Source organism: Solanum stenotomum, chromosome 6 (assembly GCF_019186545.1).
Source record: "Solanum stenotomum isolate F172 chromosome 6, ASM1918654v1, whole genome shotgun sequence".
NCBI lineage: Eukaryota > Viridiplantae > Streptophyta > Magnoliopsida > Solanales > Solanaceae > Solanum > Solanum stenotomum.
The window spans coordinates 20,805,112-20,877,200 of NC_064287.1; the positions used below are offsets into that span (position 1 = coordinate 20,805,112).

Below are 72,089 nucleotides of genomic sequence, written 5' to 3' on the forward strand. Positions count from 1 at the left end.
TCCTCTTAGTTGTACCCATGCACCACGAGTCTTGACTTGTTTCTGGTGATGGTCCCATGCTCATCTAGTTTGTTTCTGAAGACCCATCTTATTCCAATAATGGTTCTTTTGAGAGTTCTGGGGACCAGATGCCAAACTTTGTTTCTCTCAAACTAATGAAGCTCTTCTTGCATTGAGCTTACCCAATATGCATCATGTAAAGCCTCTTTGATGTTCTTAGGCTTAATGGATGATATAAATGTTGAATACACAACTAGATTTCTTGTTCTGGATCTAGTTTGAATTCTGGAGTCAAGTGGAGAGATGAGATTGTCCAGTGCATGTGAGGATTGATGTTTCCATCCGGACTTTCTGGTAATTTCTTCTTCCACATCAGCATCATATTCACTTTCCTCATCTTCTTGATTTTGAGATAATTCCTTCTAGGCTAAACAAGAGGACCAGGTTCTCCTGTGTGTTCTACGCCATTTTGTTTTGCAACCTTTTTGTTTCTAGGATTTCAGATTGCCTCATCCTGTTTTCCCTTGATCAACTCCTCCAACTCATGGTCTTTCTTGTGCTCATCATTTTTCTCAGACTCATCAAATATCATATGCATGCTCTCTTCAACACATAGATTTGTTTTGTTAAAAACCCTTTAGGCCTTCCTAGTAGAAGAGTACCCGCCAAACACTCTTTCTTCACTTCTGGCATCAAACTTGCCAAGGTCATCCTTTTTGTTATTCAGTACAAAGCATTTGCACCCAAATGGCTTAAGATGAGCAATTAAGGGTTTTCTGTCATTTAGCAACTCGTAGGGTATTTTCTTGATCACAGACCTGATAAGGCACTTATTTGTAACATAGCATGCTGTGTTGACTGCTTTTGCCCAAAAGTTCATTGCAAGCCCTGAGTCAATTAGCATGGTTCTTGCAATATCTACCAGTGTTCTATTCTTTCTTTCAAGAGCTCTGTTTTGCTGAGGAGTTCTTGGCGCAGAGAAATTGTGATTGATTCCTCTTTCAGCACAAAAACCTTCAATTTGAGAGTTCTCAAACTATGTGCCATGGTTAGACCTGATACTAGCAATCTTGCAGTTGACTTTAAGTTGAATAGCTTTGGCAAACGTGATCAGAAGTCTAATAGTCTCATCCTTAGTCCGCAGAAACATGTTCCAGTGAACCTGGAAAAATCATCAACAACTATAAGAATATACTTCTTACCTCCTCTGCTTTGAATTTTGACTAGTCCACGCAGGTCCATGTGAAGAAGCTCCAAAGGTCTGGTTGTGCTCACGCCTTTCTTGGCTTTGAAGGATGATCTTGTTTGTTTCCCTTTTGCACAGGCGTCACAAACTTTATCATTTGAGAACTTCAACTTTGGCAGTCCACGGCCCAGGTCCCCTGCAACAAGCTTGTTTAACAAAAAAGTACTTACATGACCCAATTGCCGATGCCATAGATTTGCATCATTGATTTGAGCACTCAGGCATGAAAGACTGTCTCCTTCAATAGAGTTAAGATCCGCAACATACATATTTTTGACTCTTTTGGTAGACATAACAACCCTTTTAGTTGCACAATTTGTAACCATACACCTATCAGACATGAACTTGACTTCATTTCCCTTGTCGCACATTTGAGATACACTCAAGAGATTGTATTTAAAACCATCCACATAGTGTACATTGTCTATGGAGTGATCAGTTGTTCTTCCTATCTTGCCAATTCTAAAAATAAATCCCTTCTTTCCGCCACCAAATGACACACCACCACCTTGGTGTGCTTCCAGAGAGAGGAAGTTTAGAGTGTCTCCAGTCATATGCCTTGAGCATCCACTATCCATGTACCAGCACTGACTGTTTCCTTTCTTCTGCACAAGAATCACTTATTAGACTTAGGAACCTACTTCAAATGGAGTTCCCAAAAACTGTCAAAAGGCTTAATGAGAAAACTTCATGTCCATGGGGGTAAAGTGTTATTGCTAAAGTGGTACCCGGGACCAGGTACCTTTTTCTTTTTCTCAAAACACTTTCTTGATTTAAGAAACTTCTCATGCCTTTCTTTTACTCCCCTCAAAATCTCATATTTTTCTTTCTGATGACCATTTTTTCCACAGTGGGTACACAAAATGTTGTCAGAGACAGACACATATTTACTATGAGGATTGTAGGGAGGCTCTATTTGTCTACAACCTAATCCCTTTCTGTTGTTGAACTTCTGATTTGCTAAGTTAGAGAGTATCTTAGACGAGTTTGTCCATTTGAGGGAGTGGTTCAACTATTCTTTGGCCTTACAAAAATCCTTCACTAGTTGAGAGTTCCTTTCCAGGGAGGCAACTAACTTAGACTCAGAGGACTTAAGTTTCTCTTCTAGTTCAACCTCAAAGTTACTGAGTTTTTTGCTTCCTACCCTTAGAGGTACCAGGTTCCTCGTTGGGTTCCGAACTACCAGTCTCAAGAATACCTATCCTAACACTCATTTCAGATAATTTAGAGTTGAGGGCTGATTTTTCATCCTCGCACCAACTCAGCATTTCACTCATCGTTAATTTTTCAAAAGTTAGTTCATCAACTGAGTCAATTAATAGAGCACCAAGTTTTCTCAATCTATTAATGGGAAGAGTATCTAGATCATCCTTGAGATCAAAGAGGGTTACCTCATTCAAATCCTCTTCATCGTCAAATTTTTCCATTAGTGAGAAAATGGAATTGTAGACAGATTCATCATCTTCCACAGCCATCATCGAGACTTCTTCTGGACTGTCTGTCTCTTCCTCAGACTCGCTAGATGCATTTCCCCATACAGCCAAAGCCTTCTTCACTAGTTGATTAGCATGAGCTTTCCTCTTGGCATGGTCTAGGACCTGGTCCTTTCTGCGAGGTCTGAAGTCTTAAGGAAAAAAAACTTTTAACTTTACAACGGGATATTCTGCCAAAAGAATCACAAGGCTCCACTCATGTACATGTGCCATCAATAAATAATGAGATTCCACCACCAATCCAGGTTGCTACAGGATTGCAAAAGGCTTTGTCTGTGGATTCATCTTCAACTCCATCTCTTTAGGTAGTGACCGGCAAGCACAAATCCCACTCGCAACACCTCCTTTACCTGATGTAGATTCAATCCCAACTCAGGTTCAATACCCACCTTCTAACCCATCTTCCCGTATCAATCCATCATCCACCAAAAAAATATCATCTACCCAACCACCCACTGTTCATCTCCCTATCACTCGTTCTCAGAATAACCTCACTACCCCAAAAAAATGTTTGATTATCTTGCCATTACCTCTCCTGAATCACTTCCCACTACTTATAACCAAGCCCAAAAGAGTGCATATTGGAGATAAGCTATGAAACTTGAGTTTGATGAATTAATGACCAATGTAACCTAGGAGCTCGTACCATCGTCCACTTCACGCAATGTGGTTGACTGCAAATGGCTTTATCGTATCAAAACCAAACCAGATGGAAGTGTAGATAGATATAAAGCTCGGTTGGTTGCAAAAGTTTTTACTTAATGTTCAGGAGTAGATTATCACTCTACCTTCAGCCCAGTCATTAAACTTACTGTTAGATTGGTTTTATCACTTGCAGTTCAGTATAATTGGCCCTTGCACCAGTTGGATGTGAACAATGTATTTCTTCAATGTCAGTTTAATGAAGATGTCTATATGTGCCAACCTCCTAGTTATGTTCATCATGATTTTCCTCATTATGTGTGCAAACTAAAGAAAGCAATTCAGGCACTCTTCGCGCATGGTATTCTGAGTTATAGCAGTTCCTCATCCAAATGGGATTTCAAAAATCCAGTTCTGATTCCTCCCTTTTTATTCATCATCACAGTAGAACACTGGTTTACATTCTTGTATACGTTGATTACATTATTATTATTGGTTCCAATTCTTATGCTATAAAACAAGCTATTTGAGTTCTTTCGTCTGGATTCTCTCTCAAAGATCTGGGATAACTACACTACTTCTTAGGTGTTGAGGTCCTTTGAACCCAAGCTAGAATCATTCTTACACAACCCAAGTATGTTTGTGATCTTCTAGCTGGCCATAATATGTCTGAATGTAAACCTATTCACGTACTCATGAGTTCACCTACTTCTCTATCCATTAAGGATGGTACACCTTCTGTGGATGACACTTTGTATCATCAAGTTGTTGGTAAGTTTCAGTATTTGTCATTTATCGGACCAAACATAAGCTTTGTCATCAATAAGTAATGTCAATTTATGCATGCTCCTACATAAACACACTGGTCTTCTGTTAAACAACTTCTACGCTATCTCCAACATACCAAGAATTATAGTTTACAGAGAACGAGCAACACATCTCCTGGGTTGTTTATGTATTCATGCGGATTGGGCCAGCGACATTAATGATAAGACTTCTACTTTTTGATATATTCTTTATTTTTGTCAAAATCCCATTAGTTGGTCATCCAAGAAGCAGTGTATTGTAGCTCGGTCTTCTACTAAAGTAGAGTACCGGGACGTCGCGTCTGATCTTACTGAAGTCAATTGGGTTGAATAACTTCTTGCAGAACTACATGTACAGTTGTCTGAACAACCACTAATCTATTGTGATAATATTGGTGTCACTTATCTCTGTCAAAATCCTATCTTGCATAACAGGATGAAGCACATCGAAGTTTATTTTCACTTTGTTAGAGATCAAGTGCAGAGAAACTAGATGCGCGTTCAACATCTACATGCTACGGATCAATTTGTAGACACACTTACAAAGCCTTTGGCTCGTCTGCTCTTTCACAAACATCCACCCAAGTTTAAGGTTGTTGATTTCACCTTCAACTTGCAGGAGTGTATTGGCACATCGTCCCTATAATAAGGCATATTCAGTTGTAGTTGTTAGTTAGTTATTTCCTGCTTATAGGTTTAGTACTACACGTTCATTATTAAGAGTCCACTAGGAATACACCTCCTATAGTATAGGAGTTGTTGTTGGTCTTCACTTGTATTTAAATATTTTCTCTGCTCATTGTTAAAATAGTAAAAAAATTTCATTATTTTCAATCCTGAATCTTTATTATCCATCTACCAAATGAACCCTAAAGATGATGTCGATGGACTCGTGATGAAATTGTTGATTATTATGGTGTGCTACAATATATACTAGAACTTATGTATCTTGGATGGCTGAAAAAAAATAGTACTATTTCGATGCAAGTGGTTTGATCCATCACATAGAGGTACAAATGTGAATCAATAATATAAATTAATTGAAGTTTAGTACACATGATAATGTGATCACTAGCTAGGACCCTTTTACTATTGAACAAAATGTGAAGTAAGTGTATTGTGTTTCATATCCTTTGCATAGAGATATTGTCTCACGTGGGTAGTTATAATAGCAAGTCTATAGATAGATTTGAGGTTGATAATATGTTAGATGTGGCGTACCAAAATGATGTAGAAGTTGATCATCAAATAGTGAATATTGAGTTAGAAAATAGTCTAGAATATCATAAACACATATTAGATTAAGTTGATCATAATGATGAAGTAACTGTCATAGCAAATGTTAAGGTTGAATTGGCCGAAGAAAATTAAACAAGCAGAGATGAAGAATTAGTTGATGAATCATATTATACTAAAATGGAAAGAATTTTAGGCAAAAGTTAGATTACGGTTTTATCCCTACATTAAATTTAAATGTTATAAATTATTTAATAAATTAAATATAAAATTATAAATCATCATACTAGTACATGAATCAACCACCATAAAGTTTCTTGAATATGTATCCTTTGTATACTTTGTATTAATTTCATGTTGGAGTAAATTCATGAATTTTTTGTTTTGTTCATCTTCCAATTAAAAATATGAATGATTATGTTTGCCCTTCACAAAAAGAAAAAAATCATACAAACCAATATTATATATATATATATATATATATATATATATATATGTATACTAGTTTTTTGATACGTGCGTTGCACGTGATTATCAATTCCAAAAATATATGTTATAGTAAATAATATTGCTTATTTAAGCGAAGATTTGAATAATAAGCTTATCAAAAATATAATTGCAGATTCTTTTGTGAATGTTCAATGTGGATCGTCATATATATCTCTTATTCATGCAAACCTATGAAGATGGTTAATGAAAAATTTTATTAGTTAAATACAATAATGTATATATTTATTTCAATTTGATGAGGTTCAATCATGTAATTAGTCTTATCTCACTAATATTACCTTATAAACAATAGTTTCTTTGTATTTTTCTTGTCATCTAACCAGATTTGTTTTTCATGTGTATTCTACGTTAAAGTGTTTAGATGTCACATAAACATGTAAAGAGAACAACTACATTTTACATATTCACATATTTTCACATTTGCTGTGAGTGTTTTTTAAAATAAAATAAACTCGGAACATTATAAAATAATATATTTTGAAGTTAGAAGATCTTGTTAACTTGAGAATACATTTGTGACAAATATAATACTTTAATTTAAATACAAATACCTACTCAAATAGAAATATATATTTGCATTAATGAAAATATTTATCTCATAAAATGTATTATTAAATAAATAATAAAAATTAAACAAATACAAACTTCAACTGGCGCTATTACAAGTCATATGAATTTTTCTTCGTCTAAAATACTGAATTATTAAGAAATAGTAAATAAGTAAAACAAAAGGGCAATGTTTATATAGTAATAACTATTTTGAAGCAAACTTCATGAGAGTCCTAATCACATAAGTAACACTGATAAATAAAATCATTCTTTTGTCTTGAGCATCAAAAACAAATCGTGACAATTCTCTAAATTTTGGAAAAGATATTCAGAAGCATATATCTATATCATAGGAGAAATTGTTAACATAAACAAATGAATTTAGACTACATCATGTTAGCTTCATATATTGGAACATTACATACTAATGTATATATTAAGCAAAAAATTAATTATTATATCATCAAAATTATTTTTCTCAAATACTCGAGATTATGAAATATACCCTCTTAGAATAGAATGACTTACTTCATCATAATAGTGGTACCTCATATTTTGCTAAACTTCGAAGCGACTCAACAACAATAAATCACACAAAAAAAATTAAAATGCAAGAAGAAGAAGAGTAGAAGCTTAAAAACAAATTAGTTGAAAAATGAGAGGAAGCCCTTCTATTTATAGTTAACAAAGGGTAGTATGAACAAATTTTTGTGTCTTATCTGAAAAGTCATGACCTTTTCGAGAAGTCACAACCCTTAGAAAAAGTCGCAACTTATTGAAAAAGTCACGACTCTTTCGAAAAGTCACAACTTATTGAAAAAGTCCCAACTCTTTGGAAAAGTCACAAATCATTGAAAAATCACGACCCTTCAAAAAAAGTCACAACTTATCAAAAAAGTCACAACTCATAAAAAAAGTCACAAGTTAGGGATATTATAGTAATTTAACATTCAAGTTAGGAATTCATGCTTTTAAATATATATATATATATATATATATATATATTTGTGTGTGTGTGTATTAATGTGAAGTTTGTTACATAAATTTATTACCACCAACTCTCCATTATGTGAATATATGTAACTCCCACTAATTATGTTTATCATAATTTTTAATACACCTCTCATACTCATCCATGATCTAAAAGGGATTAATGCATATTCATGACAACTCTTTGTGTTCCTCAATTCTATCCTATAAATAGTGACATTTGACACAATATTATACACACTTAAAACGGTTGGAAAAAAAGAAGAGCCTATACCCTAGACGGGACTGCCACTCGAGAACCATTGATAGCCTCTAGTGAACCCTTGGCCTGGCTAGACTCTCAGCGGAAGACTTTACGCATTATTACAGAAATTAAATGCATTTTTAAAACAACTGTCTCAAATAAACTTAGAACGTTTAAGGATAAACGTTCAACTTAGCCAAAGTGGCAACTCAAGTCTTGTAACAAAACAACTGAAATGCAAGACTAAAGAACTAGTAACTAATTGTCTATGAAGCCTCTAAAACTATGAGGGATGTTGGGACAAGACTCCCGATCATCCTAACAAGTGAAAATACTGAAATAATGTAAAAAGGGAGATCCTCTGGAAAGAAAATTGGATCACCAACTGACTCTGAGTGCTCGACTGGATCTACGAGGCGCTGGATGCTGATCCTGGTTACCTGTATTTGCACCATAAAATGATGAAAAATGGCATCAGTACATTGAATGTATGAGCATGCGAGGGGAAAACTAAACATGACATAAGCTTGAACTGAATTCTGAAAGAAACACTTACCTCAGCTTTACTCAACTCATGGATACTCAACTTAATGCATAAATAAACATCAGTAAAGATGCAGTTTATATAAAGCATTTAAACAATAGGTAGCAACTCAATGTATTTAAAAAATACAATAACAACTCAAAGTGTGTGTGTGTATATATATATATATATATAATAAAGTAATATACTTTTGTGGGAGTTTCTCTAACTGACAACCATCACTATAAGCTAATGTGATGATATAGCGTCTCGCCCACACTGCCAGAACTGTCCTATAACTTGCCGGGATATAGAACGCATCAACTAAGTGGATCTACTAGTCTATGCTAAAAAGCACTAAGGAATTATCTAAAAAGTATGACCCTTTCTACCCATGTTGGCTACATGGTTTATGGAGACATTGAGTTGTTATGAACTCGTCCCAAAATCGGTGCTAAATACTACTCCAAAAATGCTCAGCTCATATGTTTAAAAACAAAAATTCTTTCTATGGTTTGATATAATTACTCAAGAACTAGCTCAAAGGCTCTCTTGGAAATTGGTGTTTCCTCTCTTGTTTAAATGTAAAAGCATTTACTCTTTGGGAATACTTAGTTCCCATATACTTTTTCTAAAGAAATGAACTTCATTTGTTACTCTTACTTAACTCAAAACTCAAGTCTTAAAACAAGTTTAAATCATTTGTAAAAGACTTTTTGAAATGACTCTAAGAGCTCTCTAAACTTGGTTCTTAACTTTCCTTGAATTTGAATTTATGGATTCAAGGATTGAGATTTGTGATAGGAAATATCTCGTGATGTTTAAGAGTATTTTTAGATAGTTAAACATGAGAAACGATCAAGAAATCATTATCTAGAAGCAAGTCCACCGCGCGGAGATGCATTTAAATATTTGGTCACGAAATAAATTTTGAGGCAAAAGGGTCTGTGACCGCTCCGCGATGCGGAGAAGAATTTCCCAATTCTGAGGAACAAGTCCGCGTCGCGGACCTGGTACCCAGATTCGTCCGAATTTTTCCTTTTTTGTTTTCCAACATCAATTCATCTAAACTCGATTCTTTTCTCAAATTCTCTTTAGATTTCAGATACCTAATATATGTACATAAGAATCTAACTCAACCAACTCAAGCAAATAACACTATAACCTCAATAAACTCCTCAATCTCAACCCAAATTCAAGAACGAAAGCAGTTCACGAAGACACATCAAGAACCTTCAAACTTCCAATATTTTTAGGACGACTTCATGCTGAAATAAACATGTTTGTCATGTAGGTGAACGAACCCAACGTTATGAAAGTCTCACATACCTCGTAGGATCAAATTCTTGACGAAATACGCAATCAATTCCTCATGAAGACGACGAATCTTGATTTTCCTCTTTTCTTCTCTCTTGAGTTCTTCTCTCTAAAACCCTAGAGTGAATTTCCAATTGTGCAAACTGAACCAATTCAGTTTTGACCCTAATTAATTCACTAAAAATGAATTAAATCAATTGGGTATGGAAAATACCATAATACCCTTCTAAAATCCAGTTTTGACTTTCCTTAGCTAGACAGTTTCCGGTTTTGACTTTCCCTATCTTTGGTATTGTAACACCCCAAAGTTTCTAAATTAAGACCCGAACCATTCTTCATTTGTGAATAAGATCATAATGGGTTATTCTTAAATTTCTCATATGTGTGAAGTTCAATTCTTTAGCATGGGGATGAATTTGGATATCAATTAAGGTCACCAAAACTCCTAGAACAAAGTTGAGTAAAAAGTTTCCTTACCGATTAAGTTTTGATATAAGATTCTACTTGGCTCAACTTCAAACGACCATATCTCTTAAAATATAAATTAAGGTCACTAGAACTCCTAGAACAAATTTGAGTTGAAAGTTTCCTTACCGATTAAGTTTTGATATAAGATTCTACTTGGGTCAACTTCAAATGACCATATCTCTTAGAATATAAAGAGTTACTTGGCCCATAACCTATCAAATTAAATGTATTTGAATCTTCTTCCAACACCACCAATTTCACAACAATCCAAGTTTCAAGTAAAAAGTTATGACCATTTTAGTAATCTGATACAATGTAGTGACGAATTAGCCGATGGGAAAACATTAAAAAGGGTCATTTTGTCCTTTTACCTCTAAGAAAACCCTAAACAAATTTCTTGACTAATTAAAGGCCCAAAACAATCAGATTTTTATCTCTTAATCCCTCATTCTCTTCTCTCTCATACCCTAAGGCAAAATCCTAAGGGAAAATCAAAGTAGAAGACTCCATTCAAGATTTTTTCAATTTTTTTCAAGATTCTTCTTCATGGTCAATCTTTCTCCAAGAATTCCATTCTTTCCAACTCAAATTCCTCCATAAAATTATGAATCACTAATGAAAATCATAATTCTTGGCCATAGCAATTTCAAGAAACTCATTCAAGAATCTCAAGAAAAGGCTTTCTTTATTGTTTACCTTCAAGCTAGGGTTTTAAGGCTTCTGATCAAGTTCTTATTCAAAATTCTTCAATAACATTGATCTTCCAGGTATGTAAGGCTATCATAGTGTTGGACTAGTTCGTCCTCACGCCCTACATCTACTTTCTAATTAATACAAGAGTAATCTAAGTTTCTATCCCTAGATTTGAGTATTCTTGAGATGAGTTGATTTTGAGTTCTTGAGTTCCTGATTCTTTTGAAATTCTATTCCTAATTAGTGAATTGCTATATGTTATGCATTATGATTCTTGAGTTGATTTTTTCATGTCTATATTACAAGATGAACCATATGAATTGAGTAATCTTGAGATGGGTAGTATCGTTGAGTTCTGAGTTTCGAGTGCTTGAGTCCTTAAGTTCTTGAGTTCTGAGTACTGAGTTTTCATATTTCTATTAATACCCTCGAGTTGATTCGTTCATGTTCATAATTCCGCAAGAACCCTATGAATTGAGTTATAAATTTTGGAAAAAAATTTAAAGCCAATATTTGAGTTTTAAACTGAGTTTTTGAGAAAGTAAAGATGAGTTTTGAAAAGAGTTTTTAAAATATGATTAGTATGGCAGTCAAGTATGTCATCAATGTTTAAGCAGTATGGTATCTAGATATACCATCAATGTTTATGCAGTATGACTTCCCGAGTCATCAATGATCATAACATAATATGATTTTGATATATGTTTTAGAAAGAGTTTTCAAGTATGAATTGAGTAAGAGTATAAAGGAACTAAGTATTCACAAAGGTATCAGTTTTACATTGATAAAAGAGAAACTTTGATTTCCAAATGAGTTATGAGTTCAAAGATATTTGAAGAGTAGTTACCTCATTTAAGAGAATAGTTTGAGAATTATCTCAAACATAAGGAAGAATATGTTTTTAAACATTGAGCATAAAGTTATATCACTTATTTTGGGAGTAGTATCGAGCACCAAATTGAGTTAGAGTCTTTTATGATTCGGAAGTCCCATAGTACTACATAGCCAGCATTGGAGAGGATAGCATTGACTCTTCATGAGACTCATCACTGCCTCTAAGAAGGCCAATTATATGGATGCATAGTCACGATATCATCCTATACCCCGAAAAAGTATAGGATGGACATGGCAACGTGAAGCGAAACATTGTATCACTGCTAGGCTCATGGTAATGGTTATCGATTAGAGAAACTCTCCACAAGTAAAGTATATTATTTTCATGTTACTTTCATTGCATATTTTATTGTAAAGCTTAAATGGTTTTCACTTCATGTTCATGTATTTATTCAGTTGAGTATATATCTATATCTATTGCAGTCCTTTCATTCAATTATTTGTTCTTCATCTATATTACATACTCGTACATTCAATGTAGTGATGTCATTCGACATGTATATTTTAATGATACATATACAGGTTTTTAGGATCCTCAACAAGACTCTGTTGAGATCACTTCATCTGCTCGTCAGCTTTCGAGTGAGGTCTCCTTGCTTTCGGAGGAATCCAGTTTTATGAGTTTTTAGTATTAGTAGCATTTTGAGTAGTCGTGGGTCTTGTCCCGACATTCGTCCACATATAGTAGAGGCTTTATAGATAGACAATTTTGGAGAGTCTTAGGATCCTCAACAAGACTCTGTTGAGATCACTTCATCCGCTTGTCAGCTTTCGAGTGAGGTCTCCTTGCTTCCGGAGGACTCCAGTTTTATGAGTTTTTAGTATTAGTAGCATTTTGAGTAGTCGTGGGTCTTGTCCTGACATTCGTCCACATATAGTAGAGGCTTCACAGATAGACAATTTTGGAGAGTCTTTCAGTTTTCAGATGTTTTATTTAAGCTTATTATTATTACTCAGTATATTCAACAAAGTTTTGAGATTTAGTAAGGTGTTTTAAACATTTCTTTCAATTTAATACTCATGTATGCTTGAGTTAGTCTTCCACTTGTAGTCAGCCAGGATAAGGGTTCGCTTGGGGACCAGTAATGGTTCTCTAGTGCCGGCTACGTCTAGGGTGTAGGCTCAGATCGTGATAGGTATCACCAACATCATTGGCAATCTTGGCACAATTTTTGTTGACACGGTAAGAATAAGTATGTAAAGATAAATCTTGACACAACTAGTAGAAATGCACTAATGCTTGCAGGAAACCTTGTTTCCATACTTACTAGTGGAACTATTCATGCTACTAGTAGCATCCTTAAGACCTAAAAACTATGATTGGGAAACTAAAAGTAGATCATTGTGGTTGAAAAGGGAAAGAGTGAGTAGCCACCATAAGAGTACAAAGAGGAAAAACTCAACAAAGTCAAGTGGGGAAACGGTTCCACATTTGTGATACAACTCATGTTGGTAAGTCTGAAAAATTCAATTTATCTGCAACTTCAGTGTGACAGTATATGTGCTCGATGATTAACTAAGTTGCAAACTTGATAATGCAGGGCAGTTTAGCAAGGAATACTTCACATTCTAAGTTGTAATAGTGAAAATAGTGGCACTTTTGTTTTCAATAGTACATTAATGAGTTGTTTGAATTTGTTTGGGATCGTCTGTGAAAACATTGGAAAGACTCTAAGAGTAAAGTCTTTAGTCTCTACTAAAATAAATTTAGACAATAGAAATTTTTAGCTACCTATAACAATTTTATACATGTCAAAACTCAAAAGTGAAAATAAGTTGTGAGAGTTGTCACCACACTTAAGAGTTCAAACATTTTAAAAGAATCATAAAACTTCCCAAAGGGTTTTTGTTAGGATCTTTAGGGAAGGATCGATTCACAAGGTGATATATAAATTTGGCTCATTAAAGGGAGGCTGAAACCTTAGAGTTCAATGGAAGAGAGAACTCCAATAGCTCTTTAAAGGGGGACTGAGGCTTCCAAGAATGCTCATTCAATCCCATATAACCAACAGTTGTCAAAACCTTTTACCCAAATAGCTCAAACCTTGCAGCCCGAAGTTGTTGTTGCTAGTGCAGCCCCTTAAGAAGTTGAGTCTAAAAGTTCACATGTTTGTCAAGCAAGTTCCACACCTCTTTCAGAAGTAGAGGCTAAATCAAAAGCAGCAGTTTTAGAATTGATGCAAGTTTAAAGAAAAAGAAATTGTTAGCTGAGGTGGAATCTGGATGTTGGTGTGTCAAGTTAGTTAGTTGCAACAATGCAAGTTCTGAAGTTTGTTAACCTAGAGTCTGTCAAAAGAGGTTACTGATAATTCCATTATATAGTCTAGTACATTCCTTCAAGTATATAAAGCTAAGATGTAGATTATATTGAACATTAATTCTGTTATGATAATAATATATTCTCACTCTTCTTCTACAATTCTACAACTCTATTCTCGCCAGCCATGGAGCCTTAGTCTAGCATAAATGCCCTTGACAACAAAACTATTTCTTTTGCGAAGCCAGATTATTATGATGAGCCTCTGGGGAAATATGTCCCTCAAAATAAGAGAGATGAAGCTACATTGTTGTTAATTTCCCATTTGAAGACACTATGGAATGAATTCCAAGGGTGTTCTGATTGGTCAAATGAGAAGGGAATGAAGGCTACTCAGAGGCTTGGCAAGGACAATGATGAGCTTAAAATGTTGAGGCAAGAAAGAGAAGATGATGAAAAAGTTCACCGGGAAATGCAAATGGCGGAGGAAAACGCCATAGAGAGGATTATGGAGATGGAGCAAGCATTCGTAAATACTAATTCCATGATTAAAACAACTAATTATGGTCTTAGCACTTTGGAAAGGTATAATGTTGGACCAAAGAAGGAGATGGAGGCCTTAATGCTCTGACTGGTGTGTATGCTATGAACATGAACAATGCTTTAACAAAGGTGCAGGAAGCAGTAAAGAAGTTTCAAGCAGCGAAGCGGAGAAATGCTCATTTGAGGAGGATTTGTCTGCTATCAAGCAGGAAAAAGTTGTTTTACTGCAGCAGCAAGAGAAAGCCAACAAGGTTGTGTACCAGCTTAAGGTATTTTTATTCTGTTAGTGAAACTTCATTGCCTAGTTGATCAAGGTAAATTGTTTTTTTACCAATATAGTTAGTGTTTTAGATTCTTCATCCCGTTAATGACTTGTTAATACAGTATCGATCATAATGTTAGTTCTTTTTTACTTATTACCTTCGGTAATAGTGGTTCAAGCATTCCTCCAATTATAAAAAATAAATTTGTTAATATTTATGAATTTCAAGTCCTATCGGATAATCAAAATAGGAGGAAAAGGAGAAACAGAGGTTTCTACAGCAAGCTAATTCCCTGAAAGCTGAAAGAGAGCAACTTCGTGTTAAGGGAAAAGTGGAGAAAGATAGTTTTATAGAATAGGTAGAGAGAAACAAGAAAAAAAATAAAGAAGATATCCTAAAGTGTGAGAGTGAAATCATATCATAACATACCAGGCAAGTCCTCCGGTTCCTATTTCTAAACATCAGTCTCAGCAATGGCATCAAGCAAAATCATCTTCCGGTAGATCTTCTTCTTCAAATAGTATAGAACAAGTTCCTCATCAGTCGGATGAAACCTAAAACCCGGTGGAAAAACATTCTTTGATGATGCAAAACCAGCAAATAAATTTGAATCAGATAACTCAAACATCTTCATCTATTCACTAATCAAAAAAATTCCTTGTCGCTACAAAGAAGAAAAATAGAGGCACTTAAACAAGGCATTTGTTGCGACCAAATCGCACATGCAAGTGCACGTGGTCGTTCAAGTATTAAAGGGGCTCTTATAAAGAGCTGGGTATCGTACCCACAGGGACTTACGCTTAGAATCACTCAATTTCTCAAACTTTCAGCTAAGCACAAGTGTATCAAAATTTCAAAAGTGATTTATTATCTAATTTTAAGATTGTAACAAAATATAAGAAACGCGATTCAATTTCAAGGGTTTAAAAACAGTGACTGGGTAAAGTCCAGGGTTGCAACTTTCATCAAGATTCATGCAATTACTATCATTTAAATGGTTTTACATCAACTATCGAATCAATGAATCACAAGGTTAAATGTATGATCATGGTCTCCCAACCTCTAATCGCCTACGATAAATAACACCCTAACTACATCTTTGAGCGGAGATAGGATGGATTAAGTATCGAGCATTACTATTTCTTCCTGTATAGAGACCCAAGCATGGTTTCTAGGTATATCCCTATCCTAGATACAAATTAACCCTACTTATTAAGAATTAATCATGCTCCTTATCTCCCAGTTCTATCCTCTTATTCCACTCCTGAGTTCAATTTGGACAATATATTTATTTCAATGGTGATCAGTCATGAAATATGGAAAGCAAGAACATAAGAAAGATTCATGTTATAATTGAAATTAACCCAATAAAAACTCAATAGATTACAATCATCCTGTAGCCACAGCCCTAGAACTAGGGTACTTAGCTACTCATAATCCAAGATACGATCAAGCAATGTTCAATAAACATAAAGAGATCGAAAGGAAAAGAGTTTAGGAAAGAACCCTAAAAATGGTGAAAACGTTTTCCCTAGTCGTCGTTCTTCTAAACCCAGAAAAAGAATAATTTAATAAAATAAACTAATGACCTATTTATACTAAAAGTCGAAACGGCCAAAAAATGGAGTCAAGGGTGCGACGCGGAGGCATTCCTGGATTTCGCTCTTATATCTTTTCTCTTCTCCGTGACGCGGCAGCTACACGGACCACTATGCCTCAATTTGACTCTCGCGAATCAATTCAGGACTCCCTCTCTGCGACGCAGAGGCATAACTAGGATTTGATTAGCGAGTAAACCCACTTCTCCGCGACGCAACTGCTACACAAAGGGTTTTGCCTCAAAAGTCATTTTACGACCCAAACTCAAAATTCCTCTCGGCGACGCGGAGAGGATATGGAGAGGACTTGATTTGCATTTCTTCAATCCTCTTCCTTTCAGCTCGGATCCTTTATGTTTCCCATTGTCCATTTTCGTGCTTGTTTCTCGAATTAAGCTCACCTACACAACCAATCATGTTGGTTAGCTCATAAACAACCAAAAGACTCGATAAGACTATAAACAAACACATATTGAATTCAAACTTGGCTTAAATATGGGCATTATTCGATTTCTAGGCATGTAAATATGCCTAAGATCACTACCCCACAATTAGATCTTTGTTCGTCCTCGAACAACTTACTAACTACTCCTAGACCTATACTCACTACTATGGTATTTGTGTATCCGCCACTTTCTTCCAAGGATCTGTAACCAATTAACACATGCATGATTTCATTCAAAGTATGCATGACTCGTGTAATTCACTTGACAACTTTTAGCAACCAACACATTCAACAACATGTGCACCATTACATATCACCTATCCTTCATACAACAAGTGCACCTCATTCCAAAGAATAGTCCACACACTCAACTCAGCAAATTGAATATACTTTAAGGACTATGCAAACAAGGTACACTCTCACTCAACAATAACATCAAACATGTATGCATTGATAACCATAGGCTTGCCCATTATGTACATCTCTACTAATAAAGTGTGCTATGCTAAAAATCAAACAGGACTTGTTCTGGTTGGAATGTATGCTTAAGGTAAGGGAGGATTCATTTAGATAAAATTAGTGACTTATCCTCCCTAATGCATCATATTCAACTTTCCTCTTACATTCACAACTTTTTCTTTTCGTCAGCCCCCTCCTTCTTCATAGGTTTCCACTAGTGTTACCAACCTTGCCTTTATTTGTTACTTGCCCCTTTATTTCTTTTTTATTTTTTTGACACTCAACAATAGCCACCCTTGACTTAGAGATTTTTCTCGAGTTAAGGTGCACAATGCCCTTGTTAGGGCCAGGTCCATCATTAAGGTATTCACTAAGTTTGCCACCTACAACTTAGGTTTCCCCTAGTCGAAGTGCACAATGTCTTAAGGACTAGGGCAAATCTCAGATTAAAACTCATGGGGTATCATCTTACCTCCGCTTTCATTCTTCCCCGTCAAACTACACATTTCCACCCTATTTACTCTTTCCGCTATTTTCACTTTTCCTCCTAACATCGTCCATTAGGGATTTGGGATCAAAGCTAACGGTATCAATAAAAGGGATTCGGCTTCATTATGTGGGTTAGAACAAAATCAAGGCTAAAAAGGCTCAATTTGGGCTATACTAGGGATATTATTTATGAATAGGCTAAAATTCCAGACAATTCAAAGAAAGTGTATTATCATCTTTTAAACACAGTGACACTTATATTTCGCTTCAATAACAAGCCGGGAAAGTTCTTAACTCAGATGCATTCATGGATATTACAACAACTCACCACTCATGGCACAAGTTATACTCAAGACTGGATCAATTACAGCAACACAATCAGATCATGCACTAGGTCCAAATAAAGCTTAAGTTGCATCATTCAAGTCATATACAAAAAAGTTCAGTTGCATTCACATATCAGTTTCAAGCATGCTTTTCATACATATTCCTTTCAGAATTTCAGCTTCAGCACAACCCATCCTAAGACTCAATGACGAAATTTCCCTTAAGACGGTCGTCATCTATCTATCATTGGGCAACGTGACTCAACTACAACTACTGATTCAATCCTACGAAGACAAAATCTTTTTATATTTTGTACGGTTCAAAGGCACTATCCTTGGCCAAAGAACTGAAAAGAACCTCCAAGGAACCTAAAATAAAACAAAGACAAAACAAAAGACTCTAACAATGTTTATCAATAAATATATATACAGACCAGATATGTTTTTCACCCCTCACCCCACATTTATACAATAACACTGTCCCCATTGCTTTACAAAAATTCAGAATAGTTCAAGAGGTAAGGTGAAAACACTCCCTGATCAGTCCTCTATCGCATTACCCCCAACAGCCTCACACTCGGCCTGATCTAGGTCTACCTCCTCATCCGAGTCGGACTCCACATCTGAGCTAGTGCACACATTCTCCTCATCGGTTGGTATATCATTATTGACCGCATCACGAAACTCACTTGATCTGAGCATGGCCATTCAGAGGGTAGCGCCTCTCGACCTCGCCTAAATGCATATTAGTAGAAGCCTGGCAGCCATTCTAATGGCACAACATCTCTAAGCCATACATACTAGCCATAATCAACTCATCCCTTCTATGGCACTCAGCAGTGGTGAGAGTTGGGCCAAACTTAGTGCCAGGCCCCGTAGTCCTAGTGATGTCCATCGATGCAGGATATAGAGGTGCCATATAGTCAAAACTTTCTTTAAGGACAACTACAGCACGACACATCTGTGTAATCAAACCACCAAAAGCATACATGTACCCTTTGTGAACCCGGCCTTATGCATAGCATATTTCACAATAGCTCCAATGCTCAACTCTATGCCGGTCAATAAGGCATAGACTAAGCACACCCTGTCACGAGTAATGTCGGTGTAGTAGAGCCCAGATATCATACAGTTCATTACAACTTTTAACCAAACGCTCGTCTCCTGAAGCATGTGAGCGTAGGGAAAAGATTGGTGATATATCTTCCCGCTGTGCTTAGTCCATTGTACCGTGGACTATGGACCGCATAGAGTGTGTCGGATGGCCTGGTAAGGAGGGTGTATGATCAACCCTGTTAGAACTAGTGGGTCTGTGTCCTGCGGTGTACCTAATATGTCATTTATACATGTGGGAATGATGGGTAAATTCCTTCTTCACACCGTCACATAATGGGATCGTACCTCAGGCCCCAGTTGGCATAAAACTCCTGGACCATGTGCAAGTTGCACTCTTCCGGTTCAGCGAGGATGAACTCCATCTCTAGCTCCCTAATCTGCCTCAGGATCTGTGGGAACTCACGTGCCAGACTGTCCCTGTCGATACACACATCGGAGAATTAAGAGGCCTCGGTGTGATTTTTGTACCAAGCCTTGCCTTCCTTGGTGACCGCTTTAACTCCAAACTGCCTAGTTTGTCCTTTAGGGACTGCAGGTGTGAGTGGGATATTCCCACTTCGAGCACATTTCTTATGGCTTGACGTGGCCACTTCTTTGCCGGGGCTTTGTGAACTTGACATGTTTACATGCAATCATAACAAAGTTCAGCCCAAATGACTACATAACAGTGGTAAAGATATGGGTGGTGTGCGCACACCACTCCACACTTAGTTCAATGCAGCCTCATATTTAGTACTCAGATTTCCCAAAAATGACCAACATACTGAAGTAATTATCACGTTCATAAAACTGGATAAGCATTACAATAGCAGTTACAACCACACAACACTTAAGTAGTGTTACTCAAGACTTCACACAACTAATATAGACCCATGAATACACATTATCACCCAGCCAACACCGTTAAGCAACACTTACCATTTACGCCGTCATCACCAAAATAATGTCTACTCAAGAATTCGATACTATAGACACCTCATTTGTAATGAGAACATAATTAACCACGTATTCGACCTCACTAATGTAAGCATTCAAACCCCCATAATTCCTCATAATCAACAGGTGCCTAGCAATCAAATAATTCTACTCAAGATTTCGAATTCACATATGTTTATACATTGCCTAATTCACTCCATACCTAATAAGTAATCAAATGGATCCTTCTACCCAGACTTCAAAAACCCAATTACTTGATAGTTTAGACAACCATTCCTCACTAGGCATCACCCAATCCTCTAAGTAGTTATAAACATGCAACCCCCAAAACACCCACAAGCAACAGTGCATGATATCTACTCAAGAATTCAAAATCACCCGAAAAACAATATTGATACAGCACGACAAATGAAACACGCAGTTCCAAACCCCACAATACGAGCAAACATTAACCCTTAGCAACAAATACTCAAACAAGCCCATTATCGCAAGAACAAGATGAAAATACATACCTGGCGATGTTAGATAAGCTCGAAATTGAGAGAGAGAAGATGAAAAGTTGCCTCCGCATTACGGATTGAAGCTAGAAAATCAAACTAAAGAGAGAATGGGGGGAGAAATCGCAGGTAAAAATGGGGGAATAATGGGGTTTTTTCAGGGAAATTTGGGTTAAAAGGGAAAATGGGTCGGGTTATTTCAATTTAAAATGGGTAAAACCTGTTTCATTTAATGGAAGTCAAAAAACCTTACTTGGGCGTGCGACGCAGAGCCTAGACGGAGTCGTCTGAAAATTTAAATCCACGCGAGGCAAATAGTTATACCTCGCTCCGTGACGTGGGAATGGCACGGAGTGGCCTTTTTCATGATGTAATCATAAAGTCCCATCAAAATCAAAATATCAGGCCCACTCGCGATGTGCCATCTACACGGAGTGTTCTGCCTCCAACTAGACCAAGCGAGACAATATTTTGTCCCACCTCCGCGACGCAGCTTCATCACGAAACTGTATTATTTTTGACGTAATTATAACTTACCGTCGAATCGAAAATTAGGGTTGCACTACTCTTCACGCCATGGGTTGGAAATCAGGATTCCTACACATTTTAAGCTCAAAACCCATTAGTACAAACACGATGGGTTGCCTCCCATCCAGCGCCTTAGTTTTGGTCATGGCATGACTCATATTTTTGTATTTTTCTGAGTATGTCATTTTCTTTTTTGCTAATTTCTAAGAACTAAAATAACAAAACAAAAGAAAATAAATCCTAACTATTACAAGGGTTCACGGGTTGCCTCCCATGTAGCGCCTGATTTAACGTCGCGGCACGACCTATCTCATGACACATTCGTCATTCAATGTGAGCGCTTTAAGATCAAGATCCACATCATTCCCAAAATAGTACTTGACCCTTTGACCATTCACAACTAAAGTGGAGCTTTTATCCTTGTTCCTTAGTTCCACAGCACCATGTTGAGTCATCCTCACAACTTCAAAAGGATCACTCCACTTAGATCGAAGCTTTCTACGGAATAACCTCAACCTTGAGTTAAACAACAACACTAATTGACCAGGCTCAAACGTGCGTGACACAATATTCTTGTCATGCCACCTCTTGGTCTTCTATTTGTACAGCTTAGCATTTTCATAGGCGTGAAGCCTGAACTCTTCTACCTCGTGCAGCTGTGTTATTCTCTTCCTACCGGCTAACTCAGCATCCATATTCAACTTTTTGATCGCCCAATATGCCTTATGCTCCAATTCAGCTGGTAAGTGACATGTTTTTCCAAACACCATTCGATAAGGAGAAGTCCTTATTGGTGTCTTATATGCAGTATGGTATGCCCACAATGCATCATCTAGCTTGTCAGCCCAATCTTTTCTTTGGGCATTCACCCTTTTCTGAAGAATCTACTTGACTTCTTTATTAGACATTTCCACCTGCCCACTAGTTTGGGGATGATATGTTGTAGCCACCTTGTGTCTCACCCCATATTTAGCAAACAAATTATGCACTGAATTGTTAATAAAGTGCGTACCTCCATCACTGATCATAGCCCTTGGAGTTCCGAACCTGGTGAAGATGTGTTTTCGGATGAAATTTATAACCACTTTTTCATCATTGGATGGTAATGCAATAGCCTCCACCCACTTTGACATGTAATCCACTGCGACTAAGATGTATTGATTACCCCGGGACGATGGGAATGGTCCCATGAAGTCTATTCCCCAGACATTGAAGATTTCCACCCCCAATATATTGCTCAAGGGCATCTCATACCTTCTCGAAATGGTCCCCATCCTCTGACACTGATCACAACCCTTCACAAACATAGCAGCATCTTTAAAAAGAGTAGACCAAAAGAAGCTAGATTGTAATACCTTATGTGCAGTTCGTTTGCCCCCGTGGTGTCCACTATATAGGGAAGAGTGACAACTCTCCAACACTTTTGTCGCCTCCTGTTTAGCTATACACCTTCTCATCATCTGATCAGGTCCCTGCATAAATAAGAAGGGTTCATCCCCTATGTAGAAGTGTGCATCATACTTCAGCCTCTATTTTTGATGTGTTGAGGCCCCAGATGGAAATAAACCACTCACTAGCAAATTTACAATATTAGCATACAAAGTCACTTGAGCAAGGTCCAAAACAAGCAATTCCTCATCAGGAAACTCTTCACAAATCTACCCCTCATTTTTCACATGAGATGAATCCTCCAATCTGGACAAATGATCAGCTATCTAGTTCTCAGTTCCCTTCCTATCTCTTATCTCTAGATCAAACTCTTGTAGTAGCAAAATCCACCTAATCAACCTCGATTTGGCATCCTTCTTGTTAAACAAATATCGGATTACAGCATGATTAGTGTAGACTATAACTTTGGTTCCCACCACGTATGATCTGAACTTATCAAATGCGAACACTAATGGCAGCATCTCCTTCTCAGTAACAGTATAATTTGATTGGGCTGTATCAAGTGTCTTACTTGCATAGTAGATGGAATGAAACATCTTATCTTTCCACTGCCCAAGCACTGCCCCAACCACTATGTCACTGACATCACACATAAGCTCAAATGGAACCTCTCAATTTGGAGCAATCAGAATAGGAGCTTCTATTAACCTTTTCTTTAGCAACTCAAATGCCTACAAACACTTCTCATCAAAAACAAATTTCATCTCTTTCTCTAGCAGGCTGCACATGGGTCTTGCAGTCTTAGAGAAGTCATTGATGAAACTCCTATAAAACCCAGCATATCCTAGGAAGCTTCTAACTCCCTTCACTGTGATGGGGGTGGCAACTTCTCAATAACCTCTACTTTGGCTTTGTCAACTTCCAGCCCATTTTGGGAGATCCTGTGCCCCAACACAATTCCCTCTCGAACTAGAAAGTGACACTTCTCCCAATTCAGCACCAAATTTGTTTCTTCACACCTAGCAAGAACTCTGTCCAGATTAGTCAAACAACGTTCAAAAGACTCACCAAACACCAAGAAGTCGTCCATGAACACTTCAACAAAATCCTCCACCATATCATGGAAGATTGCCATCATGCATCTCTGAAATGTTGCCGATGCATTGCACAAGCCGAATGGCATGTGCTTGAACGCATACGTGCCATACGAACAAGTAATGGTGGTCTTCTTCTGGTCCTCTGGTGCAATAACAATCTGATTGTACCCTAAGTAGCCATCAAGAAAACAGTAGTACTCCTGGCCTGCCAACCTATCCAACATTTGATCAATGAAAGGAACCGAATATTGGTACTTTCTGGTGGCATCGTTCAACTTCCTGTAGTCCATGCAGATCCGCCGCCCTATCACTGATCTTGTGGGTATTAACTCATTCTTCTCATTAGTCACCACTGTCATTCTGCCCTTCTTAGGCACACACTGTACTAGACTTACCCATTTACTGTCTGATATTGGGTACACAATCCATGCATCCAACCACTTGATCACCTCTTTTCATACCACATTCTTCATCAATGGGTTTAGTCTCCGCTGATGTTGTGCACTCAGCTTATACCCTTCATCCATATAGATTTTATGCATGCACAATGCGGGACTGATCCCATGGATGTCGGACATTTTCCAACCCAGAGCTGCTTTCCTCTTGTTTAGGATGATTAATGTTGCTTCCACCTGTGCATCAGACAATGATGCAGACAAAATAACCGGTAAAATTTTCCCTTCACCCAAAAATGCATTCCTGAGGTAGGCTGTCAATGTTTTTAACTCCATCTTGTACTTCTTCAATGGAGGGCTTGGGTGGAGGACCCAACACCCTATTTAAAGGCTCTCATCGATCTCCAGATGTACCTACAAGTGCCACATCAAGAAATTGCTCAATTTCCTGTGCTTCAGCATCCCCATAAATATCATCCCCTACTAACACTCGCTCTAAAGGGTCCTTAGATGCAATGTAGCGAGCTCTGCCTCAAGATTTATTACCGTTATGGCAGACAACTCCTCATACACATCTGGCAGCTTTAATGTTTTATACACGTCGAACACCTCCACTTTATCATGTGCTCACATAATAAGTTGCCCTGCTGCTACATCTATCATATCCCGCCTAGTAGCTAAGAAAGGTCTTTCCTAAGATGAATGGGACCTCAGGATATGGCTCAAAATTTAGCATAACAAAATCTACTAGGATAATCAACGATCCCACTTGCACTAAACCATCCTCTACAACGCCCTCAGGCCTATCTACAGATCTATCAGCCAACTGTAAGATTATGGTAGTAGGTTTAGGACTACCCAACCCCAGGTTTTGTACAAAGAAGTTGGCATCAAATTTATACTAGTCCTAGATCACATAATCATCGCGCATGAATGCTTTGCCCTATAGTGATCTGAACTGTACCCGAATCTTTCAGTTTAGTGGAAAACCTATTTTGGATCTTGGAGTTGTACTCTTCAGTAAGTGCAACAGTTTCATATTCAGTTAGTCTCCTTTTATTCGCCACAATCTCCTTCACATATTTTGCATACTTGGGTATACCCTGCAAAACATCTACCAATGGCAAGTTAATGTGAACTTATTTCAAAAGAGAAAGGAACTTACCAAAACATTCATCCTCCTTCTATTTCTTGAACTTTTGAGGGAATGGAAGAGGTTGTTTCACTATTGGTGGCACTCTTTCTTTTTATACAACAACTTCACCCTCCTTGGGTTCACTTTCTTTATTCACAGTTTCAGTATTCCTTTTCTTAGGAGCTAACTCCTCCAATTGCAAACCACTGCGAGTACCTACTGCGTTTACCTGCTTCGGATTTGGATCAGTGTTACCCGGTAAACCTCCTTGCAATCATGAGTTCTGGGCACTAGCAAAATGCCCGAATTGCTTCTCCAGATTCTGTGTAGCCAACTGATTATTTCTCACATCAGCAGCTAACTGGGCTTGGTCAGCCATGATATTTTTCAGCATCTCGTCCATGCTCATGTTATCAAACTGCTTATTAGGCTTCTCTCGTTGGGCCTGTGGTTGGTACCCCTATGCATTTCCTTAGGGTCTATACTGATTCTGGCCTTGACCCTAATTTTGGATTTCCACCCCAAGAAAATTTTGCATGGTTGCGCCAACTCGGGTTGTAAGAATTTCCATAATTCTACTGGCCTCCTCCTCGTTGGGCATTGCCTACAAAATTAATAGAGTCCAGGTTTGCACCACATACCTCTACACTATGATCACCCCCTTCACAGATCGCACACCAAGATGGTGGTTGTTGAACTGCATTTACCTGCGCGGGGTATTGTCCCAATGCTAGATTACTGAAGTGGGTTTTCATCATATTCTGCATAGTAGCAATCTGTGCAGTTATGGTAGTCACGACATCTACTTCTAGCATACTTGCAGTTTTCTAAATCACAGGTTTCACCCCTCCTCCGTTCCATTCGGGACTGCCCTGCGAGATCCTGTTCAGCAAGGCAAATAGTTCAGCGTATGTCTTCTCCAAAGCCTGACCACCTGCAGCTGAATCAAGTTGAATTTTGGTGTTAGGCTCCAATCCTTCAATAAAGGTATGGACCAACACCTCATTAGATTGATGATGATGTGGGCAGCTCATCAACATCGATTTAAACCTATCCCAAGCTTGGTACAAGTTCTCCTCCAATTTTTGTCTAAAACTTAAGATGTCACTCCTCAACTTAGCTGTTTTCCCAAATGGAAAAAATCTAATGAGGAACTTCTGTGCTAGATCATTCCAGGAGGTTATAGAGTTAGCGGGCTCAGAGTTCAACCATCTTTTTGTTTCCCCAAGCAGAGAAAAGGGGAATAAAGTGAGCCTCATATAATCCACATTCACTCCAGCTGGCGTGTAAGTATCACTGATCTCGAGGAAATTCTGAATGTGAATTGTTGGATCCTCGTGCGATAGACCAGTGAACTCCCCATTGGTGTGCACTAGTTCCACCATACTCTACTTTAATTCAAATCTTCCACCAGCTTCAGGTTTTTGAATACATGATGTCACATTGGTGGGACGTGGGATTGCCACGTCTCTTACCTTCATCTCAGCCATTATTGTTTCAGGTTCCTCTTGCTCAACACTTGCTACTAGAGATGTTGGTTCACTAGCAACAAGAGGGACTGGTATGTGAGTCGTCTTTGCCTTCTCCAGTAGTGAACGAATCTTTCCGGTTCTGCTAGAGGTGATACCCATCCTTGATCGTCGTCCAGTTTGAATTTCCAGAATAATCTGCAACAATGAATTGCTAAGATCAAGTTGTCAACACTTGTTTTTTAACTTAAGAGATCAAAAAAATTAGATAATTTATAATTCTAAAGTCCCCGGCAGCGGCGCCAAAAACATGTTGCATCCAAATCGCACACGCAAGTGCACGTGGTCATTCAAGTATTAAAGTGGCTCTTATAAAGAGCCGAGTATCGTACCCACAGGGACCTATGCTTAGAATCACTCAATTTCTCTAACTTTCAGTTAAGCACAAGTGTATCAAAATTTCAAACGTGATTTATAATCTAATTCTAAGATTGTAACAAAATATAATAAATGCGATTCAATTTCAAGGGTTTAAAACAGTGATTGGGTAAAGTCCAGGGCTGCAACTTTTATCAAGATTCATGCAATTATTATCATTTAAATGGGTTTACATCAACTATTGAATCAATTAATCACAGGGTTAAATGTATGTTCATGGTCTCCCGACCTCTAATCGCCTACGATAAAGAATACCCTAACTATATTGTTGAGCGAGGATGGGATGGATTAAGTATTGAGCATTACAATTTCTTCCAGTATAGTGACCCATGCATGGTTTCTAGGTATATCCCTATCCTAGATACAAATTAACCCTAGTTATAAAGAATTAATCATGCTCCTTATGTCCCACGTTCTATCCTCTTATTCCTCTCCCAAGTTCAATTTGGACAATATATTTATTTCAATGGTGATCAGTCACGAAATATGGAAAGCAAGAATATAAGAAAGATTCATATGATAATTGACATTAACCCAATAAAAACTTAATAGATTACAATCATCATGTAGCCACAACCCTAGAACTAGGATATTTATCTACTCATAATCCAAGATATGATCAAGCAATGTTCAATAAACATAAAGAGATCAAAAGGAAAAGAGTTTAGGAAAGAACCCTAAAAATGGTGAAAACGTTTTCCCAAATCGTCGTTCTTCTAAACCCAGAAAAAGAATAATTTAATAAAATAAACTAATGATCTATTTATACTAAAAGTCGAAACGGCCAAAAAATGGAGCCAAGGGCGCGACGCGGAGGCATTTCTTGATTTCGCTCTCAGATCTTTTTTCTTCTCCGCGACACGGCAGCTACATGGACCACTCTGCCTCAATTTTACTCTCGTGAATTAATTCAGGACTCCATCTCCGTGATGCAGAGGCATATCTGGGATTTGATTAGCGAGTAAACCCACTTCTCCGCGACGTGGCTGCTACACGGAGGGTTCTGCCTCAAAAGTCATTTTACAACCCAAGCTCAAACTTCCACTCCACGACACGGAGAGGATACAGAGAGGCCTTGATTTGCATTTCTTCGATCCTCTTCCTTTCAGCTCGGATCCTTTGTGTTTCCCATTGTCCATTTTCGTGCTCATTTCTCAAAATACGCTCACCTACACAACTAATCAAGTTGGTTAGTTCATTAACAACCAAAAGACTCGATAAGACTATAAACAAACACATATTGAATTCAAAATTAGCTTAAATATGGGCATTATTAGATTTCTAGGCATGTAAATATGCCTAAGATCAGCATCCCTCAAAATGAGAGAGATGAAGCTATATTGTTGCTACTTTCCCGTTTGAAGACACTACAGAAAACGCTCCAAGGGTGGTCTGATTGGGTAAATGAGAAGGTAATGCAGGCTACTCGAAGGCTTGGAAAGGACTAGGCTGAGCTGTAAATGTTGATGCAAGAAAAAAAAGATGTGGAAAAAGTTCACGAGGAAATGTAAATTCTGGAGGAAAACACCACAGAGAGGGATTATGGAGATGGATCAAGCATTGGTAAATATTAAATCCATGATTGAGACAACTAATTCTGGTCTTAACAATTTAGAGAGGTATAATGTTGGACTAAAGAAGAAGGTCTTAATGCTCTCTACGATGTGTATGCTATGAACATGAATAATGCTTTAGCAAAGGAGCAAGAGGCAGTAAAGAAGTGTAAGCAACAGACGTGGAGAAGTGCTCATTTGACAAGGATTTATCTACTATCAAGCAGGAAAAAACTGCTTTACAACAATAGTAAAAGTAAGCCAACTAGCTCCTGGACCAGTTTGAGATATTTTTATTCTGGTAATAGCACTTCTTTAACTAGTTGATCAAGATAAACTATTTTTTTTACCAATATAGTTTGTGCCAGGCGAGGCTCAATCTAATCAATGGCCTAAAGGCAAAAGTAAATTGGACACCTTAAATTTTTAATATTTTTTATTTTTTATACTTTATGTCTATTCTTCTAGAATTTTTAAGATGTAGAATTGATAGTATATTTAAAATTATATTTGTGATGCAAAGTTATTTCTTTCTTTTTAATGAAAAAAAATTACTTTTTCCATAGATAGTACTTCATCCGTTTTAATCTCTTTTCCGATTTTGACTTGACACATTATTAAAAAAAGTAAATGAGATTTTCGAATGGTCTTAAACATGTCATGTGAAAAGTTAAATTTAAAAATTGACACAAAAGAAAAAAACAGTCTTTAATGTTAAGAAATGAACTAAAAAAAGTAAGAAAGATAAATTGAAAGACACAATATAATTTCTTTATTTTTAAGAAAAAACTTATAATACCATTATAATTACTAAAAAATGTGGTCCATCATATTTTGGGGCCAAAGGCGAATGCCTTGTTTTTAAAGACATTGAACCGCCTCAGTTGGTGTTTTAATGTCTTCAGGGTCGTTCATTATTAATTATAATGTCAGTTCTTTTTTACTTATTCCCTTTGGCAATGGTGGTTCAGGAATTCACTTATGCAGCCTTCTAATAATGCACTTGCTATTTGATATTCCTCCTACTATAAAAAAAATTATAATATTATGAATGTCAGGTCTTATTGAAGAAGGAGGCAAGAGTGAAACAAAGGTTTCTACAGCAAGCTGATTCCTGAAAGTTGAAAGAGAACAACACCGCATTCACAAACAAGTGCAACAAGATAAATTTTGAGAGAAGGTAGAGAGAAACATGCAAAAGTATAAAGAAGAAATCCAAAAGAATGAGAGAGAAGTCTCTCAGTTGATATTGTAGTTTTAATGATAAAAAAATAGAGGCACTTAAACAAGGCATTCCTCAAATGACAAAGGGTTTATGTCACGACCCAAGTTAGGAACGTGACCAGCGCTAAGGGGGAGAATCCCAAAGCAAGCCTTACCAAAATTCTACAGAAAATCGGGCAGAGTTTCCTTTGTTTCTAGGCAAATCCTGAATTTTCCCTGTTTCAAAAATTCACAACACAACTAATAGCAACTATAAGCCACGACTTAATATCCATCAATGATCTAATTGTCACACAATAAAACTAATTCATCTCCAAATACGAAAAAGAGGTTCCAAACTAGTCACTTGACTACAATACAAAAGACTAATCATGACTCAAATAAAAGGAATGACGAATGGAGTGACTCTAAGAGGTTTTTTAAAGCATAGCAAATCAATAGTTCTCTTGCCGCACGAAGCAATGCAGGGCTCACCAGATACTACCAAATCACACTCTTTAGTTAATGAAATCCTTTTCAATACCACCTGAGTTCTTTGTAAAAACGATTAGCGAGGAGTGAGATGCTAACTCAGTGAGTAATAATACTTAGTCAAAACCATTTTAATGAGGGACAAGTCAGAAAACATGCTAGTATAATAATCATAATGATGAAATAATGCTCTTTCATAAAAAAAAAAAAAGTAACGATATTCAATTTTATGTGCCTCATATAAGCAAAATCAATGCAAATACTTAATTGTAAACTCAAAAAAACATTTCCATATCAAATCTTATAGCTGGGAGGTTTCCAAGGATAAATCATGTAATCAGTGTGGACTTCTTTTTAAGAAGTAACCAATAACAGTGAACTCCTCATAAAGGAGTTAAATATTCATATCAGTAGATCCCTACTCGAGGGATATCAGTAATAGTATACTAGTTCTACCTTCCCACTAGCAAGGGCTTTATCGGAAATCTGTAACTACAAGGTGCACTCGGTCTAACGAACCCGCCGTTAGCTACGGGATTCATCAAGGTCTACTCCCATTTATACTTTTCTTATAATTAGTAGAAGCATTCAAAAATCGAACAGAGCATTTAAATCTTATCAAATCATATCATTTCAAAGTTTAACAATCACTTGACAAAACACTATTTCTCAAAAAAGTGTAAAACCTTTTCAATATCAGTAATCATATCTCGTAGGAATGAGATCATCTCAAATAAAGATATTTTGAGTATCATATCAAGTAAAAGACTCGTCCCACATGCAAGTTCAAAGCATTCGGTAACATATTTACTTTATAAACTCATCACTCAAGCAATCCGTACGACTTTCTTCGGTCCATGTATAATCACATCATAGCAATTTGGTGTTAAATCTCCTTGTTAGAGTTATTTAATGAACTAATTTACAATACCCAATTCCCAAGGTTACGGGTCACCCCTCACTCACCAACTCATATTTATTCACTTGTCACCTCATATTTACTCATTGGTCTGTGAGTCGATCAATTTCCAGCAACAAAGAGTCATTTTAAATATTTGTGTTTGAAACTTTCACTAACTAATTCACTATAAAAGTTAGTGATCATCGCAGCCCACCATACTTACACATCAACTCAATTTAAGCATCACAATGTAACTCAAATAGTGAGACTATGAGTAACTTAGGGTTAGTAGAATAAAAATCTTCCTTTGTCCATGTGTATTCTCATACTCTACCAGGGGAAATAATAAGATAATTGACTTGCATAGTTGCCGCAAGGGCAGAACACTTGTGTCCTTAATTTATATAGAACTTATACTTTAAAGGGCACCAGAAATCGATAAAACGAGATTCCACAGATTGTTATTGCAGTGAATGAGTAAATCATTGACATCTTCATCAACTTGCTTGGACAAAGCAACAGCAGAAAATATGTATTCTATTTCTCCTTAGTTTTTAAAAATGACTCTTCCCTCTTAGGAGAAATATGTATATGATTCGATAGTGAATTTATTTTTTAAAATTGATATTCGAATTATCAATATCACACTAACCCAACTTGTGATAATACATATATACTCATGTCAATGAACTGAAATAAAATACCTTGAAATCCATGTTTATAATAGCAGAGGTTCCACTTCTTCTTTTTCTTTTCTGTGATGAACTTGATCTTCGTGCTCCTTCACCAAATGACAAGCCAGGAAGGCGGTTTTTTTTTTTTTTTTTTTACTCAAGAGCTGCTGGGAAAAGATTTTGAACTCCCAAAATCCCTTTATCTTAATTTGTGTTCCCTAGATACGTTCAGATGGGCTAAGTCCCACTTATATTTTTTTTTCTTTTTCTTTTGCTAAAGACTAATATATCCTTGTTTAAATATGGGACATTACGTTCTCCCCATCTTAAGATTTAAGCAAGTGCATACTGGTGGATTGAAACAAGTGGAGGTACTTGATTCACATACCATTTTTTGATTCCCAAGTAGCTTTTTTTTCAATGGTTTGATTTATCCATAAGAATTTTACGGATATAATTTATTTTGACTGTAACCTTCTTACTTGCCTATCAACAATAGACATTGGTTCCTCTTCATATATTAAGTTCTCATCAATTAGCATAGTCGATGTTTCAAGCACATGAGAGAAACCTAATATATAATTCCTTATCCTAGAGACATGAAACACCGAATGGATTGAAGACATCTCATGAAGAACCGACAGATAATACACCACTACTCCTACCTGGTCAAATATCTCGTGTCTCATCTTTCATAGGGGAGACTCATAAGAACACTTTATCCCCAACATTGAACACTAAGTCCCTTCTTCGCTTATCTGCATAATGTTTTTGTTTGCTATGAGTTATAAGCGAGCTTTGTCTGGTTATTTGGACTTTGTCAATATCTTCTTGAAACAAGTTTAGTCCCATACAGTAGCCTTCTCAACTACAATAAATTGCCTATCATACTAGGCTTCATACGCCACCATATGAAATCTTGACTAAACTTTTATTTTGTATGCAAGTCAGCTAAGATAGGTAAGCAACCCAATTACCTCTAAAATCAAGAGTGCAAATTCTTAATTAATATATCCCCTAGAATTAGTATAGTACACACGTACTGACCTTCCTCTGCAAATGAAATACGGTACTACAATATCTAATCATAATATACTCGAGGCGTCTTGGAAACATTTCCAAGATATGAAGTGAATAGTGATCCTCTATCAGAAATGGTTAACACAGAATACTTTGGAGTCAAAGAATTCCACTCAGGTAAGTTTGTGCATATTTTTATACATTGCATCTGATTTTGACCAGTAAAAAAATATGTGCTTACATTGTAAAAATGATTTTAAACGTACCCATATGCGATCAAGACCTCTAAGGGTATTATAATAGCTAGACCATAAAATTCATAGTAACTCTTTTCCATTTCCACTTTGGATGTATAGTGGTGAAAGTTGGCTACAAGCCATTTGAGCTTAACCTTGGCCTACTGATAAGGTCCAACAACTAGAAACAGAGTCAATGCGATCTTTCTTCATCTATTCCTGCCAATATAATTGATTTATTTCACGATACATCTTAATAGATCCAAGGTCAATAATCTATTTAAAGTTACGGATTCATGAACAATAACCTCTCTCACACCATCTATGTTCGATTATCATAATCGGCCTCTTAGTTTAAAGGCAACATAATTGTCAATACTCATATTCGTGTCTTTACTCACTAGAACCTTATTTCAATAGTCACACAATTTCTCATCCTTGTAATAGGTGGCCTCGATGTGTTCTATTAATAAAGGCTTGTCTTGAACATAAGACAACAATGTCTCTGAGTTACTCACAATAATTTGATATCCACATCCTTGAGTGTGTGTACATCTTAGGTCAAAATCTATTTGCAAGAGTTGCATGTCAAATAGCCCATGGATTTACTTCTCAACGCATCTGTCTTAACATTTTTCTTTTCCAGATGACACTGAATAGTAAATTTTTCAGTCATTGAGTAGTTTCCTCAGGTGGTGTAGATTGAAGAATCAAATCTTTCCTTCTGAACATAAATATCAAGTTCTTGTAGGCCTACATAAATCTCGTTGGTTTCATTATACAAATAGCACATCTAAATCTCTACACCAATTATCATCGAGACTATCTTCAAATTATGAGGGGGATAGTTTTGCTCCCTACTAATTTAGCTTTCTCGAAACATAAGCTATTACACGACCACTTTATATAAGAACACATTCTATTTCATCCTCAAAGCACCATGAATGCTCCAGATGCTAACAATAGCATTATCACTGGTATGGTGGTCAATATGTCTTTAGCTTATAAAGCTCTACTCACATTCTATCATCTACTGAAATTTGTTTCCTTTCTTTTTATTACTTGGTCAGTAACACAACAATTCTTTAGAACTACTCCACCAAATATTTATAGTAGACTGTCAAGTGATTCTATCTTTTCAGTACACATAATAATTTCAATTCGCCGATACACTTTACACTTGGAAAATTCGACATAAAGTTGATAATCTTATTGTGTCTGAAATACCATCCAGAGATGATCCTTTTGTTCATTATAGTCATGAGAATACACTCATGTACGATCACTAACCATTGGCACATTGTCACTCCCCGAGCCTACACCCTGGACGTGGCCGGCACTCGAAGACCATTGCTGCCCCCAAGCGAACCCTTGGCCTGGCTTTCTTAACTCAGTTGAAACCTAACTCAACAGAAAACTCCATGCAACGAAAGGTCATAAGACAACTTAGCTGATAAAATCTAGCCAAAAAGGCAACTCGAGTCTCAAAATAGAATATTTACATATACACAGATGAGAGACTCAACACTAACTGAATGACTGTCTATGAAGCCTCTATAATACTGAGATGGATGTTGGGACAGACCCCGCAACATCCTAATAAAACAAAACTAGAAAAAATGAAATAATAGAGTCCTCCGGAATGCAAGGAGGCTCACCACTGACTCTGGAGTGCTCAGCTGGATCAACGGCGTGCTGGATGCTGATCCTAGGTACCTGCGTCTGCATCATAATAAGATACAGTCCAACTGGCATCAGTACATGGAATGTACGAGTATACGAGCTGGACAACTAAACAACTTAAGCTTGAAAGGGATACAAAAGAGAACTTACCTTGGCTCTGTTCAACTCATGAATAACTGAACTCAATATAAAGCAATAAGACACATGCAATATATATAAAGCTTGTAAAACTATTTAAAACATGACGTAAAAATCATATTTATAATATCATAAAAAATACCATGCTTCCTCTCAAAGTCTACTTGTGCAATGCATGAATGAAGTCCCATACCCCCATCAATACTAAGCAGAACCCCTCGAGGAACCATGCAATTTCTACTATGGGAGTTTCTCTAACCGACAGCCACCAGTCCATGCCTAAGTGGTGATACAACGTTTTACCTCAAGTTGCCCAAGGACCATCCTATACCTTGCCATGATATAGGACCTTACTTTAACTTTAACTTAGTGGATCCACTAGCTTAACTTTACGTGATCATCTAAAAAGTATGACCTATCAAATCCCATGTTTGGCTACATGGTTCTTATGGAGAGTTGAGTTAATATGAACTCGTGTCCCCAATTCGGTGCTCAAGACTACTCCCAAAAATACTTTATCTCATAAGTGTTTTAAACACATCTTTCTTTAGTTTGAAATAATTGCTCAAACTACCCTCTTAAAATAGGTAATTGCTCTTGAAAACTCTTTCTAAAAAGAACATATCAAAACCATATTTTTAATATGATCATTGATGACTCGGGAAGTCATATTGCATAAACATTGATGGTATATCTAGAGACCATATTGTTTAAACATTGATGACATACTCGATTGTCATACTAATCATGTTTTAGAAACTCTTTCGCAAAACTCATCTTTTCTTAAAAGAGATGGTACTCAAACTGCTCAAAACTCTTTTGGAAATCTCAGTTTTCTCTCATCTTAAATGTGAAAATATTTATAAACTTCTTTGGGAATACTTAGTTGACTAATAACTTTTGAGAAATGAACTTGACTCTTTACTCTTGGCTTAACTTGAAACTCTATACTCTTTACCTAACTTGAAACTCTATACTCTTTACTCAACTTGAAACTTGAGCCTTAAAATGAAGTTAAAACGTTCAATAAAGACTCTTGAAAAACTTTAAAGACTTGCTTTGATTTACTTCTTAACTTATAAGCTTGACTCTAACTTCACTTGACTTTTAACTTCACTTGACTTCTAACTTCACTTGACTTTGATCCTAACTTCCCTCGAATTGGATTATGGATTCAAGGGTAATGATCTCATGTTTATGGATGAGTTCAGGATGTCTAGATGTATCTTAGAGTGTTGAAAACAACTATAAAACATAGGTACATTACCAAGGAACATGTATGAAAAAGTGGGGAAGGATTGGCGTCCTTAACGCTCTGAGAGGCGCGGGGCGCCAGCCTTCAGACTTCAGAGGGACCTGGTGGGGTCTCTGCTAGGCGCGCCGCCCCAAGGGGGAAACTTCAAAACCCCTGTTGGGGCGCGCTGGCTGAAGCGACGCCCCAGCCTTTTTCCCCAAAAATCCAACTTTTCTCCTTCTTTTCCCAACTCTAAACCTTCTTAACTTCAAAGTTTCCAGCCCCAAACACTTAGAATCATAAATCCCCTTACTATACAATAGATTCAACTCGAAATCACAACCGGAAACATACACCAAACCAACAAGAAACTTCAACAACACAATCACAACTTCAACAAACACAACCACAAACTTCAACAAACACAACCAATCTTTTTTTTCTCGAAATTAAAACGAGTTTGGCATGTGGGGGAATGAACCAACCCAACACTATGATCTCACATACCTTAATAGGGATCACCCACGACGAAATCCACAACAATCTCTACAAACCTTGCTTCTTCTTCTCCTTCTCCTCTTCTTCTCCTCTTCTCTCTCAAAGCCCTAACCCTCACTCTTTAAAAGGGAAAACTAATTTAAAATCAGTCTAGACCCTTAATATAACCAAAAGAAATGGTTAGGGAAAAGACCAAAATACCCTTACAAATTCGGACTAAACTGCCCTGCCAACTGCCCAACTTCCAAAGGGCATAACTCACTCATACGAACTCGGAATCGCGCAAATTCAGCGGTGTTGGAAAGATTATTCCACGAGCGTTGAAAATATAACTGGAAATACACCTAACTCATCTTGAGCTAGGAGTTATGACTGTTCAAAGTTGACCAAAAACTCATTTTTTTTCCATACTTGGCTAAATTTCCAGATTTTTAATTCTTTCCAAAAAAAATGACTATTTCCAATTCTAAGCTTCTTCATAGCTATTTCAAATTGCCGGATGTTACACACATATCTTTCAAGTAATGCCTTTATAGCAACAGGAGCTTATGTTAGTCCAAAAGATATCACATAAAACTTTTTAATGCCTCTGTCAAGTTTTTGAAAGCTATCTTAAAATATTTCCGTCAATTCTGGACTTTTGGGAACCAACCAAAAGATCAATATTTGAGAATTATACGGCTCCATGAAACATATCAAATTGGTCATTTATACGAGGCAGTCGTTCCTTGTTGCATATTGTTACATAGTTAAACTATTAGTAGTCAATAATATTTCCAAGTACTTGAGCCTTTTTCTTCACCAGGTATTTGTGTACAATTGTGTCCTATAAAGAACTTTTTCAGTCGGTCCGCCAATTATTTCTTACCTCACTTTACTACATTGATATCATATGATATGGAGGTAACAAAATGGACTAGGTTCCAGGTGCCAAATCATTACCAAAAATCTATTTCTTGTATCGGAGGTAATCGTAACAAATCCATAGAAAACACATCCTTTAATTCTCTCACTAATGACACGTTTCCAACTAGGTGTATGGTCTATTCCATCTCTTACCACATACCATTTCATTTACCATTGATAGGAAGCATATGAATTTTTCTTCATTGGACACTAAGTCACAACAATAAAAGATAAAATATTTCCTATTTTTGTAACTCCCATTCTCTTCTTTTTTTCTTCTTTTGAAAACATTAGATTCATTGATTCTCAACTAAACTATCTTCTCATGACATTTGAGAGTATTCTGAGAGGAAAATAATCCATTCACCACAATGACATATCAATTAAACCATATAAATATGATCTGGTTAGTTATGTAATCCTTTCCCTCAATCCTATCTTGACAAGCATTGTATACATGTCGAACAAAAGAAAAATACGACACAGGAGTAGAAACCAATAAAAGTATTGCCCAATGTCTTGAGCATTCATAATTTCCAACTCTTTACTACAATTCCCATAGAAGGATTTCTTTGTTTTGGCCTTCTCGAATAACTGTTTTGATTGACCACTTATCACATTACATATTTCCAATCTCTTAGCAATATCAATTACCTCAAAGTAAGTTAAGGCCTTCATTCGTAAGGTGGTTTATGGGGCACACAAACCCTCCAACAAACCTCTTAATAATACTTCGTTAGATAATAAGTAGGGATCACATCTAGTTAATCAAAAAATCTAGAGTCATATATCAGTTCAATACATTATTTGGAACAAGTTTCTTAAAATCCTTAACAAGTTACACATTTTCAACTGTCAAGAAAGAAACCATCCATAAATAACTTAGTAAATCGCCTAAAGTCGTTGGTGTTCCCCTATGGGTATTTTGAACAATACCATATTATACCATGTATCTTGTCATGTTCACCATCTGAACTTTGACATATTTGCAGTACTCTTGTTGGAACATGCTAGAGCTCGTAAGGCCTTAAGTAATTTATCCATGAATTTATACCAAAAAGCCTCTAGGATCTGAGTTGTTAGAACCTACGAATCTTGGAGGTTTCATCTTTAGAAACTCCTAAGCCTACTTTTTTAAAATAAGTCTGGATCATTGTAGCTTCTTGAAGATGGCCTTGGGACCTATTAGTTGTCTGACTCCATTCGTTATGTCCATTAATATCTCTAACTCATTAAAGGAACATATGTGGGTTAACAATAACATTCGCATATTGCTCAAGTGATAGAGTAGTGCTCTTTCCAAAAAGAGATATATTATATTTCACATATACAAATTAAAATCCCTCAAAGTGGCATACCGACCTTTTTCTTGGCCTTTTCAACTACTTCAGTAAGCTCTCCTTAATTGGAAGAAACAAATGTTTACACGGTGACCATTAATGACTCCAAACCTTTGGACTATTCTTGTTATTGGGTGACTAGTTTCAAGACATGCGATGGAAAGATAAACAATGTTAAATTCATCTAGTAGACCATATTAGTCACCCATATAAAGAGGAATGAGAAAGAAAGACAGACACATTCTATCACGTCCTCGCAGAATCACGATTATAGAAATGGCCGGCAACATACCCATAATTGAGATTCTACTATTAACAGGTGCTCCATAAGTCGCAAGAATAACCTAGGGCTCTGATACCAACTCAAGACCCAAGTTAGGAACGTGACCGACGCTAAGGGGGAGAATCCCAAAGCAAGCCTTACAAAAATTCTACAGAAAATCAGGCAGAGTTCTTTTGTTTCTAGGCCTATCTTGAATTTTCCCTGTTTTAGAAATTCACAACACAACTAATAGCAACTATAAGCCACGACATAATATCCATCAATGATCTAATTATCACACAATAAAACCAATTCATCTCCAAATACGAACAAGAGGTTCCAAACTAGTCACTTGACTACAATAAGAAAGACTAATCATGACTCAAATAAAAGGAATGACGGACGGAGCGACTCTAAGAGTTTTTTTAAAAGAAACTAAATAAATCATAGCAAATCAATAGTTCTCTTGCCACACAAAGCAATGCGGGGCTCACCAGATGCTACCAAAACACACTCTCTAGTTAATGAAATCCTCTTCAATACCACCTGAGTTCTTTGTAAAAATGATTAGCGAGGAGTGAAACACTAGCTCAATGTGTAATAATACTTAGTCACAACCATTTTAATGAGGGACAAGTCAGAAAACATGCTAGTATTATAATCATAATGATGAAATAATACACTTTCAGAAACAATAACAATATTCAATTTTATGTTCCTCATATAAGCAAAATCAATGTAAATACTTAATAGTAAACTCAAAAAAGCATTTCCATATCAAATCTTATAACTGGGAGGTTTCCAAGGATGAATCATGTAATCAATGTGGCCTTCTCTTTAAGAAGTAACCAATAAAAGTAAACTACTCATAAAGGAGTTAAATATTCATATCAGTAGATCCCTACTCGAGGAATATCAGTAACAGTATACTAGTTCTACCTTCCCACTAGCAAGGGTTTAGTAGAAATCTATAACTACAAGGTGCACCAGGTCAAACGAACCCGCCGTTAGCTACGGGATTCATCAATGTCAACACCCATTTATACTTTTTTTGTAATCAGTAGAAGCATTTCAAAATCGAACAGAGCATTTAAATCTTATCAAATCATATCATTTCAAAGTTTAACAATAACCTGACAAAACACTATTTCTCAAAAAGTGTAAAACCTTTTCAATATCAGTAATCATATCTTGTAAGAATGAAATCATCTCAAATAATCTTTTCAGTATCATATCAAGTAAAAGACTTGTTCCACATGCAAGTTCAAAGCATTCGGTAACATATTTACTTTATAAACCATTTAAAAATCATGAAATTTATGAAATACAAATTGTGCTAAGATTACTACTCACATTACTCGTGTTGAAGTACCAAACTCATCACTCGAGCAATCCGTATGACTTTCATCGTCCATCTATAATCACATCATAGCAATTTTGTGTTAAATCTTCTTGTTAGAGTTATTTCATGAACTAATTTACAATACCCAATTCCCAAGGTTATGGTTCACCCCTCACTCACCAACTCATATTTATTCACTTGTTGCACCTCATATTTATTCATTGATCTGTCAGTTGATCAATTTCCAGCAACAAAGAGTCAGTTCAAATATTTATGTTTGAAACTTTCACTAACTAATTCACTATAAAAGTTCGTGATCATTGCAGCCCACCATACTTCACACATCAACTCAATTTAAGCATCACAATGTAACTCAACTAGTGAGACTAGGAGTATCTTAGGGTTAATGGAATAAAAATCTTCATTTGTCCATGTGTATTCTCATACTCTACCAGGGAAAATAATAAGATAATTGACTTGCATAGCTGCCGCAAGGGCAGAACACTTGTGTCCTTAATTTATATAGAACTTATACTTTAAAGGGCACCAGAAATCGCTAAAAGGAGATTCCACAGATTGTTATTGCAGTTAATGAGTAAATGATTGACATTTTTATCAACTTGCTTGGACAAAACAACAGCAGCAAATATGTTTTCTATATCTCCTTAGTTTTTAAAGATGACTCTTCCCTCTTAAGAGAAATATGTATACGATTCGATAGTGATTTTCTTAAAAAAAAATCATATTCGAATTATCAATATCACATTAACCCAACCCGTGATAATACATATATACTCATGTCAATGAACTGAAATAAAATACCTTGAAATCCATGTTTATAATAGCAGAGGTTCCACTTCTTCTTTTTCTTTTCGGTGATGAACTTGATCTTCGTGCTCCTTCACAGAACAACAAGCCAGGAAGGCGTTTCTTTTTCTTTGGCTAAAGACTAATATGTCCTTGTTTAAATATGAGACGTTACAGTTTAGCAGCCTATGCAGAAAGTTTTGGTTCTAATTTTGTAAAAATGGAGAGAGAGTGTGTTATGTGTATGAATGAGCAGATATCTGTGGTTTTTCTCCCTTGTGCATATCATGTGTTTTGTGAAGATTGCGACGTGCTTCACCAAAAGAAAAGAATGGAAAAATTCCCTTTTTGTACGACACTAATAAAGAAGCGGAGTAGTGTTCGCTTTGCTGATTCTTAATAGTTAGCAACTTCAGAACAACAACAGGAAAAAATAGTTGGTCACTATTTTATTATTTTAGAAAAAATTATGTCCTTTTTTCAAGACATTCTTTCATACTGTAACTGTAAGAGTTGATAGGAAAATTGATGGCATGTGTGAATCCACCATAGGTCAAGGGACCATGTCCTTGACTGAAAACAACTGAGAACAGAGAAAAACAACAACCTACATAGCAAAGAGTAAACCAAACACGGTGTCTATGTGAAAACTTTCTTGCTTAAGGAAGAAAAAACCACAACTTAACTCGTAGGATTTCACCAACAACTCCACTAACAACACGCGCCAAGTTTCAAATTACAACCTCTTGTAACCTAGAAATTAAACCCTTAATCCCTCTCTCCTTGTAATAACTCAATTACAAAACAATTAAGCAATAACTCGATTGTCGACTACACCAACTAACTCTAGCTGATATAGACTTAAGGCTAACTCTAGCCCACAACACGACAATGGCTAAATCTAGCCAACAACTCAAATCTACAAGATAAGAGAGGAAATAAAATAAAAACACAAGCTTCTTATAAGAGGAGTAGGTTTATAATGTTAGAGCAAAAACAAAGACTCAACAACCTAAAACATAAGATATCAGTTGTAAGGAACAAATTCTTAGGTTGTTGAAGCACTTTGGTAGCTTTTCAGAGAGAATATGACTATTTTGATTTTTCAAAATTTAAGTTTTCATATCTTGATATGTCGAATACATATGAAGGATGAGAGTGGTGAAAACTTTGATCATTGACAAGAAAGGACACCACAACAACTTTTCTGTAGTGCTACCTGAAGTGTTGCATTTCTGCAGTGGTGACAACAACTTTACAGTTGTGGAAAGCTGTGAGAGTTGACTCGTACGGATCATCCTTGTGTGTACCTGATCCCTCATTAGTTCCCCTATGAAATAAGATTCTTCTTAGAGACAGTTGCCTCTAAATGAGTATTCTCCCTTGACTGAGCATTTCAGTCATATAATAGATTGGCCGGGTGCGTATCTGGTCCCTAATCTGGTTCCTTGGTAAGTTTGTCAAATTATCAAAATAATGTATAGTACTTCAACGTCTATGCTTTATCCATTTCCTCCTTTTTTATGAAGACAATCTCGTGAAGAAAGTTCCTCTTACGAACCAGATTCTCATACAATTTCCGCTGAATGACTGAGAGTAGCATAGTTGATTCCTCAAAATATTTGTCAAATCATCAAAACAATTCATAGTACTTCAATGTCTATGCTTCATCAAAAATGCAAAGAAGTATAGATATGTAGAGAGAACAGGTGAAAAGAGTTAGACAGAGGGAGGAGTGCTTGATGGTCCGTGCAAATCCTTAAGTTTGAAGGTTTAATACAAATTGTTGTTCTATGTGCTTAAACTTAATCTTTCTCAAGCGTTTCGTATACTTACATATGGATATTTGTATACTTCCGCAAGCGTTTTGTATACTTTCTCAAGCACCCAAAAATTATGATTTCAAGTGTTCTACACTTACAAAACTTTATTTTTTAAAATTTAACCATTTGTTCTTTGAAATGTAATGTCCTGACTAATTTTGTTCACCCAAAAGGTAAATATTCTTCCTTCATAGGATTCAAACCTGAGATCTCTAATTCCTATAATCCTTTCTAGCACTTGCCAAACAAAACTATTTCATTGTTGCATTTTATTAACTTACATCAGAGTTTCCTAACCTTATTTTCAAGCAACCAATGTTAATACTAGAGCAACTAGTCATTAAATTCATTGTTATTTTGTCAAAACTGGTCCTTTATTGTTTTGCATGTTAATACTAGAGCAATTACTTATTCGCAAGAATAAGAAGTAGCTCAATATGCAAAAGAGTAGTTGGATTTGGATTGTCTACTAGCAAGAAGTGGAACATCTTTTGATGTAATATATATATATGGACAAAGATGATATGATCACACTTAGAACCATTTCTTTTTGTTGATTTGGAAGTAAGTGATTCTGTTTCCAAATAAGTTATGATTTTGTGGAATCTCTTCCTTTGTCTTGTTATATCCACTCAGTACTAGTATTCATCCGTTCACAATTGGCTTTCAAACAACTAATGCATGGTATTACATTTTGTGGATGTGGTATGGTTATTTTAATTTAACATGGACGGATGAAACTAAGGACTTGCAGGTTCATCTGAACTTAACTAATAATTTTAATTCAAACTTTGTATGTGTTAATGAATGTATACCAGAGGCAATATCTTTATCAAATCAGTTCAACATCTATATTATATACAAAAAGGAAAGAAAATTAACGGTGTATATATAATAGGAGTATGAGTTTTCCACCAACGGAGCTCGAATAATTAATTAGTATAAAATATACTAATAGCATAAAAATATTATTAATGTCGTTTAATTTGTTGATTTATCCACATTATGTTTTTCTTGTTTCGAAACTTGTAAAATTCGACTAATTTTAGAGAAAAAATGTCTTAAATATATATTATGATATATTTTACTTTTTCCTATTATCTCGAATGATCATTCATATGGTACATTGTTGAAAACATGTATAATTTTACCATAAAATCTAGTAGTCATATCTTTTATGGAATCCATTTACAACTTTATTCTTAAAATCCTTTATTTGAACTCAATATATTTTACTGAAAAGTGTCATATTATATTTGTCCTTGTACTTTTTAATGCACCCCTTTTGTTGTTTTTCCTCAACTTGATCATTAATGGGTTCTTTTGTTTCCTATTCTCTAAGTCGGTTTGGGTTTCTTGCTTGACTTGTTTGGATGGTTGTTGCTTATTTTTTCATGATGTATTGTATCATATCACATTGTGTTGTTTTGTATTGTTTTGATGATTATATAATATTTGGATAGATTTGCATTATTTCCCATTATTACATAATGTCAGATACAAACAATTTGTAGAATAAACCATCAAAATAAATAATGTATTTAAACTAACATCGATAGTTGCAACACAATACAAAAGGTAACAACCATCCAAACAAGAGCACACACCATAAATGTGAAATGTCAGTAGTAGTACAATTTTTGAATAAAGTGTAAGCATTTATTTGGTTTCTAAGGAAAAGACAGGTAAAATGCATTTGTATGTGTGTTGGGTTACTAAATTCCATGTGTTTTGAATGAAGTCTAAGTTTTCATTAGGATTTTTACAAGACACTAAACTCATCACATTCTTCTCGTGCAACAAAGGAGATCTCACTCTAAAGTAAATACTTCGGTTAAAAGCAATACACCTTTAGTGAAGCAAGTTCTGATAGTCTGTCCTTCCTCATCCATTGCACCTGCAACTGACACCTCCAGTGTGCCACCATGCAAGAAAATGTAAATGAAAAAGATCCGAATTTGTTATCCTTGAAACCTAAGCCTAGCGAAAATCTCACAGACAACACAACTATTTCTTCTGTGGTGCCAGATTATTATGTTGGTATCCTATATGATGACTCTCTAAGGAAATATGTCCCTCAAAATGAGAGAGATGAAGATATATTGTTGCTAACTTCCCATTTGAAGACATTGCAGAAAGAGCTCCAAAGGTGGTCTGATTGGGCAAACGAGAAGGTAATGCAAGCTACTTGTAGGCTAGGAAAGGACCAGACTGGGCTTAAAATGTTGAAGCAAGAAAAACAAGATGCTGAAAAAGATCACAAGGAAATGCAAATGCTGGAGGAAACCAACATGAAGAGGATTTCAGAGATGGAGCAAGAGTTGGTAAATACTTATTACATAACTGAGACAGCTATTTCTGGTCTTAACAGTTTTGAGGGGGGAAATGTTGGATTAAAGAAGGGGATGGAAGCCTTAAAGCTCTATGCCGGTGTATATGCTACAAACATGGATAAAGCTTTAGCAAAGGAGCATGAGGCAGTGAAGAATGTTAAGCAGGGGACATGGAGAAGCGCTCATTGCATGAGGATTTATCTACTATCAAGGAAAAAACAACTCATTTCCAACAACAACGTAACAAGAGTAAGCCAACAAACGCCTGTACCAGTTTAAAGTATTTTTATTCTAGTAATGAAACTTATTTGCCTAGTTTATCAAGGTAAAATGTTTTTTATCAATATAGTTAGTATTTGATAGTTTTCAGGCCGTTCAGTGTCGATTATAATGTTGGTTCTTTTTTACTTAATCCCGAGGATAATAGTGGTTCAAACATTCACTTATGCTATGTTGTTGATAATACACTTGCTATTTGATATTCCTTCGATTATAGAAAAATAAATTTCTAATATTTATGAATGACAAGTCCTATCGAAGCAGGAGGAAAGAGTGAAACAAAGGTTTCTACAGGAAGTTGATTCCCTGAAAGATGAAAGAGAACAACTTCGTGTTCAGGAACAAGTGCAGTAGGATAATTTTGGAGAGAAGGTAGAGAGAAACATGCAAAAGTATAAAGAAGAAATCCAAAAGCGCGAGAGTGAAATCTCTCAGTTCAGCTTGCAGTCCGAAAGATAAAAAATAGAGGTACTTAAATGAGGCATTCCTCAAATGACAAAGGGTTTAGCAGCCTATGCAAAAAGTTCGGGCTCTAATGTGATAAAGATGGAGAGAGAGTGTGGTATGTGCATGAATTAGCAGATATTGGTTCTTCCCCCTTGTGCACAACAAGTGTGAAGATTGCGACGTGTTTCAAAAAAAGAAAGGAATGGACGAATGCCCTTTTTGTAATACACCAATTAAGAAGCGAATTAGTGTCTTCTTTGCTAATTCTTAAAAGTTAGCAACTTCTAAACAAGGCTAAGAAAAGGATCTGGTCATTGTTTTTTTTTCTGTAATACTTTATATGTCCTTTTTCAGGCTTTCATTTCATACCGTAACTGTACTAGTTGATAAGAAAATGCAGAAGGGTACATATATGTAGAAAGAACATGTGGGAAGAGTTAGAAAGAGGGAGGAGTGCTTAATGGTCCTTGTAATCCTTAAGTTTGAAGGTTTAATACAAAGTGTTGTTCAATGTGCTTAAACTTAATCTTGCCCAGCGTTTTATATATTTAAATATGGCTATCAGTATTCTTCGTAAAAGTGTTTTGTATACTTCCTCAAACACCCAAAAACAATGATTTCAAGTGTTTTACACTTAAAGAAACTTTCTTTTTTAATTTAACCATTCGTTATTTGAAACATAACATCCTGACTAATTTTGTTCACCCAAGGGGTATATATTCTTCATTAATAGGATTCGAGATCTCTAATTCATATTTTCCCTTGTAGAACTTTCCATACAAAGCTATTGCGTTGCTGCATTCTATTAACCTACATCAGAGTTTCCTATTCTTATTCTCAAACAAGCAATGATAATACTAGAGCAACTACTCATTAAATTCATTGTCATTTTGTCAAAACTGGTCCTTTTATCATTTTGCATGTTAATACTAGAGCAAGTACTTATTCGTAAGAATAAAAATTATCTCATCTGCAAAAAGAGTAGTTAGATCTTGATTGTCTACTAGCAAGAAGTGGAACATCTTTTTATGTAATCTATGGAAAAAGATGTTATGATCCCACTTAGAACCGTTTCGTTTTTGTTGATTTGGAAGTAAGTGATTATGTTTCTAAATAAGTTAAAATTTAGTGGAAGCTCTTCCTTTTGTCTGGTTATATCTACTCACTACTAGTATTTCCGTTCACAACTGGATTTCAAACAACTCATGCATGGTGAGCGCTTCTCATGTCTCCTGCTTGACACTTCTTCACTGCCTCCTGCTTGACACTTCTTCATTGCCTCCTGCTCCTTTGCTAAAGCTTTATCCATGTTTATAGAATACACACCAGCAGAGAGCTTCAAGTCCTCCATCCCCTTCTTTANCCCCCCCCCCCCCCCCCCCAAACTATTAAGACTAGAAGTAGTGTCTCAATTATGAATAACTCTAATAAGTATTTACCAACGCTTGCTCCGTCTCCAAAATCTTCTTTATGGTGTTGTCCTCCAACATTTGCGTTTCTTTGTGAACTCTTTTAGCATTTTGTTTTTTCTTACCTCAACATGTTAAGGTCAGTGTGGTCCTTACCAAGCCTCTAAGTAGCCTGCATCGCCTTCTAATTTCCTAATAAGACCACCCTTGGAGTTTCATCTCTCTCTTTTTGAGGGCCTTATATCCCTAGAGACTCATCATATGGGATACCAGCATAATAATATGGCACTGCAGAAGAAATAGTTGTGTTGTTTGGAGATAGTTTCTAGGCTTAGGTTCCAAGGCTAACAAATTCGAATCCTTTTCATTTACATTATCTTGCATGGTGGCACACTAGATGTGTCAGTTGTAGGTGTGTAATGGATATGGAAGGACAAACTATCAGATATTGTTTCACTAAAGGTTTATTGCTTTTACCCAAGGTATTTACTTTAAAGTGAGAACTCTTCTTTGTTGCATGAGAAGAATGTTATGAGTTCAGTGTCTTGTCCAAATCCAAATAAAAATTTAGACTTCATTCAAAACCACATGGAATTCAATAACCGAACACACATACAATTGCATTTTATTTGTCTTTTTTCTCAACAACCAAATCAATATTTACACTTTATTCAAAACATGTACTGCCTACTGGTGGTGTGTGACCTTGTTTGGATATTTGTTACCTTTCGTATTGTGTTGCGACTATTGATGTTAGTTTAAATATATTATTTATTTTGATTATTTATCCTTCAAATTATTTGTATCTTACATTATGTAATAACGGAAAACAATACAAATCTATCAAAACATTATATTGATCAAAATAATACAATACAACACAACACAATGTGATATGATACAATATGTGCAATACAATGCATTGTGAAACAATATGCAACCACCAACCAAACAAGCCAAGCAAGAAACCCAAAACCGACTTAGAGAAGAGGAAAGAAAAGAACTCATCAATGATCAAGCTAAGAAAAAACATGAAAAGGGGTGCATCATAGAAGTACAAGGACAAAATTGAGTACGAATAAAGGATTTTAAGGTAAAGTTGTAAATGGATTCCATAAAAGCTATGACTACTAGATTATGCAGGTAAAATTGTACATCTTTTCTACAATGTACCATATGTATGGTCATTCGAGATAATAGGATAAAGTAAAAAAAAAATCATAAAATTTATTTAACACTTCTTTTTTTTCTAAAACTAGTTTAATTACAAATTTCGAAACAACAAAAACATAATGTAGATAAATCAACAAGTTAAACGACATTAATAAAAGGTATTTATGCTATTAGTATATTGTATACTAATTAATTCGAAGTTTATAATTCAATTAATTTTAGAAAAGTAAAATGTTCTAAATATATTTTATGATATTTTTTTTCCTTTTTCCTCATGTCTCAAATAATCATATTACATATTGTACATTGTTGAAAACACGTACAATTTTACTAGCAGAATCTAGTAGTCATTGCTTTTTATGGAATCCATTTATAATTTTACTCATAAAATCCCATATTTGTGCTTAATATATTTTATGGAAAAGAGTCATATTATATTTGTCCTTATACTTTTTTAATGCACCCCTTTTTCTGTTTTTCCTCAGCTTCTCTTTAATGGGTTGTTTTCTTCCTTTTCATTTAATGGTTGAGATAATCCAATAGTAGTCAAGTTTGATTTTTTTTCTTCTATAAGTCAGTTTTGGGTGCAGGAAGTTTCTTGTTTGGATGGTTGTTTCAAGATGTATTGTGTTGTATTGTATTGTTTTGATGAATATAATGTTCGGATAGATTGCCTCATTTTATGTCGTCATATGATGTCAGATATAAATAGTTTGAAGGATAAACCAACAAGAGAAATAAAGTATACAGTAAACCAGTCCTAAAAAGATATACTAAAAGATAAAATATGATTATTAGATAATAAATAAAAACAAAATGAGAAAAATAATGATAAGGTAATAGCAGGATCACATCATATCGATTATTTTATAAAATAAGACACTTCATGTTATATAATATATCGGTCACTATATAAAATGAGACACTTCATGTTATATAATATATCCGTCATTATATAAAATGAGACACTTCATGTTATAAAATGATAACTTTAACAATACGATACAATAAAGTAACTACCAAAACAAACTATGTATTTAAACTAACATCCCTTCCTGCAACACAATACAACAGGTAACAAGCATCCAAACAAGGTGACATTGATGTTGACATAACTAATATGCAATGCCAGTAGGAAGTAGAGGTTTTGAATGAAGTTTCAGACTTGATAATGCAGGGCAATTTAGCAAAAAATATTCACATTGATATTGAAAAAAAGTGGTGCTTTTTTTTTGGTTTCATCAAAGCAAACTAGTGTAGGATTTACTTACCATCAAAGTTCAAAGTTCATCCATTTAGTGTAGTAGACACAGGTTTGTGGGGGATATAACTCCATTTGGTGTACATTTTTGATTAATCCTAGAGCAAGCACCACATGGAATTGAAGCCATTAGTGCGATTGTTTTTGGATCAGCCCCCCAGAGCAACTCCGCTTGCAGTTCGATAACATTCTTATCCAACAGGAATAGAATGATATTCTCCCAATCCAGTGCTCTTTACCTCTATAATAGCATTGTCCAGAACTATAGAGTTCAATGTTTCCGCGATTTGCTGACTTTTGCACTCAACAACCTTCCTTTTCTTCAGGACGTCGTGGGTTCCCTCTGCAGTACCAACTTTCAGCATTTGTATGACCTTGAGGCAAGTGTCTCTAAGAACTGTGATGAATTCCTTGTCAAGATTTCCCATCGAGTACCTAAAACAACAACAGGACAAGTGAGGTTTGGAAAAGGTAGAATGTACGCATATCTTTCAACTAACTCATGGAAGTAGAGAGATTATTTTTTTTAAAAAAAAACACCCCTCGAGTGCAACAAATCCAACTACAAAGGAGAAGGAGACATTGCACCAGAAAGTCAAATCAATAAAGGCAAGACCACACTAATTGAACTGGATTGTTTAGTTGGGTACAAGTTATCTTGGGATAATTAATCTTGAGATAAGTTATTCCATCAATTATATGGGATGACTTATGTCATCACTATGTCAAGAATGGTGAAATAGATAATTCAGTCTATCTAATATCTTCAACCGGCCGTGGATAAAATAATATCCTGTAGACATTGCTTATTTCAGCTAACAAGTAGAAAGTAATTTGACTATACGATTGGAACAACACAATTTATATGAATCAATTAGCATAGACCAATCATAACATAATTTGATAAAGAAATAATGACACTCACCCCCAATCAGCCAACACGTGGGTAGCAAGTTGAAAGAATGTAATTTGCTCCTGGTTTTTATACTTTCTGACCTAGGTTTCGAGTGGAGAGGGTAAAAGGCCAAACTAGTCTATGGATCAGGGCTGGCTCGATTATAAGGTCACTAAATCAATCACTTGGGCCTTGATATTTTTTAGGCCTCAATTTTTGCAAGATAAAATATGGGAAAATTGTATGAAATAGCAATCTGTTAATTTAAAATAAATGTTATAACTACAGTTTCATTTAATTCTAATTCATAGAAAACACTTTGTCATTCGTCTCTTTCCCCTGAATCTCGCTCGCCACTCTCCCTTGCCTCTCTAACTTTATACAAACACAAATGTATAAATTGCGTTTGTGTTTGTATAAAGCGAGAGAGAACTATATATACAGATACAAATAGGAAAAATTACAAGACTATACTGTATAAGATCTTAATTTACATATTGTTATTTACAACATTAACATTTTAATTATAACTATGAAAGTTTATTATAAAATTAATAAATACACTATTTTCACCTATTTTATTAGTTAGTGGACTGATATTTTGGGACTCATATTTTACCTTTTATTTTATTTACCTTTTAGAATTTCAATCACAATTATATTTAAATACGTTCCTTTAATAAATATCTCACTTTCTCTCTCTTGTTAACCTACCATTGCTACACTCTTTTCTTTCTTGGAATTAACGCTGCACACTTTTTTTTTATCTTTTCAATGCCACATCTTTCAGGAAAGTTTTTGTATCACTTCTTGTAAAAATTCAGTAACAAATTGCTTGCATTCTCTTAAGTTTCTTTTCGAATTCATCTCATAACACAAAAGAATATTTACGCTTCTTCAAAAAATTGATTATAAGTAATAAAGTCATTTTTGATAATACTCCCCGAAAGAGTCCTCGTTTGATCAAGGGTAAAATCGATGTCAATGGTCCGGTTGTTTGCTCAACTCCAAATTTTGAGTTGAACATTTTCACTCCTTGACCCAAAAGTGAATTTGAAAGAGGTAAAGAAAAAGGAGTTGGTGTAAACTCAAACATTGCTACGACCAATTTTACAGGGAAAAAAGTGAAGAAAAATTATTATGAATGTTGAGTACCCTCATGATAACGACTTTGAAGACGAGATATCAATTGTAAAAAAATCTGTCTCAACAAGGTGACCAAATTCAAATCGAAACCAATGTCCAAGGTATCTATTTTTTTTCAATAAATTGATTATTGTTTGGTTTCCGATTTTAAACATGCATAATATATTTTGGTTAGTTATTTTTTTTGTAGAAATCATGTGTGGATGATGGGAAAACAAAAGACATTAAACGTGATAGAATGAAAAGGACAATGTTATTCAAGGTGTTTTTATATATATTTTATGTTTGAAAAAATAATTATTTTTTTGCTGCTTTACTTTTTTGTACTTGATAATCTTTATTTTATATTTTTGTTTATTTTTAAATTTTGAAAGTGATTTACTCTATATGCAATTATGTTTAGTATATCTTTAATTTATATTGATTAAAATTGTACAATATATGATATAGAATTGTATATCTTAGTTGTTTTGTTGGTTTTAATTATATGAAGGATTAATATGTTATTGTTATTGGCACGAATTATGAACAGATTATATTGGTATCTACAATGGTATACATTATGATTCAGAATCATAATGGTATTATCCTACTATATTAGCAGTATATGTGATGGTATATAATGGTATAAATTGTGATAATAAATGAGATATGTAATTCTATATACATTTTAAGTGACTCACAATTTTAAGTGATCCTTTGGCATACATTGTTCGTGATAGCATTCCACTACCGTTGGAAGGCTCAAAGTAAGTAAGTAGTGCTTATGTTAATATTTTTTTTTTGTTAGTTATCATTGAATCATTGATTTTTGTAATGACCGGATTCCGTCGTTATAGAAAAGCCAACGAGAAATTTTTTTGGGTCGGAAAACTTTTTCGTAGTAACTTGTAATTTCTCAACCTAGTCCAGATTTGGACGAAATCGGAGTCTTTAAAGTCTAGAGAAATCTGTTAGCAATTGGGTGATATAATTATGTTTTTGATTACATGAGTAGTTAGATAAGTCGTTAAGGAATCCATACGACTTTACGGAATTGAATTCGGGTGAGTAGAACTCTCGAAATTGATCCTAGCGTGAACGGGTATTTTCTGAGTCGTTGGTGGAAGTTGTGTTGTGAAATGTGGGTCTTGAAATTATTAAAATAGCCTACTGTTTCGTGCAAGCCGCTTTGGCGGTGATTTTTGTCGATCTGGCGGGGACGCTGTAGCAGGGTGAGGACTGCTGTGGCGGGTCCAGACACGACTTAAAGTCGTAAATAAACCTCAAAACGTCTTTATTCTGCAGTTTTCAATTTTTAGAACTAAGGAACGAACCCCAGGCGATTCTTGACAGTTTTCCACCATTCTTAAGGCTAAAGATAAGAATTAAACTCCCCGAATCCATTTTTCGATCGGTAAAACGTAATCTAATAGGTAATTATCTATGGGGAAGGGTTTTGATATGAAATTATGGTGGAAAAAGCCTTAATTTGAATACTTGGGATCATGGGTATGATCTAGGGTTGTTAGAATTGTTAGTAATCCGGGTAATTAGTGATTTTTTATTAATTCCCGTATTATATTGATTGTTTGTAGACCAAGTACAAGCCGAACGAATCCAGAAAGGGAAGGGTCAAGTTTCTTAGGGTTTCAAGCTTGTTTCGAGGTAGGTGATAGTTGTGATTCTATAATTGTGTGATGTATGTTTGTCTTTGCTACATTATGATGCATGTATGCATGTGAATGCTGCATTATTGATCATACTTGTTGTAAATGAGGATATATTACTATGAATGCCATGAATCATGACTTGATTGTATGATTATGAGAATGTACTTTGTGAGTGTTGTAACACCCCGATTCTCGAAACGTCTAAAATTACTTGTATCTCCATGAAAAGACAAGGAGGATGGGTAATAAATTAAGAATGATGTGGTATGCCCTATTTTAAGTGTTCAAGTGTTGCATCTCAAGTCTTGAAGTTAGGTAAGTGACAAAATAAAAGTTGGCAGAAGTTATCGTAAGTTCCTTCTTAAAGATTTCTCTAAAATTTGGGTCAAATGTCTTGGAGGTTTTCTCTCAATCTATAATAAGTTATGGGGCCCACGACCTATCAAATAGAAGGTCTATGAGTCTAGTTTCCAACGCATCAAACCATTTGTTCATACGACTTCAAAATAAAGAGATATTCGTATTTTCGTGGGACTGCACAAGCAGGCACGTGAGGTGGGGCCCTAGGTCGGTGGAATGTTGCATATATCTTCTTCTTCGAAAATTTTCTTCATTTTTAAGCCAAGAACCAGAGAAATTAGAGAAACCCATTTCTAGGATCAAGTAAAGTATAGATTTTCTCGACTTAAGTCCTTGACGAAAGTTGTTCTACGCGTTGGGCTCATCATCGTGGTATAATTTGTTTTATCGATTTTATCGCATATCACACTTTAGTGTTGGGACAAAAAGGGTTTGAATATATTTGAAGGTTTTGAGGCATATTACAAACCTAAGATCGAGGTAAGACTCTTATTTCATCGACTTTAGATTTTATAAGCAGCAAATAACAATTTGTGATGGAAATACATATTTTTTCTGATATTGTCATGGTATATTTTATTTTTGTGTGTTGATTATGCTCCTACCTTATTGTAGTATCGAGGGAGTTATGAGTAAAAGTCGTTAGGCCACGTGAATTTAGCGAAAAAGGTATGTTAAGACTATTCTCTTCTTACGGTACGTTTTCTTAAAGCTTAGGAGCAATGTAATTAAGTTGTTATCGTTGTTATACGTGTAGCCATTATTGTTGATTGTTGGCTGCTCGAGAGGGAATAATCCTCTCTTATTGGGATTCTTATTCAGTAGTAGCGTTCTTATGTTGGACACGACTTAGAGGCTATTTGTATAGGTTGCTTATAACTAAATTGCTCGTTTTTAGCTGTTGGATTGTTATTGTTGCCTTTGGGCTATTGTGGTTAGTTGCAAGAATGTGATCTATGCCTAGAAGGGCTATGAGTTGCCTACAGGGCTATATCAACGCCTAGGAGGGCTATGAGTTGTCTATAGGGCTATATTGACGCCTAGAAGGGCTATGAGTTGCCTACGGGGTCATGTTATTGCCTAAGACGGCTATGAGATGCCTATATGCTATATTGATGCCTAAGAGGGCTATGTACTGCCTATAGGGCTATACTATTGACTAGGAGGGCTATGTGACTGCCTATGGAGCTAGGGGACTATTGATAGGGGTATATAGACTGATTGGCACCTTCTGGGATTATGGGGGGCTGAGTAGGTGGTCTTATGTGTTGTTTGTACCTGCCGAGCTTATGGGGGCTTGGTTAGGTTGTTGTTTTATTATTTTTGATAAGTTTAGATTTAGGAGCAGGTCAGTACACTTATCTTATTCTTGATTTATTTATCAGATTGTTCCAGTATATCAGGGTACCTCCTCATAGTCTATTGCCTTTCATACTCTGTACATTATTTTGTGCTGACGCACCATTGCCTTGGGGTATTTCATTCATGCATGCAGGTCCTGACGATCGAGTAGACCTCCTCAGCAGCAGTAGGTGGTCTTATGTGTTGTTTGTACCTGCCGAGCTTATGGGGGCTTGGTTAAGTTGTTGTTTTATTATTTTTGATAAGTTTAAATTTAGGAGCAGGTCAGTACACTTATCTTATTATTGATTTATTTATCAAATTATTCCAGTATATCAGGGTACCTCCTCATAGTCTATTGCCTTTGATACTCTGTACATTATTTTGTGCTGACGCTCCATTGCCTTGGGGGCGTTGCATTCATGCATGCAAGTCCTGACAAATGATAGAGTAGACCTCTTCTGCAGTAGGATTGACTTTTATCTGGTTGGCTAGCCTCTTTCCTCCGGAGCTGACAGAGTTGGGAGGTTTGTTAGCTTTTGTTGTATATATTTTCATGGGTAGGCTGGTGCCCTGTCCCGCCAATCTTTACAACTCTTAGAGGCTTGCAGACTAGTGTGTGGGGTTTATAGCTATGCTATGGCCATGCTGGCCTAGTTTGTTGGTTTGCTGAAGCTTGTTAGTTGTGTGATGTATTGTCTTGATATACTTGCTTTCAATTTCGGTATAGAGATCATGGTGTCCTCGACTGCCCAATCAGGACTTCTGTGCTAGTTGGCTATTTCTTTATATGAACTCTTGGGAATAACTGTTTCTTTTATGGATTTGTTTACAAGGGCCTTGCCGGTCGAGGGCTAAATTTTAAGCCGAGATATGCTTGCTTGTTTTCTTAACTGTTTTTGGCTGCCATGCGCTAGTAGGAAATGGTTCAGCAGGGTCGGCTCGAGCCTGAGTTTTGGCATTAGGAGCCAGTTGTGCCCCTCGAGTTTGGGGCGTGACAAACTTGGTATCAGAGCAACGTCGTATCCTAGGGAGTCTGTAAGCCGTCTCTAGTAGAGTCTTGTTTATAAATGTGTTGTGCACCACATTCAATAAACAAGAAGCTACTGGACATGTTAGAATGATTATCTTTCTTTTGTTCACCTCGTGCTATAGAGCGGTGTCTTAAGGGTTGAGGTTTCTGGCTTATAATTGTTATTTGTATGCAGATAGAGATGACTGACTCCAGACAGACCACAACTAGCCAAGGACTAGATATAACAACAGGCGAGGGTATTGGCAAGGTACCAGCTGTGGAGGCAGCCTATTGTGAGACCTAGGGGGAGACATCCTCTCAGCCCCCTATAGCTTCTCCACAGCTTCAGGAGCCTCCGTGGGCTACAGGACTTCCGGCTCCACCAGTAGTACCACCTCTAGTTCCTCCTATTCCATCTGACCAGGATTTCAAGAGTGTAGTATGTTAGCACATTTAGTAGCTGCACAGTGCCAACCAATTGCGCCAGATATTGCCGGACCTTCTGAAGGGCCCGAAAGTTTGAGAGTTCGTGAATTTCTTGCCTTGAATCCTCCACAGTTTATAGGGACAGATCGCAGAGAAGACCCTTAGCACTTTATTGATCAGCTTCATAGGATCTTTAGAGTCATGCATGCCTCAGCGACTGAGTCAGTTGAGTTAGCAGCATTTTGATTGCGCAATGTTCCAATATAGTGGTTTGAGAGTTGGGAGAGATCTAGGGGAAAAGATGCATCCTTACCCACTTGGGATAGCTTTATAGAAGCTTTCATAGATCACTATTTACCTCGAGAGATTAGGGATTGCTGGGTGGACCAGTGTCTGTACCTCCGACAGGGCAGCATGAGTGTCCGAGAGTACGAGCTGAGATTTGATTCATTGACTAGATATGCACCAACATTTGTTGATACGATGCATGATAGGGTGAGTAGATTTGTGGGAGGGCTCGACTCAGACTATATCGATGCTTGTTCTACCGCTACACTAAATGATAATATGGATATCTCACGGATTCAGGCCTTTGCATAGGGCATAGAGGATTGCCGACATCTACAGTATACGAGTGAGAGTGTTGAGAGAGAGAGACATAAGAGGGCTAGGCTCACTGGTTCACTGGGAGATTTTCAAGGTGGTCCTGGACCTCGATATTCTAGTAGGCCACCTAGACCTCCACTACAACAGTTTCAGGGTAGTATATTTGATCGTCAGAGTTAGTCAGGCCCAAGTGAGGGTTCACAAGCATCAATCTCTCAGGAGCAGAGGGGTTTAGGCAGGCTAGGACAGCACCGCCGTGTTGCGCTACTTGTGGTAGGATGCATTTTGGGAGGTGCAGACAGGGTTCCACAGGTTGTTATTCTTGTGGACAGGAGGGGCACGGGTGGAGAAACTTCCCGACCATAGGTCAGGGTGGTATAGGCCAGTCGACCAGGTCAATAGTAGGTTCCTCCTCATTAGCATAATCTACAGGACATGGACCCCAGACTTTAGTAGGTAGAGGTAGAGGCGGAGGCGGAGAGGGAGTATCTAGTTCTGGTAGTGGCTAGAACCGTACATATTCACTAGCTGGCCAGCAGGACTTAGAGTCATTACTAGATGTTGTGACAGGTACATTGATTGTTTGCTTCCATTGTGTTTATGCTTTGATAGATCCTGGATCTACTCTATCTTATGTTACTCCATTTATAGCGGGAAAGTTATGTATAGTAGCAGAGTCATTAGATCGACCCTTTATTGTATCTACACCAGTTGGTGAGTCTATTATTGCCAGGAGAGTCTATCGAGGTTGCACAGTAGAAATTATCGATCGTCAGACCTCTGTAGACCTAGTAGAATTAGAGATGGTTGATTTTGACGTCATTATGGGTATGGACTGGTTAGCGTCTTGTTATGCTAATGTTGAATGCCGGACGAAGATTGTTAGATTCCACTTTCCAAGAGAAGCAGTTCTGGAATGGAAAGGTGATACAACAATGCCGAAAGGTAGGTTTATTTCCTATATTAAGGTGAGGAGGATGATTACCAAGGGTTGTATTTATCATCTTGTTCGCGTTTATAATATAGATGCAGAGCCACCGACTCTTTAGTCTATTTCGATAGTTAATGAGATCTTAGATGTATTTCCAGATGAACTTCCTGGTATCCCTCCAGAATGAGAAATTGATTTTGCTATCGATATGCTACCAGGTACACAACCCATATATATCCCTCCTTATGGAATGGCTCCTGCTGAGCTAAATGAGTTGAAGGATCAGCTGAAAGACTTACTGGATAAAGGCTTTATTGGGCCTAGTGTTTCACCATGTGGTGCACCAGTGTTGTTCGTAAAGAAGAAAGATGGCTCACTAAGAATGTGTATCGATTACCGACAGCTGAATAAGACAACTATAAAGAATAAGTATCCCCTTCCGAGGATAGATGACTTTTTTGATCAGTTACAAGGTGCTAAGTGTTTCTGAAAGATTGATTTAAGATCAGGGTACCACCAGATACGAGTTCGGGAGAAAGACGTTCCAAAGACAACTTTTAGAACTAGATATGGACACTTTGAGTTCTTGGTAATGTCTTTTGGATTACCTAATGCCCCAACAATGAATAGTATATTCAGGCCATATCTAGACTTGTTTGTGATTGTATTTATTGATGATAATTTGGTGCATTCACGTTTAAAAGATGAGCATGCAAATAATCTGCGAGCACTCCTTCAGGTTTTTCAAGACCGAGAACTTTATGCAAAGTTTTCTAAGTGTGAGTTCTAGTTGAGCTATGTGGCTTTCCTAGGCCATATTGTATTAGATGCAGGCATTACAGTTGATACACAGAAGATTGAGGCCGTAAAGACTTGGCCCAGACTTATGACTCCGACTGAGGTTCGTAGTTTCTTAGGGTTAGCTGGGTACTACAGAAGGTTTGTAGAGGGGTTTTCTTCACTTTCAGCACCATTAACGAAGTTGACTCAAAAAGTAGCTATGTTCTAGTGGACTAAGGCTTGCGAGCATATTTTTTCCAGGAGCTGAAGGACAGGTTGACATCAGCACCAGTTCTTGCATTGCCAGACGGTTCAGAAGGCTATGCGGTGTATTATGATGCTTCTGGTCTTGGGTTAGGATGTGTTCTAATGCAACATGGTAAGGTTATTGCATATGCTTCAAGGCAGCTGAGAAAGCATGAGAAGAACTATCCCACCCACGATTTAGAGTTGGCTGCAGTTGTGCATGCGCTAAAGATCTAGAGACACTATTTGTATGGCATTCATGTTGACATCTTCACAGATCATCGCCTTCCATATATATTTAGACAGAAGGAGTTAAATCTGCGACAACGTCGATGACTTGAGTTATTGAAAGACTACGACGTGGATATTTTATATCATCCAGGAAAGGCGAATGTGGTAGCCGATGCTCTCAGTTGAAAATCTATGGGTATTTTATCCCATTTAGGTGTTGAGAAGCGGGAGCTAGCGCGAGAGCTTCATCAGTTAGCTAGCTTAGGAGTCAAATTGTTAGAGGCTGATGGTAGTGGGGTCACAATTCAGGATACAGCCGTATCATCTCTAGTTGTAGAAGTAAAATCATGGCAACAAGAGGATCCTAGCTTAGAGCCAAGGCTCAGGATCAACAGTCTTTAGCATTTGATATAACAGAAGATGGAGTCCTCAGATATAGCGGTCGATTGTGTGTTTCGAATGTTGCAGGGCTTCAACATCGAATTATGGAAGAGGCACTTCATTCCCGCTATTCTATTCACCTTGGTTCGACGAAGATGTACCATGATATTAAGGATATTAATTGGTGGCATGGGATGAAGAAGGACGTTGTTGAGTTTGTGGCGCAACGTCCTAACTGCCAACAGGTGAAGGTTGAGCACCAAAAGCCCTCTGGGCTAGTTCAGGAGATAGCCATTCCTTTGTGGAAGTGGGAAGAAATTATTATGGATTTTATTATATGGTTATCTCGATCTCATCGCAAGTTTGACTCTATTTGGGTAATTGTTGATAGACTAACAAAATCAGTCCACTTTTTACCAGTCAGGGCTACTTTTTCGGCCGAAGACTATGCAAAGATCTATATTAGAGAGATTGTTAGGCTACACGGTGTCCCAATATCTATTATCTATAATAGAGGAGCACAATTTAATACCAATTTCTGGAAGTCCTTCTAGAAAGGATTAGGGACGCATGTTAACCTTAGTACTGACTTTCACCCTCAGACAGATGGCCAGGTTGCGCGCACAATTTTGACACTCGAAGATATGTTACGGGTGTGCGCGCTAGACTTAAAAGGAAGTTGGGATGACCACTTGCCTCTTATTGAGTTCGCATACAATAATAGTTATCATTCCAGCATTGGGATGGCACCTTATGAGGCGTTGTATGGGAGAAAATTTAGATCCCCCATTGGATGGTTCGAGGTAGGTGAGTCAGGGTGAATTGGACTCGACTTAGTCCAACAGACAGTGGAAAAAGTTAAGCTTATTCGGGAGAATTTGCTAACAACTCAAAGCCGAGAGAAGTCATACTCAGATGCGCGATGAAGGGACTTAGAGTTTTGTGTGGATGACTGGGTATTCTTAAAAGTCTCACCTATAAAGGGTGTTATGAGATTTGGCAAACAAGGCAAGCTTAGTCCAAGATTCTTTGGGCCATAACGGATTCTTCGGAGAGTAGGACGAGTGGCTTATGAATTAGAATTGCCTTTGGGGCTAGAATCTGTTCATCCAGCTTTCCATGTATCTATGCTACAGAAGTGTGTAGGAGACCCTTCTCGGGTCGTCCCAGTTGAGGATATTCAGATCACAGAGGAGTTGTCCTATGAGGAAACTCCAGTTGCTATACTAGATCGGCAGGTCCGTAAAGTGAGGACCAAAGAGGTGGCTTCGGTTAAAGTATTGTGGAGGACCAAAAATAGAGAAGAGGTGACCTGGGAAACTAAGGATGGCATGAGGTCCAAATATCCTCACTTGTTTCATACCCTAGAGTGATGGCATATCAATTTATATTAGGGTAGTAAGGTAAGATACATATCTGATTTATATATATATATAGACTATTGCTTATTATTGTGGTTGTCATTGTATATCTGCTCGCACTGTTATGGTGTAGCTATAGCGCTTAGCTATTTAAGTCGTCATGTGAGACGCCTAGGTTAGAAATTTTGCATTTCAGGTACCCGGATAGTGACATTTACAAAGGATACAATGCCTAAATTTTGGCAACTCCTAAGGACTGAACCGCATGACTCAGATTTTTCATTCGAGGATGAATGTTTCTAAGGGGGGAAGGATGTAACACCCCGACTTCTCGAAACGTCTAAAATTACTCGTATCTCCATGGAAAGACAAGGAGGATGGGTAATAAATTAAGAATGATGTGGTATGTCCTATTTTAAGTGTTCAAGTGTTGCATCTCCAGTCTTGAAGTTAGGTAAGTGGCAAAATAAAAGTTGGCGGAAGTTATCGTAAGTTCCTTCTTAAAGATTTCTCTGAAATTTGGGTCAAATGTCTTGGAGGTTTTCTCCCAATCTATAAAGAGTTATGGGGCCCACAACCTATCGAATCGAAGGTCTACGAGTCTAGTTTCCAACCCATCAATCCNNATTTCTCTAAAATTTGGGTCAAATGTCTTGGAGGTTTTCTCCCAATCTATAAATATTTATGGGGCCCACGACCTATCGAATCGAAGGTCTACGAGTCTAGTTTCCAACCCATCAATCCATTTGTTCATACGACTTCAAAATAGAGAGATATTTGCATTTTCGTGGGACTGCACAAGCAGGCACGTGAGGTGGGGCCCTAGGTCGGTGGAATGTTGCATATATCTTCTTCTTCGAAATTTTTCTTCATTTTTAAGCCAAAAACCAGAGAAATTAGAGAAACCCATTTCTAGGATCAAGTGAAGTATAGATTTTCTTAACTTAAGTCCTTGACAAAAGTTGTTCTACGCTTTGGGCTTCATCGCGATATAATTTGTTTTATCAATTTCATAGCATATCACACTTTAGTGTTGGGACAGCAAGGGTTTGAATATATTTGAAGGTTTTGAGGTATAACACAAACCTAATAATGAGGTAAGACCCTTCTTTTATCGACTCTAGCTTTTATAAGCAGTAAATAGCAATTTGCGATGGAAATACATATTTTCTTATCATATTGTCATGGTATCTTTTATTTTTGTGTGTTGATTATGGTCCTACCATGTTGTAGTATCGAGAGAGTTATGAGTAAAAGTCATTAGGCCACGTGAATTTAGCGAAAATGGTTTGTTAAGGCTATTCTCTTCTTACGACATGTTTCCTTAAAGCTTAGGAGCAATGTAATTAAGTTGTTATCGGTGTTATAATTGTGGCCATTATTGTTGATTGTTGGTTGCTCGAGTGGGTATAATCCTCTCTTTTCGAGATTCTTATTCAGTAGTAGCGTTCTTCTGTTGAACACGACTTAGAGGCTATTTGTATAGGTTGCTTATAACTAAATTGCTCGCTTTTAGTTGTTGGATTGTTATTGTTGCCTTTGGGCTATTGTGGTTAGCTGCAAGAATGTGATATATGCCTAAATGGGCTATGTTCTGCTGACAGGGCTATATTGATGCCTAGAAGGGCTATGAGTTGCCTACAGGGCTATATTGACGCCTACAAGGGCTATGAGTTGCCTACATGGCTATATTGACGCCTACAAGGGCTATGAGTTGCCTACGGGATCATGTTGTTGCCTAAGAGGGCTATGAGATGCGTATATGCTATATTGATGCCTAAGAGGGCTATGTGCTACCTACGGGGTTATACTATTGCCTAGGAGGGCTATGTGACTGCCTATGGGGCTAGGGGACTATAGATAGGGGTAGATAGACTGATTGGCACCTTCTGGGATTATGGGGGGCTGAGTAGGTGGTCTTATGTGTTGTTTGTACCTGCCGAGCTTATGGGGGCTTGGTTAGGTTGTTGTTTTATTATTTTTGATAAGTTTAGATTTAGGAGCAGGTCAGTACACTTATCTTATTCTTGATTTATTTATCAGATTGTTCCAGTATATCAGGGTACCTCCTCATAGTCTATTGCCTTTCATACTCTGTACATTATTTTGTGCTGACGCACCATTGCCTTGGGGTATTTCATTCATGCATGCAGGTCCTGACGATCGAGTAGACCTCCTCAGCAGCAGTAGGTGGTCTTATGTGTTGTTTGTACCTGCCGAGCTTATGGGGGCTTGGTTAAGTTGTTGTTTTATTATTTTTGATAAGTTTAAATTTAGGAGCAGGTCAGTACACTTATCTTATTATTGATTTATTTATCAAATTATTCCAGTATATCAGGGTACCTCCTCATAGTCTATTGCCTTTGATACTCTGTACATTATTTTGTGCTGACGCTCCATTGCCTTGGGGGCGTTGCATTCATGCATGCAAGTCCTGACAAATGATAGAGTAGACCTCTTCTGCAGTAGGATTGACTTTTATCTGGTTGGCTAGCCTCTTTCCTCCGGAGCTGACAGAGTTGGGAGGTTTGTTAGCTTTTGTTGTATATATTTTCATGGGTAGGCTGGTGCCCTGTCCCGCCAATCTTTACAACTCTTAGAGGCTTGCAGACTAGTGTGTGGGGTTTATAGCTATGCTATGGCCATGCTGGCCTAGTTTGTTGGTTTGCTGAAGCTTGTTAGTTGTGTGATGTATTGTCTTGATATACTTGCTTTCAATTTCGGTATAGAGATCATGGTGTCCTCGACTGCCCAATCAGGACTTCTGTGCTAGTTGGCTATTTCTTTATATGAACTCTCGGGAATAACTGTTTCTTTTATGGATTTGTTTACAAGGGCCTTGCCGGTCGAGGGCTAAATTTTAAGCCGAGATATGCTTGCTTGTTTTCTTAACTGTTTTTGGCTGCCATGCGCTAGTAGGAAATGGTTCAGCAGGGTCGGCTCGAGCCTGAGTTTTGGCATTAGGAGCCAGTTGTGCCCCTCGAGTTTGGGGCGTGACAAACTTGGTATCAGAGCAACGTCGTATCCTAGGGAGTCTGTAAGCCGTCTCTAGTAGAGTCTTGTTTATAAATGTGTTGTGCACCACATTCAATAAACAAGAAGCTACTGGACATGTTAGAATGATTATCTTTCTTTTGTTCACCTCGTGCTATAGAGCGGTGTCTTAAGGGTTGAGGTTTCTGGCTTATAATTGTTATTTGTATGCAGATAGAGATGACTGACTCCAGACAGACCACAACTAGCCAAGGACTAGATATAACAACAGGCGAGGGTATTGGCAAGGTACCAGCTGTGGAGGCAGCCTATTGTGAGACCTACGGGGAGACATCCTCTCAGCCCCCTATAGCTTCTCCACAGCTTCAGGAGCCTCCGTGGGCTACAGGACTTCTGGCTCCACCAGTAGTACCACCTCTAGTTCCTCCTATTCCATCTGACCAAGATTTCAAGAGTGTAGTATGTTAGCACATTTAGTAGCTGCACAGTGCCAACCAATTGCGCCAGATATTGCCGGACCTTCTGAAGGGCCCGAAAGTTTGAGAGTTCGTGAATTTCTTGCCTTGAATCCTCCACAGTTTATAGGGACAGATCGCAGAGAAGACCCTTAGCACTTTATTGATCAGCTTCATAGGATCTTTAGAGTCATGCATGCCTCAGCGACTGAGTCAGTTGAGTTAGCAGCATTTTGATTGCGCAATGTTCCAATATAGTGGTTTGAGAGTTGGGAGAGATCTAGGGGAAAAGATGCATCCTTACCCACTTGGGATAGCTTTATAGAAGCTTTCATAGATCACTATTTACCTCGAGAGATTAGGGATTGCTGGGTGGACCAGTGTCTGTACCTCCGACAGGGCAGCATGAGTGTCCGAGAGTACGAGCTGAGATTTGATTCATTGACTAGATATGCACCAACATTTGTTGATACGATGCATGATAGGGTGAGTAGATTTGTGGGAGGGCTCGACTCAGACTATATCGATGCTTGTTCTACCGCTACACTAAATGATAATATGGATATCTCACGGATTCAGGCCTTTGCACAGGGCATAGAGGATTGCCGACATCTACAATATACGAGTGAGAGTGTCGAGAGAGAGAGACACAAGAGGGCTAGGCTCGCTGGTTCACTGGGAGATTTTCAAGGTGGTCCTGGACCTCGATATTCTAGTAGGCCACCTAGACCTCCACTACAACAGTTTCAGGGTAGTATATTTGATCGTCAGAGTTAGTCAGGCCCAAGTGAGGGTTCACAAGCATCAATCTCTCAGGAGCAGAGGGGTTTAGGCAGGCTAGGACAGCACCGCCGTGTTGCGCTACTTGTGGTAGGATGCATTTTGGGAGGTGCAGACAGGGTTCCACAGGTTGTTATTCTTGTGGACAGGAGGGGCACGGGTGGAGAAACTTCCCGACCATAGGTCAGGGTGGTATAGGCCAGTCGACCAGGTCAATAGTAGGTTCCTCCTCATTAGCATAATCTACAGGACATGGACCCCAGACTTTAGTAGGTAGAGGTAGAGGCGGAGGCGGAGAGGGAGTATCTAGTTCTGGTAGTGGCTAGAACCGTACATATTCACTAGCTGGCCAGCAGGACTTAGAGTCATTACTAGATGTTGTGACAGGTACATTGATTGTTTGCTTCCATTGTGTTTATGCTTTGATAGATCCTGGATCTACTCTATCTTATATTACTCCATTTATAGCGGGAAAGTTATGTATAGTAGCAGAGTCATTAGATCGACCCTTTATTGTATCTACACCAGTTGGTGAGTCTATTATTGCCAGGAGAGTCTATCGAGGTTGCACAGTAGAAATTATCGATCGTCAGACCTCTGTAGACCTAGTAGAATTAGAGATGGTTGATTTTGACGTCATTATGGGTATGGACTGGTTAGCGTCTTGTTATGCTAATGTTGAATGCCGGACGAAGATTGTTAGATTCCACTTTCCAAGAGAAGCAGTTCTGGAATGGAAAGGTGATACAACAATGCCGAAAGGTAGGTTTATTTCCTATATTAAGGTGAGGAGGATGATTACCAAGGGTTGTATTTATCATTTTGTTCGCGTTTATAATATAGATGCAGAGCCACCGACTCTTTAGTCTATTTCGATAGTTAATGAGATCTTAGATGTATTTCCAGATGAACTTCCTGGTATCCCTCCAGAATGAGAAATTGATTTTGCTATCGATATGCTACCAGGTACACAACCCATATATATCCCTCCTTATGGAATGGCTCCTGCTGAGCTAAATGAGTTGAAGGATCAGCTGAAAGACTTACTGGATAAAGGCTTTATTGGGCCTAGTGTTTCACCATGGGGTGCACCAGTGTTGTTCGTAAGGAAGAAAGATGGCTCACTAAGAATGTGTATCGATTATCGACAGCTGAATAAGACAACTATAAAGAATAAGTATCCCCTTCCGAGGATAGATGACTTTTTTGATCAGTTACAAGGTGCTAAGTGTTTCTGAAAGATTGATTTAAGATCAGGGTACCACCAGATACGAGTTCGGGAGAAAGACGTTCCAAAGACAACTTTTAGAACTAGATATGGACACTTTGAGTTCTTGGTAATGTCTTTTGGATTACCTAATGCCCCAACAATGAATAGTATATTCAGGCCATATCTAGACTTGTTTGTGATTGTATTTATTGATGATAATTTGGTGCATTCACGTTTAAAAGATGAGCATGCAAATAATCTGCGAGCACTCCTTCAGGTTTTTCAAGACCGAGAACTTTATGCAAAGTTTTCTAAGTGTGAGTTCTAGTTGAGCTATGTGGCTTTCCTAGGCCATATTGTATTAGATGCAGGCATTACAGTTGATACACAGAAGATTGAGGCCGTAAAGACTTGGCCCAGACTTATGACTCCGACTGAGGTTCGTAGTTTCTTAGGGTTAGCTGGGTACTACAGAAGGTTTGTAGAGGGGTTTTCTTCACTTTCAGCACCATTAACGAAGTTGACTCAAAAAGTAGCTATGTTCTAGTGGACTAAGGCTTGCGAGCATATTTTTTCCAGGAGCTGAAGGACAGGTTGACATCAGCACCAGTTCTTGCATTGCCAGACGGTTCAGAAGGCTATGCGGTGTATTATGATGCTTCTGGTCTTGGGTTAGGATGTGTTCTAATGCAACATGGTAAGGTTATTGCATATGCTTCAAGGCAGCTGAGAAAGCATGAGAAGAACTATCCCACCCACGATTTAGAGTTGGCTGCAGTTGTGCATGCGCTAAAGATCTAGAGACACTATTTGTATGGCGTTCATGTTGACATCTTCACAGATCATAAGAGCCTTCCATATATATTTAGACAGAAGGAGTTAAATCTGCGACAACGTCGATGGCTTGAGTTATTGAAAGACTACGACGTGGATATTTTATATCATCCAGGAAAGGCGAATGTGGTAGCCGATGCTCTCAGTTGAAAATCTATGGGTATTTTATCCCATTTAGGTGTTGAGAAGCGGGAGCTAGCGCGAGAGCTTCATCAGTTAGCTAGCTTAGGAGTCAGATTGTTAGAGGCTGATGGTAGTGGGGTCACAATTCAGGATACAGCCGTATCATCTCTAGTTGTAGAAGTAAAATCATGGCAACAAGAGGATCCTAGCTTAGAGCCAAGGCTCAGGATCAACAGTCTTTAGCATTTGATATAACAGAAGATGGAGTCCTCAGATATAGCGGTCGATTGTGTGTTTCGAATGTTGCAGGGCTTCAACATCGAATTATGGAAGAGGCACTTCATTCCCGTTATTCTATTCACCCTGGTTCGACGAAGATGTACCATGATATTAAGGATATCAATTGGTGGCACGGGATGAAGAAGGACGTTGTTGAGTTTGTGGCGTAACGTCCTAACTGCTAACAGGTGAAGGTTGAGCACCAAAAGCCCGCTGGGCTAGTTCAGGAGATAGCCATTCCTTTGTGGAAGTGGGAAGAAATTATTATGGATTTTATTATAGGGTTATCTCGATCTCATCGCAAGTTTGACTCTATTTGGGTAATTGTTGATAGACTAACAAAATCAGTCCACTTTTTACCAGTCAGGGCTACTTTTTCGGCCGAAGACTATGCAAAGATCTATATTAGAGAGATTGTTAGGCTACACGGTGTCCCAATATCTATTATCTATAATAGAGGAGCACAATTTAATACCAATTTCTGGAAGTCCTTCTAGAAAGGATTAGGGACGCATGTTAACCTTAGTACTGACTTTCACCCTCAGACAGATGGCCAGGTTGCGCGCACAATTTTGACACTCGAAGATATGTTACGGGTGTGCGCGCTAGACTTAAAAGGAAGTTGGGATGACCACTTGCCTCTTATTGAGTTCGCATACAATAATAGTTATCATTCCAGCATTGGGATGGCACCTTATGAGGCGTTGTATGGGAGAAAATTTAGATCCCCCATTGGATGGTTCGAGGTAGGTGAGTCAGGGTGAATTGGACTCGACTTAGTCCAACAGACAGTGGAAAAAGTTAAGCTTATTCGGGAGAATTTGCTAACAACTCAAAGCCGAGAGAAGTCATACTCAGATGCGCGATGAAGGGACTTAGAGTTTTGTGTGGATGACTGGGTATTCTTAAAAGTCTCACCTATAAAGGGTGTTATGAGATTTGGCAAACAAGGCAAGCTTAGTCCAAGATTCTTTGGGCCATAACGGATTCTTCGGAGAGTAGGACGAGTGGCTTATGAATTAGAATTGCCTTTGGGGCTAGAATCTGTTCATCCAGCTTTGCATGTATCTATGCTACAGAAGTGTGTAGGAGACCCTTCTCGGGTCGTCCCAGTTGAGGATATTCAGATCACAGAGGAGTTGTCCTATGAGGAAACTCCAGTTGCTATACTAGATCGGCAGGTCCGTAAAGTGAGGACCAAAGAGGTGGCTTCGGTTAAAGTATTGTGGAGGAACAAAAATAGAGAAGAGGTGACCTGGGAAACTAAGGATCGCATGAGGTCCAAATATCCTCACTTGTTTCATACCCTAGAGTGATGGCATATCAATTTATATTAGGGTAGTAAGGTAAGATACATATCTGATTTATATATATATATAGACTATTGCTTATTATTGTGGTTGTCATTGTATATCTGCTCGCACTGTTATGGTGTAGCTATAGCGCTTAGCTATTTAAGTCGTCATGTGAGACGCCTAGGTTAGAAATTTTGCATTTCAGGTACCCGGATAGTGACATTTACAAAGGATACAATGCCTAAATTTTGGCAACTCCTAAGGACTGAACCGCATGACTCAGATTTTTCATTCGAGGATGAATGTTTCTAAGGGGGGAAGGATGTAACACCCCGACTTCTCGAAACGTCTAAAATTACTCGTATCTCCATGGAAAGACAAGGAGGATGGGTAATAAATTAAGAATGATGTGGTATGTCGTATTTTAAGTGTTCAAGTGTTGCATCTCAAGTCTTGAAGTTAGGTAAGTGGCAAAATAAAAGTTGGCGGAAGTTATCGTAAGTTCCTTCTTAAAGATTTCTCTAAAATTTGGGTCAAATGTCTTGGAGGTTTTCTCCCAATCTATAAATATTTATGGGGCCCACGACCTATCGAATCGAAGGTCTACGAGTCTAGTTTCCAACCCATCAATCCATTTGTTCATACGACTTCAAAATAGAGAGATATTTGCATTTTCGTGGGACTGCACAAGCAGGCACGTGAGGTGGGGCCCTAGGTCGGTGGAATGTTGCATATATCTTCTTCTTCGAAATTTTTCTTCATTTTTAAGCCAAAAACCAGAGAAATTAGAGAAACCCATTTCTAGGATCAAGTGAAGTATAGATTTTCTTAACTTAAGTCCTTGACAAAAGTTGTTCTACGCTTTGGGCTTCATCGCGATATAATTTGTTTTATCAATTTCATAGCATATCACACTTTAGTGTTGGGACAGCAAGGGTTTGAATATATTTGAAGGTTTTGAGGTATAACACAAACCTAATAATGAGGTAAGACCCTTCTTTTATCGACTCTAGCTTTTATAAGCAGTAAATAGCAATTTGCGATGGAAATACATATTTTCTTATCATATTGTCATGGTATCTTTTATTTTTGTGTGTTGATTATGGTCCTACCATGTTGTAGTATCGAGAGAGTTATGAGTAAAAGTCATTAGGCCACGTGAATTTAGCGAAAATGGTTTGTTAAGGCTATTCTCTTCTTACGACATGTTTCCTTAAAGCTTAGGAGCAATGTAATTAAGTTGTTATCGGTGTTATAATTGTGGCCATTATTGTTGATTGTTGGTTGCTCGAGTGGGTATAATCCTCTCTTTTCGAGATTCTTATTCAGTAGTAGCGTTCTTCTGTTGAACACGACTTAGAGGCTATTTGTATAGGTTGCTTATAACTAAATTGCTCGCTTTTAGTTGTTGGATTGTTATTGTTGCCTTTGGGCTATTGTGGTTAGCTGCAAGAATGTGATATATGCCTAAATGGGCTATGTTCTGCTGACAGGGCTATATTGATGCCTAGAAGGGCTATGAGTTGCCTACAGGGCTATATTGACGCCTACAAGGGCTATGAGTTGCCTACATGGCTATATTGACGCCTACAAGGGCTATGAGTTGCCTACGGGATCATGTTGTTGCCTAAGAGGGCTATGAGATGCGTATATGCTATATTGATGCCTAAGAGGGCTATGTGCTACCTACGGGGTTATACTATTGCCTAGGAGGGCTATGTGACTGCCTATGGGGCTAGGGGACTATAGATAGGGGTAGATAGACTGATTGGCACCTTCTGGGCTTATGGGGGGCTGAGTAGGTGGTCTTATGTGTTGTTTGTACCTGCCGAGCTTATGGGGACTTGGTTAGGTTGTTGTTTTATTATTTTTGATAAGTTTAGATTTAGGAGTAGGTCAGTACACTTATCTTATTCTTGATTTATTTATCAGATTATTCCAGTATATCAGGGTACCTCCTCATAGTCTATTGCCTTTCATACTCTGTACATTATTTTGTGCTGACGCACCATTGCCTTGGGGTATTTCATTCATGCATGCAGGTCCTGACAGACGATCGAGTAGACCTCCTCAGCAGCAGTATTGACTTTTATCCGATTGGCTAGCTCCTTTCCTCCGGAGTTGCCAGAGTTGGGAGGTTTGTTAGGTTTTGTTGTATATATTTTCATGGGTAGGCTGGGCCCTGTCCCGCCAATCTTTACAACTCTTAGAGGCTTGAAGACTAGTATGTGTGGTTTATAGCTACGCTATGGCCATGCTGGCCTAGTTTGTTGGTTTGCTGAAGCTTGTTAGTTGTGTGATGCATTGTCTTGATATACCTGCTTTCAATTTCGGTATAGAGATCATGGTATGCTCGACGGCCCAATCAGGACATCTACGCTAGTTGGCTATTTCTTTATATGAACTCTTGGGAATAACTGTTTCTTTTATGGATCTGTTTATAGGGGCCTTGCTAGTCGAGGGCTAAATTTTATGCCGAGATATAGTTGTTTGTTTTCTTGACTGTTTGTGGCTATCATGGGCTAGTAGCAAATGGTTCAGCAGGGTCGGCTCATCCTGTGTTTTGGCATTAGGAGCCAGTTGCGCCCCTCGAGTTTGGGGCATGAAAATTGTAAGTGTGGCTTGTTGAATCGATCGGGTGTTGCGTTTCGACACATCAACTTGGATCGATTGCAATGTTCTGGCATAATTATGGGATCGATTGACACGTTCTGGCATAATCATTGGATCGGGTACCACATTT

At 37.3% G+C, this 72,089-nt stretch overlaps 2 pseudogenes; both read left to right on the forward strand.

The window, feature by feature from the left end:
- The first annotated feature begins 4,076 nt into the window (after positions 1-4,076).
- On the forward strand, positions 4,077-41,680 carry LOC125868562 (putative E3 ubiquitin-protein ligase RF298; annotated as a pseudogene).
- Positions 41,681-42,432: 752 nt separating this feature from the next.
- LOC125868563 (putative E3 ubiquitin-protein ligase RF4) lies at positions 42,433-46,433 on the forward strand (annotated as a pseudogene).
- Positions 46,434-72,089: the final 25,656 nt, after the last annotated feature.